A 65,894-nucleotide genomic window follows, 5' to 3' on the forward strand; every position below is an offset into this window, starting at 1 on the left:
TTAATAATACGCAAATAAACATGTCAATCTCGTTTATGCATACGCAATGAATGCGACAGATAACCAGGTAACAGACCGTAAAATGTAGCACAATGCCTGTTACAAACTGCTAATTATATTTTTTGCAATCTGAGACAAGACACAATTATCATTCTTTACCAGCACTGAAATTATAGACAAGAGAGTTTCACTGATTTGCGTTTTTTTTTTTTTGTTCATGCTATGCTCTGCACATTTTTTTTTCCACGGTTACCCCACTTCCTGGCGCCCTTACTGAGCCTATAGTAAGTTCAAAAAATCCTTTAAAATGCATACTGATCAAGTTTGTTTACGAGTAAAAATCGAGTCATAAATTTTCTATCATTGCACACCTGTAAAAGCTCGGGTGCTGGCGTGCGCTGAAGTACAACTTTTTATATTTCGGTCAGTGCGCAAAGCTACTTAACTTTCTCACTGGCCAGCACCGAAATCGTTTAAAAGACCTAAAAATTGATGTCTTGGCGGCGTTGTCAAATGGGAGACGCCAAAACTGAGATGACATGCAATTATGTGAGTGAATAAAACGTTTCGTCAAAACCTTTAACGCCAACAGTTTTTTATTTATTTATTTATTTGCAAGTACTGTTAGCCCTTGCGGGCTGTTACAGGGTGGGCAATGTACATTCAAGCAGTACAACAAATTTCCAACTCTTTCTCAAAAGTTTCTAAAGAACAAGTTTTTTCAAATACGCTTCGGTCAAGGTTGTTCCATTCAATGATTGTTTTAGGCAGAAACGAAAATTTAAATGCATCAACTCTTGGCACATACGACATCACTGCAAAGGAATGATTATTGCGAGAGGACAGTCTCCCGGGCGGCCGCAAGTACATGCCGGAATCCAAATTGAGTTTATTGTTATAAAGTTAAAAAGGAACTGGAGCCTAGAAATTTTTCTATGAATAGCCAAGGTTTGTAGCTCAGCAAGTGAAATAAGTTCGGCTGCGGACTGTGTTCTTCGATAGCCAGAAAACACGAACCTCACTGCTAATCTCTGAATCCGTTCAAGCTTATCTATGAGATATTTCTGGTTTGGATCCCAAATTATGCTCGTGTATTCCAGACTTGGCCTTACCAATGATTTATAAGCTTTTAGTTTTACAGCCGGTGGTGCATCTCTTAACTTTCGCCGTAGGAATCCAAGCTTTCGTTGGGCTGCTCCACAAATATTCTGTACATGATCACTCCAGTTCAAATCATGAGAGATCGTAACACCTGAATATTTTAATCTATTGGAACGTTTTATTTCAATGTTATTAATTGTATACTTGTATAATTGTATATAAATGTCCAGCATAACAAAACTCCGAAGGTACGTATCTCAGCGCCTGAGCGGCGAGGCGATTTTATGTGATTTATGTCGCTAATGTAAACCGATTGCACGCAAACTTGGTACAAAGCGAGGTGCAGCGCACAGCGGAAGTTCTATTGCGAACGCCCGCGAACAGTGCATTTCCACTAGCGAATGCAGGCCTGCCTTTGACGCATGTAAGATTCTGTTTCTGTAAACGTGCCTATTTGTGAGCACGTTCAAATACGCACGTTATTTGCGCTTATTTTCTTCGATAAAAGCTAGCCAAAGACCCAGCGCTAGCTCGGTTGCCAAGGAGAGCTTCGGGTGCCTCGGAACAAAATGGCGGACTGCGTCATCGCTAAATTTGGGTGGTTGTTGGCTCCGCCCCTCCGCCAAACTCTCCCGAAGGGGGTATACGGCTCTGTTGCTATCCGGCGGCCTATAGACAAACTGCAGACAAACTGCGTGTGCGCAAGAAACCCAGCAGAGACGGATCATGGAAGCGGATTGCAGATCGCGCTATGCTCTAAAAAACTCTCTATTCCTGCCATCAACAGCATTTTTTTGTATGTAGGCTCACTTAGTGTCTTTTGTTCACTTTAGTAATCCTTTAAGGGAAACTTATTTTCACAAAGTGTAAGTATTAGCGTAATATCACGCAGTAACGAAGTCGTTTCGCCTATAAACATCGAAGGTGTAACTAGGCACAGGAAAAACCAAAAACCAAGATGTCTGTTGTGTGAGCCAGAGGAATCATTTTCAGCAACAATTTGTATGGGAAAATTGAAATAGCTGCAACATTCTGGACGAATGTATGTAGTAGCAACACTTTTGCATTTTGCTGGTAAAGAATAGAAAATAAGGAAATGCTTACAAAACTTCTAATCGGGAAAGTTGAGAGTGGAGAATCAGGTAGTGTCACATCTGTTTCAAGAAGCTAGTGAGATTGTGCTATCTATGTTCCATCTTCTATAGACAACACCTCAAGAGTATGAGCCCCCGGTATATCACAACGTGTGTCTCTAAAGACGCAATTTATAGGGCTATAACAGGTTGGAACAAGAGATAAAAACTTCTCTGTGAAAGTGTGAGAGCAAATAACTTTTTCTAGAGCCTGCTATGAGATTCTCTGTTCCAAAACAAAAAAGGGAGCGCACTCAACTGCATATAGATGTGCTTAGATTCTGCGGCTGTAGCATCACATGAAACACGCTGACAAGTACTTGCTATAGTCAACATGTGTCGTGCGTTTTTTTTTTTTTTTTTTGTTTTTTTTTTGCAAAATGGTTTACGTTCAATGTTTGATCAAACATTCCAGACCCCGAATGTTTCCGAACTGAGTAAAGCAGCCACAAGTTAATACAACGTAAGCTAAAAGCGAATCCAAACGACTCCCTCACGTTTAGGAAAATCTGGGTGCGTATAGTCGAAAGTAGAGCTAACTGTTAACATATGACAGCATGTAATTTGAGGAATGAAAAACAACCTTCAGGTTAGGGTGCAGCAGGCTCCTCGTTACCTCTCTCACTTGATCGGTTTCATGTAGTTCACAATGCTTTGTCGCGATAAGGTGAAATGAAGTATTTCTTAAAAGAGAGTTCTTTCTCCAATTAATCATTGACCGCAATCATAAAGCGAACGTTTTACAAGCCCCGCTCATCGAAACAGTCTTTGGTGGTGTTGAATCCGCACCATTGTACCAGTACCGAGGTGTTGTCAGTAGAAATACGAAGCCAACGGGTGAATGTTTAAGGCAAAGATGCTGCCCATCGAATCATGTGTGCGAGATCCGTAGTGGTGAGAGTATGAAGACATCGTTCGGAGCTCGCGCCAAAGACACCCTCTAATAGCCTGCCTGCGCTTTCCTTCTCGGATTTCCGCGTCGCTACAAGCATGGAAAGCCTACCATGCACGTCACTGTGGTCCGCAACGACTTGGTCTGCCGGTGGGCCTCCCAGAAAGTGCGCAGACAGCGACAACGAACTCCGATGGAAGAGTGAGGAACGCCGCTGAATAGAGCTTCCCTTTTTGTGACAAACACTGCTTTTCGCCCTCTTTACAGCATACTCGTCGTGCTGGATTAAGCGTGCCCGACAAAATGATGACGAAGAAGATTTCGGTCACGGGACCAACGCGATGTAACAAAAGCGCGAGCAAGACACAAAAATGCGGTAAGAGAACGGCGAAGCCAAAAGCCGCTGTACAATTGTAATTTTAGGATACTGTCTATTCGTAGACTGGTACATTTAAAGAAAACACTGGGCTCTGGTGCAGACGTGCTTACGCATTATGACAAATAGGCAGTCCTAAATTTATGTAACGATTTTTGTTGATCTTGACATTTGTGAGTGCTGCCCGAAAGGCAAAGTGTTCCGCACTACTTTATAAGAGGAGTGAACAATATTAGAAAAAAATGCGTTTGCTCGTTCTGATTTGCTTCACAACTTTTTAAATCAACAAAGACTATAGACGGTAAGCACAATCAGTTAATCACTTCCAAGTAATGAACCATTACGCATATTTTTTGTCTCGCTGTGGCGGCACGGTTGCTTCATAATGGGCAGTCACTACATGGAAGGAGCTCGCCTTCTTTGTTCGAGCAGAAGCGGCCGTGGGAACACGTTTTCATCTGGAGGCTCTCCGAGGCTGCGGTTCGTTTATTTCGAGACTGTCTCCATGGCTGAAATGAGAGCGCGGGTCAGTGCCGGCCGGTTAATTTTGCCAGTATCGGTCTTTGGCAAACAGTCCAAGAAAAAAACACCGCCATGAAGATGCTTGTGGACGGCAAGGTTACCTGCATGTACAAAAAAAAAAGCAAATTGATGTCGCACGTAGTACCCTTTGAAGCTTATAATCACAAAACCACACCTGAGAGGACACATTCGCCACTAACATCTTTGTTGTCATGTTCATTATGAACTCTCAAAACACTTAAATTAAAATTAAAATAAAATAAATTAAATTTATAAATAATAAATTAAATTAAAAGTGCATAAAATGCACTTTTAATTTGATGCCGCTCGACGTTATGGCGGCTGCCACAATACACGGTTGCTACAACTTCCGCCTGCTATTCTTGTTAGTGATAGAGCATATACGGTGTGATATATTTATAGTTTTGGGCCTTCACAGTTTGTAGAAGACGAGAGTGGCAATTCTTCATGCAGGTGTTAATGTGTATTCGGTATGTGATAACTTCTCTGAATGTAAATTCTTTATTGGAGAAGTGCATCGAGTCCTAAAGAAACCCCTTGTGTTTATGATCGTTCTTCGTTACATGGCACGCTCAAGAAACATGAACTATTTTCTCTTGTATGGCTCTGATACATGGCAATATGTATCTGTGTGGTATTGTCTAAGCAGGCAATAAAGAAAACTGCAAAGTTTCGAGTATCCTTAAGCCAGTCATGAGCGTTAGCCATCAGGCAGTGCCGGACTCGCTGCTGCCGCTTTGATCACGGTTTGCTTTCGCGCTGGGGATATTTGTCGGCAAACGGAATAGTCTGGCTTCTCGTCGTTCGATGGTCTCGGCAACCTGTCTGGCACGGCTGTGGTCTCTGTCATTAGTGAGGGTAGGTTCCAGAACACGTTGCCTCTTTTTGCCACGCCGCTTGGTGGACTGCTGGATCAGCCTGACACTACGCTCGCGTTCTCGGCCGCGCACTCGCCTAGATGGCGTATGTGATGGGTGTATTTGCCTAGGTGAAATGGAGGATCCGCGCGAATGAAATTTTATGATACCTACAATATTGACCACACAGCGAGAGAATGTTGCATTTGGAACCTGATGAAGACGACGTTTACTGTACAGCGCGAGATGTGTGTTGCAGTTTACCACGAGCCGTATTCGGCTGTGGCTATAGCATAATGCTCTCGTGCCAGGGCAATTTTGTTCCATAAACCTTCTTTTCACTATTTGATTACCAAAGTGGTCACGTATCACGCGCTGCTGCTATGCGATTAATTCTTGGCGACAAGCACTGAATACAAATTGCGAAATAACGCCGCCTTGACGAACGCGAGCAGTAGAGCTAATGCTCTAAAAAGAGGGCGCGACAGGCATTCTCTGTTCGACAACCAGCGAGCACGTTTGCTTTTATCACCACCGCCGAATTTCTCAGCTCTTCTGCGGGCACAGGTCAGCTTAATAATGTTTCTTTACTGCACTCCAAGACTTCATTTGCTGCCATCGACCTTGTCACCACCCCGTGACAATATCAACTAAGCCTACAGATATCCCTCAAACCGTCGATATGCCATCTCTTTTCACCGCACCTAAAAACATTAGGCGGTGGCTGATCTTGGATAAACGCACATAACATGCAAAATATTCAAGGCTCATGTAGCTCAGTTTTCCTTCGTTTGATTTGTTTTTACCACGTGTTGTCTTTTTAAAATTGGTATTTAAGGGCTTCTTTATGCTTTTGTTAATATGAATTATCATCTGTAAGGTCTTCTGGGCAAGCTTGGCAGTGGAGACGAAGACTATGAAAACCATCATCATCAGCCTGACTATACCCACCACTGGGCGCAGGCCTCTCCACATGTTCCTCCAATTAACCCGTCCTGTAGTAGCTGCATCCACTTTGCCCCTGCGAGCTTAACTTTATCCGCCCACCTAATTGTCTGCCGCACCATGCTAAGCTTTCCTTCCCTTGGAATCCGATTTGTTATCCTTAGCGGCCATCGGTTGTCCTGTCTTACCGTGCCCTTCCCATTCCCATTTCTTATTCCTGATTTCTATTACAATGTCATTAACTCGAGTTATTTCTCCGACCCACTCGGCACGCTTCCGATATCTTAACCTTACGCCTATCATATTCCATTCCATAGCTGTCCGCCCTCTCCTCAACTTAAGTAGAACCGTTTCTTTCGGTTAGCCTCCACTTTCCAGCCTTATAGATGTGTGCAGGCAATTTGCAACTGTTATATACTTTCCTCTTGACCGATACCGCTAATCTACTAGTCATAATATGCGAGTACTTGCCAAATGTGCTCCATCCTGACCTTATTCTCTTTGTCATTTCCGTTTCACGAAAACAGCGACATCCAAAGCACACCGTGAAAGCCCGTGATGTAAGAAACTCGCTACTAATATCGCTGCTAAGCAGTATTTCTTTATAATACCTTACCGACGACATTAAAATGCCAGTCCGTCCTTCAGTCGAAAATGGTTTGTTCCTCGGTGACCGTGGGGTTCGCTCCCACAGCATTAGGTCCCAAATATTTTTTTTTTTTTTGTTAACAGCATACTTACAGCCATCACTATCAGCCAAATTTGTAATGTTCTTCTCCTTCCGTTTCCTTTTCTGAGGTTTTCACTCTCATTCCTGGTCGTCTAGCCTCTACAAGCCTAATTTCTCTTTCTCATACGCGTTTGGCGGGATCCTTTTGGAGTACGTTATGTGCATAGGTCATGAGCCCGTCTTTTGAGACATTTTTGTTTGTTTGTTAGTTTTTGCTATCTTGTGAGCGTCGGCACACCCACAGGCGACCTTTTTGGAAATTGAGAATCGAGCTCTCCTCTCCCCTTCCCATCATTCTCGCGAACGAGGGGCTTTCTCCGGTGTTTCTTTGAAAAACAGGCTGGTGCACGTGCTTGTTTTTTTGTGTTTGTGTACACCTGTTCGCGGTTACGCGAGTGTATGACTGACACAGTACACAGATTACTATGAAGCGTACATGGGCTAGGAATAGAAAATAAAAATCTTATTTGTGTTGTTATATGGTTACGCGTAAACTAAAGATGCGACGAAAAACCGCGCAGCAAGCGCCTGACATATAGTGGTCTGCGCCAATCCTTCACCCGTCATTCAGAAAGACGGACCAATTGATGCCGTTTCTGGCTGTACACCATGCCCATGGCTGGACGGGCCAGCGTAGAGAACTAGGAAGCTGACTGTCTGAAGGGGAGAATAGGAGATCTTTGATTTCTATTTTTGCTGCTTTCCGGCGCGCGTATCGATGTTGCATTTTTCAGACTATCTCCGATACCGGACCTAAGCTTTGGATTTGTTTGTTTTTTGTTTTTTGTTCTTGTGTGTGTGTTTTTTGTTTTTTTTTTTTGTTAAGCGGGGATGCAGGCACTGGTAGCGAGCAGGACCGGAGCGGTGGTAGCTGAGCTTGTAGAAAGCTAGTCCGCAAATGCACTTTCTCTTTCTCAGCGATCTGTCCGCATAACCGGAATTTATTTACAGTTTGTTTGTTTGTTTGTTTGTTTGTTTGTTTGTTTGTTTGTTTGTTTGTTTGTTTGTTTGTTTGTTTAAAGTTTCATACCTTGGTCATAGGCCATTTAAAGAAATTGTTGCGGGTTAGCTCGGCTAAGCCTTGCTTATGCAAGCCAAAGAATTATGCTTGGTTACATTGCTGCTTGTTTTTTTTTTTTTGCTAAGCTGGATTAGACTCGTGTAGATAACCTAGTTTACTGAGCAGCGTAAACTCGATTAAAAATCATCAGACACGGTTTGCTGCGATCAAACTCCTCCAAAGCTGTCTACGAAAATAAAGGAAACGAAGCCGAAGCACTGATTCCAGTGCGCGACTCCTCCATGGCTTTCTGCGAACTTTAAGGGCACCAAAGTCGGGTCCAGATGCCACGAAGGTGTCGACCTCATTTCGAAGAAGAAAGTCCCGCGAGGCGAGCCAGATATTCAACGGTGGCTGTGAAGAGAAAGGGTAGGCAGGGGACTGGAAGGTTGTGTGCCATTGTGTGAGGCATTCTGTGAATATACAGCATTGAATTTTGTATATTTGTAAAGATATATATACCGTTGCGAATAAAGTTTGCCAGGTATGTGAAGAAAAAGCAGCACATGCGCGACGTAGAAGCAGAAGCGAAGCATCAGAAGAAGAAGCGAACGCCGTCGGCTTTTAGCGCTGCGACTGAGGTCTACTGGCCCTCCGCCACCTTTTCTCCTACTAGGCCAGTAAAACTATCGCTTTACAGCTATTTGCCAATAACATCCTAACATGAGGTTGCTGCCTGTCGATAATCAAGGTGGATCGTGCGATGCGACCATTTTATGCTAAATTTTATTCGCTGCCTTTCACTGGTATATTACTTTGATTGGGTGTTGGCCTCAGTGCACTCTTCGTTGTGAACATGAAAGAAAACTGTGAAATAAAGAAGAGAAAAAACTGGGATTGCGACGGTGTCTTGATCACTGGGTGACGAAACTGATCTTTTTTTCCTGGCCTGAGTTCAACACCTACCGGCGACGATCGCCATTTTCTCCTTCAAGGGTTTGCTCGATAGTGGCTTCAGAGCCACACTTATTATATGAAAGAATTCAGTTAGCAATTTTCGATAAACATTTTTAAGTCAAGGTGTTAGCAACAAGAATATTGCCCTTCTCCCCTCTCTGCACAGGCTAACGTGAAAGAAAAAATAACGCAGGTCTTGACCACGCTAAGCCACGCTCCGCCCGCTTTACTTCGATGCACCAAGCCAGAAGGCTTGATCGAGATTTCCATTCCACACCGCCGAGAAGGACATGAGACACAAGAAAGAGGCAAAGCAAGAATTCCTGTAGCCTGCAGTTATAGCAAGGTACCATCAGCGTTCCATTGATTTCATCATCAGCTTTCTAATACAAGTGAAACACGTATTCCGTTTATAGGGACAACACATACGTCCTTGTCTTTTGCGGAAGAAGGTGGGTCAGATGGTTGCACGACTACCAATTATGCCTGAATGAACATGAGCTATAAGGGAAATACTTCAAAAACGAATAATGTCGTAAATATCTATCGTTGTGAAGAGAAGTCGACTGTGCACGCTATTCTATTCCCTAATTGTAATTCCGCTTTCTCTTTCTATGAGGAAGCATTTTCCTGTCCTAGGCAAAATGCACTAACGTCTACTACCAGCATGCACATGCCACAACAAAACGTTTGAATTAGACAACCTGTGAAAATGATATAACACAACAGAATGCTCCGTCTATTTTGTGCGTCTTTGTAAAACAGGACTTTTTTCCATCCTCGGACAGGCTCCTGGTGTGAAACGGACCATGACAAGATAAGCCAGGGCTCTACAGTTACCTTTCTCAGCGTATAAAGAATCTATGAAATTAGGTCAGAGTAATAAGAAGAACCGCGTGCACAAAAATATGAGCTGTTTTTCCCTGCTTTTGATAACACTGAGGACATCACAGGTCTAGAAAAACGGCTAGAGTACTATCGTTCTAATGCTGCAGTCAGCTTCTGAAAACGCCTAACCAAAATCAGGTAAACGAAACCTAAGTCGCACAGCACATAGTAGTACTAACTGGTTTTATTTATAGGCCTTATCAAAAGTGTAGAGCCCAGAGGGTCTGCTTCTGAACCATGTAGCGGCGCCGATTTAGCATTCATGGAGGTCCTTTCTATTTAGGAAGGCAGGGCAAAAATTTCGTTACCATCAAATGGTTTGGAACACTGAAAATGCGTCACAATGAGCATGAAGTCGCTCAGAAGCAGACCCCGTGAGCTCTTCACATTTAACAAAGACTGCGCATACAGTTTAAAGCGTAGTACCCACACCCCAATAGATCGCATAATCTTGAAATCATTAGGTATGTTAAGAAAACGTAAACTCAGGACTGAACATACATTGTATATTTTTCATATAACTCCCACCGCTGATATAATGCCCTCTTTATACATGATGCAGTTTTCAGCATTGCTGGTTACGCAGCCAGTTAGCAAAATAATATGAGCGCAACAGCTTGTTAAAGACGTCTGAGCAGAGGTGTGTGAATTTTCATCTTCGGCCTTGCTTCGCTGCAAAAGAATCTTGCAAGGAAGATTCTAAACTGCAGCGAAAAACAATTTTCCTTGCGATAACTACGTGGTTTCAAAGGACATGCACAATAAGTGTAAGTGTTTCACTTTTCACTGTGAGAAAACTGCTTCCTGAGACGCTATAGTGCGTGTTGCGACCCCTTAACACTCACGTTCAACAGTGGCCTTGATGCTTTGGGTGAGCCGAAAGCGGTCTCTCCTGCATCCTTCTTCGGTGAGCACGACAGCAGCTGCAGGCGCCTCGCCCAACTCGCCGTTCGGTAAGCCTACCACAGACACCTCGGCGATTTCGGCCCGGTGTTCGCGAAGCAGTAGCTGTTCCACTTCCGCCGGAACCACCTGGTTGGCCATGCACTTGATCATCTGCTTCAGTCGGTCGACGATGTAGAAGCGCCCGTCTTCATCGTAGTAGCCGATATCTCCTGCAAAGTATCACTCGATTGAACGAAGGAACCCACACTTAAAATAAATTTAAAGGCGCATGTGGCTTGCGCGAACATTCGGAGAAGGTAATACCATAGCGCATAGGTAGATGGGTTTATTTAATAGAAAGGCAGGGAGGTTGGCAGGAATGATTAAATTCAACGCGTATCATAGCACGCATCATAGCGCATGTTAGTTGTTTCTTTCCCTTAACCACTGCATTGAGAACACCGAAGGATTAGCGTCGTCGCTTTGTCATTTCAGCATCTCGTGAGTATCTATATCGCTAAGTATATAGGACTCAACTTCACGGTGTCTCATCCATAAGGGCTGCACATATTTCACCGCGGCTGGAGAGTGAATCACATAGAATTTAGAAGGTAGTGAGTGGCAACGAAATACAGTACAGCGTACAGTCGTGAGAAAAAGTGGTATACAACACTCAGCCGGCTCGAAACAACTGCATGCCAACTTTATCTAGCAGCAGCTAAGATCGAGACAATAGCGGCAGTGCCCCATTCGACCCACATGCTTGTATCACTGTCGCTGTTCCTTACGCTGATACTAAATGGCATTTCAATGCAGTGTTCTCGAGCTGTGTCACTGGCTGAGTGTTGTGTACCACTTTTGCTAATGACTCTACATTTATTTGCACGTTGTCTCACTGCTTTGGGCATCGCTGAAACTGTCAATGATTTGGAGAGGTGAACTCCTCACGCTGCGAGATATAGGGCAAATGTGCAATTTTTTTCAATTACTGCCTCATGATCTGGGCCATCGGCACTGAAATGACAGCGCGTAGGTAAACTTTTACGCGCGCAAAATAATAGAACTCAGATATTTATATATCTTTGACTCAATACCTGTGCAAGAGTAAATTCACAATTTATAGTTACCTGTTTCCTTCTACATACCTCATCGATCAACTCAACTGAGACACTCCTCTAAACCTGACAATTTAGGAGCGAATAAAATAATTTAGGACAAATCAGTGCATACCTCTGGATTATGAAAAGGGATTGTGGTAAGGTTTTAATTATTAAACGCCTTGGTGACTTAATGGTTATGGGGCTAAACCTTTTCATGGAGGCGAAATTTAAGGTGCCCATGCATGTACGGCTGGCGCAGTGGTTACGGTGCTCGATTACTGATCCCAAGGACGCGGGATCGAATCCTGGCCTCAGCGGCCGCTTTTCGATGGAGGCGAAAAGCAAGGTGCCCGTGTGCTGTGCGATGTCAGTGCACGTTAAAGAACCCCAGGTGGTCGAAATTTCCGGAATCCTCCACTACGGCCTCTCTCATAGCCTGAAATAGAAGAGACAACTGGGCGAGCTGGTACGGTGACATGATGAAAAGAACAGCGCTACAGACGTGGACGGAGGTGGAGAACAAACACCTCCGTCCACGTCTGTAGCGCCGTTTTTTTTTTCATCATGTCATAGCCTGAGTCGCTTTGGGACGTTAAACCCCACAAACCAACCAGCCATTCATGTACGATATGAGTGATTTCTAAATTTTTCCTGGTAGTCTAATTACATACAGCCCACAGTTATACTATCCGTGTGAGGCGATGTCGCTTTGGGGCGTTAAAACCAGTTATCGGAACACTAAATACGCATATGTCAGATGCTGACTACAGCCAGCCTCCGTCCATAAGAGGGTTCTGACAGTCAGTTGCTTACTTCAATATTTGTGTTTGACTGTAACAAAATTTCTGCACAGGCGTTACTTTTACGGCGAATACAAGTTTTAGTATGTTGAGTTGCACAACGCCCGCATGATGCCGTTACCAAGTAACAGGATATCCGAATCATGCATGAAGGTATTGATCAGTCGGTCACCAACATATTTTGTTAATAATTCGATGATTACCGAAAAGCGGAAGCCCAAAGATGACGAAAAAGGCACTCGGCATTGTCGAGGAACGGTCTGATTTCGGGCTTTTGAAGACTTAGGTACGTGGGTTATCCCAATTTAAGCCCCTGGCTTCCTTAGATATAAGCGCCATCAATCAGGCATAGCAGATGAGTCACTTTAAGTAGTGCCTTTTTGTAGGACAGTCGATGAGGCATCACAGAAGCGTAGCGCAAAGGAACACGGACGACCGGACAGAACGAAAACGGGTTTAGCGCGCTATGCTTGTTTTTAATTTCGTCTTGTCATTGTTCCTTTGCGCGACATCTCTTCGTAATGGTTTGTTTAGCGATTTTATCAACGATGCCAGCGCGTTCACTTTGTGCCAGTTTGTCCAGTCTCACATCGTGCTCCTACACACGCACTTTTCACTTCATTTAAATGCCTAAAAGGATTCTTGAAAACCTTCGCAGGGAAACGTTTCCCACGTTTCATCCGTTCATGAAAAACAAGTTGCCACTTCGTTCCCAACTACTTTGTACCCGATTTGTTCCAGCCTTCCTGGTCGATGAGTTCGGAGGTTTCTTTGGGCCTGTTGTAGTAACTCCTCAGCATGGATGCACTGCGGTAACAGATCTCTCCTTTTTGATGGGGGCCGAGTTTCTGCCGATTGATCACATCTAAAACCTACAAATGCACAAAAGTAACAACAAATCAGCTAGAGCTGAAAGTAAACGCTTCCCATTCGTCGAACATGTCTCAATAGAAACCAGTCAGTTCTAACATCTAGTCTGGAAATACAATTCGTCCTATGGTTTAAGTCACAGTAATTACACACGTTTGTCCCAATATTTATGTTCCTGTCGCCTTGCAAACAGCTATAAACAAAAGGGCAAAGCAAAGACGCGATGTCGCTTATCACTACAATTTTGCTACAAGATCCATTTATCTTTCTCCGTTCGGATAGCAACTCAAGCCTAGAAGCGTTGAATAAATTTTACTGAGTGCAACGTGCAACGTTTTCCTGCATTTCCACTCACTAGGCTGACAGTGATGTTAACAGCTGTATATTAGTGGCTATATATAAAATGTCGAATTCCATTCCCTGCTCCATGTTTGATCCATGTTTGAATAATAAAATGCACTGAGACGACTTGGTTGTTGGGAAGTGCTTCCGTACCTTGAAGCGCTTCTTTTTCTTCAGCTCAATGTCAACGAAAGTGACAACTGACCAAAACACGCCAACAACCGTCGAGTGAAGCAAACAAGATCTTACCTTGCGCTGATGGAAATATTCATGTGAACTAGGAAAGGTTTATTTCGATGCATGAAACCAGGAAAAGAAAACTTGTAAAATTGGACGTTTCTTGGAGAAGCATTAGCCCTCTTGGTGTATGCTGGCATGTAAATAAATATTGCTGTGAATGATGCTGCAGTGACATTGCCCGTTTTTTTTTTAGTTCTTCCTACAATATTTCTCCAACGATACTGCTGTATGTGCTTAGAATTAAAGAAGTAAATAAAAGTATAGTACAAATTCTAAAAGTTAAAAAGCTCCTATGAAAATTACTGCAAGAGCGTTCGAATTCAGTGGTTGAGATGAAACAGCGTACGGAATAAAAACGTACTAAAGAAATGTCTGGTATGCAATTATCTGCCAAAGTAAAAGATGGCGACCACCTGAGAAACTGTACTAAGTTGAGCACGGCATGGCACATGGCAGCATGTGAAAACGTCGTCACAAAAGGTATTCACCCTGTAGTGGAGGCAATAACCTTTCAGCTGCGATGGTGCAGTAATTAGCTTTAAAGGTGTGATCAAACCTACGGAAATTATGAAACGCAATCGCATCATGTGCGATTGTTTTAAGTCATGTTCTCAAATCTCAGCATTTGAAAATTTATTTTCTAATGTTTGAGCAACCACTCCCTCCTCGCTCCGTTCAACGAACAAAAGCGTCAATCCAAAAAGAGGACTCATTTGAATTAATTTGTGGAGCTACACTGTCACATTTGCAGCGTTCGGAAAGGCACCACTTGGGCTCTAAAAGAAGACTAAACTTATTTGTCTCCATACATGCCTCCGTTCAAGGCAACAGCACATGAAATAGCGCCTGTCTTACAATAAATGACCGTGTCTTACTTTTACTTCCACCGTCGTTGCAGGCACGCCTACGTCTGTACAGAAGTGCTGATTGGCAGTTTGCAGTGGACTTGTAATGATGCCACAAGACTCGGTCATGGCGTATATGTTCATCAGCTTCTCGATTCCGATGAACGCCTTGCGAGCAGCCTCTGCCACCGACGTTGGGAGCACGCTTCCGGCCACAACTATTCCCCGTATGCTAGGTAGGCCACGGTGAGTGCGTTCCATCTCACGCAGCAGCGCTTGCAGCTGAGATACGAAAAACATTGCCGCTGTCACCTGTACAAAAGAGAAATATGCACAAAAACGTGTCAAATGAATACGCGTCGCCATTCAGTCTCTGAACAGGTTATCGAAGTTCCGCTTTCAATATAGCGGTAATGCACGCCATAAGTTCAAGAAAAAGCGCTTTCACGACTGAAGCGCCACAACCGCATAGATTTAGGCGCAAGGATTATTCATCATGTTACCATCACTTTTAGTAAACTCGGTAGTAGGTAGCACACAGACTCGGTGATTAGTGCAGATAGTGTTTCACTGAAATACTTTTCGATAGTCAACTGCGTAATAAACCTCTCGGAACATGCGTAGGGTAGCCAATATTTGGTAAGGTTACGACGGGAGTTTCGCCTTAAATGGGTTTACAAAGCTGACAATGCATAATGAACGAAGCAGTAACTATCAGGAAGCAAGCATTTTACCTTCAATGCCTCTCACATAATTTTGCACAATCATATTATGTTACCAATCGAAATATTGTGTTGAGTGGTTTATTTATTAGAGCAATAAATATCTCCCTTCATTGCTTCGCATTTTACCGTTTCGAGTTTAAGGGATATGTGTACGCTGCGTCATCTTAACTTCATGGCGCGATTTCCTTTTTCTTCGTTTGTCCCCTCTCTGCATGTGTAGGATAAGCCACTGGGCAACGCCTAGTTAACCTCCCACACTATTCAGTTCTTCAGTTTCTGTCTCACTTTCCCAGAGATTTTTTTCGCAGTTAGCAAGAGCGCATGAAACTTTAACCGACCACGTGTAAGGTCGAGCATGTGCCTTCCCCCCCCCCACACACACACACACACACACACACACACACACACACACACACACACGCATGCACTCACACAACCGATTAAGGGCTCACACAGGGTGTTACACTTAGTTGGTTTCATGTGCTGGCGTGCGAAAGGCTGTGCAAAACACATGAAAGAGGCCGGAGGTGTGCGTGCGTGTGTGTGTGTGTGTGTGTGTGTGTGTGTGTGTGTGTGTGTGTGTGTGTGTGTGTGTGTGTGTGTGTGTGTGTGTGTGTGTGTGTGTGTGTGTGTGTGTGTGTGTGTGTGTGTGTGTGTGTGTGTGTGTGTGTGTGTGTGTGTGTGTGTGTGTGTGTGTGTGTGTGTGTGTGTGTGTGTGTGTGTGTGTGTGTGTGTGTGTGTGTGTGTGTGTGTGTGTGTGTGTGTGTGTGTGTGTGTGTGTGTGTGTGTGTGTGTGTGTGTGTGTGTGTGTGTGTGTGTGTGTGTGTGTGTGTGTGTGTGTGTGTGTGTGTGTGTGTGTGTGTGTGTGTGTGTGTGTGTGTGTGTGTGTGTGTGTGTGTGTGTGTGTGTGTGTGTGTGTGTGTGTGTGTGTGTGTGTGTGTGTGTGTGTGTGTGTGTGTGTGTGTGTGTGTGTGTGTGTGTGTGTGTGTGTGTGTGTGTGTGTGTGTGTGTGTGTGTGTGTGGAAGGCACACACAACCACTCATGCATGCACACACGCTCGAACACACAGCTCTACTTTACGCTCTACTCAACTTAGTCCAACCGAAACTTAAGCAATCTTGATTACCTAACGGTAGCCGGTCATAACGCGGCGGCTGGTAAAAGATGGTGAACAGCCAGTAGCTAACACTAATTGATACTCTGAGACTGCGAGTATTGTCATCGCGCATCGACCATGCCAGCTGCGCGGGCGCCTCGAAACATTATTTGGTGTGCTTATTTTCTGTGCACGTGTAGTTTTTCTTAGCTGCAATAAGATCAATTGCTGACACACTCCAAACTCTCCGCTCAGGCAGGTACTAGCAAAGTTGGATGCAAGATGCATTATAGCAGCTCTTAACGCGGTACTCTTAAAGCACGAGTTTGGAAGAAACTCTGCTGTCCTGCAACAAAAATTAAGATTTGTCGTGAGGATCGTGACCTCACAATCTCCCGACCTCGCGAGGATACGTCAAACGTCCATCAACGATCACGTAGTACTAGAGCGATGACATTACCACACAATATGTCATTATACTATACGTTTATGTCGTCATGCGGACTTAAAAGTTCAAAAATACATTTCCTCTACAACTGTACATACTGCGAAAAAATCGCGGAACTGGAACAGTAAAATTTAAAACCGCCGAAACGACACGACGGTGCCAAGGAGACAAGAGAGGGTGGCGCTGCCAATTAACATTTATTGAGAACCCGCTTGACTTGCATGAATCAAACACGCGTAATGTGCCAACAATAGCAAAGTGGGTGGGTGTAAACAGATTTGGTCTGCTCTGGTGAACGCGACTATGGCTTAGAACCCGTAAAATATCAAAAGCATCACGCTACCATGAAACCTTTCAAGTAGGCGTCGTTCTTCTTGAGTAAAAAAAAAGAACATAGAAGACATTTAAGCTTCTGTTTTCATGTTATATGCAGCAGCCTTATAGGTTCCTCTCAGTGGCTCCTTCTGCTGATTTTCCTGTAAATTAGCCCCTTATTACCATGCAGTTTGCTTCTTTCTTAATCATTAATTTCTTACGTATACCCTCTCTAGTCTCCCACACTTATAAGCTACTACATAGTGTGATCCTCACAGGACATATATATCAAGCCGCGCTATAACCAAGGTGCAAGAACGTTCTTGCATTACACTGGGGGTAACGTGTCAACTTATGAAGCAAAGTTCTCAAGTTCGGTTCTCATATCAGAGCTATTTTATTTTATTTTTAGTGCAATTCACCCATTTCACGTGCCTATACATATCGCATTGACTTAACTTGAGTCATGTTAAAACCTCTTAATTTCAAACTCTCAGGCTGTGTAGCTTCATTGAAGAAGTGATCGGAATATCAGGTTATCGGAAAAGCTTTAGTAATCTGCGAGTTTCTGATAATGTTTCTATATTGAGTAGCTAAGTAGACGAATTACAAAGCACAAGTGGTGAGCTGGACAGCAAAGCAAATTGGTTAGGGCAAAATATTAATAGGCAGAAAGACAAGAGAATGTCCGAGTAACTCAGAATGAAGCAGCCGCTTAGTCTATGGAATAAGGCGCTTATGTGGGTAAGTAAATACAGATATTAAGGGCAGGTAATCAATTAGAATTATAGCATTATTTAACAAGCAGAGCCAGTAATGAAGTTTACCAGGGTCCCTCGAGAGGAAAGTGCATAGTGGCGCTCACTAGTACTAAGAGACGTGCAGGCTAACGAAAAGCGTCGAATTTAAATCGAGGGCTATAATAAGCTACATTTCTTAGTGTGCTGTGGGTCAGGAAATATTCTACTTAATGAGATCCAACAAGAATTCAGGAATACAAGTTGACATGGCCAAGGCCGAGCGTCTGATGCCAATGTTAGATTAAAGAAGCTCGCCTAAGGCAGCGGAGTGCATTACAAGAGATGGCAACCGCAGCGAAATGTAGTGGGAAGTTCTAGGCAGGCGGCCGAATGAGAGAGAATCAGACCGTGCTGGCTGAGACGCATTATGAATGTTCACTATTTAACTGTGCACAATATTTACTGCTCAATATGGACGCGCGTGTAATCCCCAACAATTGATAAGGTATACTTTTTCCTCCTGTAGACGTCCTGCTTCAAAACACGATTACGCTGCTTGAAGCAAAAATAGCAAATTGACATGACCAAGGCCGACCGTCTGATGCCAATGTTAGATTAAAGAAGCTCGCTTAAAGCAGCGGAGTGCATTGCAAGAGATGGCAACCGCAGCGAAATGTAGTGGAAAGTTCTAGGCAGGCGGCCGAATGAGAAGATAGTTTGTGAAGGTAAAGTACAATCAGCTAGTAGCAAGACCAGGCTGATGGCCGGGTTATAGAGCTTCCTTCACAATGCTGGTGTGTACAGGTCGGTGATTATAATGATGATGATCAGGCTGACATAATCATGCTTGTAGACTCTATCCTTACACAAACCGGTATGCAGTAACTCTGCTCTTGCCTCCTCCCGAAGGGACAGTCTCAGCTTGTCTATTCGCGAATAAAATGAGTGAAAATGAAAGGGTTATAGGAGAAGAGGTATTAATGATAAGGTGGCGAGAGAAAGCAAGAGAAGAAGCAGACAGGCACTGTCCATTGGTAGCTTCCAGGCGTATGCAAGTGCCAGCCTGATCTATAGAGCTCATTCACGTGACGTCATTGTAGCTCCACTGGCCACCATGGCACCCACAACGCAACGTCAGAGAGGGGGAAAGAAAGAGAGAGAGAGTGAGAGTGCCTACGGCGAATCATCACATGGCGTCGGTGAAATCCAAGCTCTTGTTGTACGGCGTTGCAAACGATATCTCAAGTGTCCGCAAATAAACAGTGCGCAGCAGGGAGGACGCCGGTAGACCGGCGCCGAAGTGTCGTAAATATTATTTTGTGTGCTTTTAGTTTCGAACCGCCAAACATTATGGCGTCTTCGCAACACAGGGTTGCCACAACTGCCGTCGACTAAACCTGATAGTGAATACGGTCTGTAGTGCTAGACTGAGAGAGCTCCTAGCCTTGGACAGCTGCCTGCAAGCACAGCTTTGCTTTCAGAGGGCATAGTTAGTACCCGATACCTCATCCCAGGCCATATACTCCACATACCATGAAATTCTTCATCCTTCCACCCGATGAAGATTCCTCTCTGCCACTACCCATAAACCTTCATACGACAGTACAAGGCGAGTATTACCGCATCTTTATATGTCTTCGTTAACTTCAAAGCACAGTGAGAAAATACACCTGGAGTGTCTATGGGTGCCTTCGAAGGGTACGGAAAATAATCTAATTCTGAAAGGCACTTTTCGTGGTTGGCTACCTTGTGCTTATCGACAGCGTCCATGATGTCTAGGGGGCCTGTCATGGTCGGCGTCACAATGCATATGGCCCCGTCCAGCACGCCTAGGACGGGGTACATCATCCCAGACTGGTGCATGATTGGGTGTTGGCCTAGCACCACATCGTTTTCGCCCCACGGGACATGTATCCTGCAGAAATGAGCAACACGATATTTGCCAACCGAGTACAAACGCCGCGACCGATGTTAAAACCGAGCCATGCGGCAGAAGCTTCCCACTGAGCACATTCGCCTTCCTAAAGGCGAATTTGTGAGGCGCAAAAATCTCTTCGAATACTTCGACACCGAATATTTGTTTTTGGCACGCCCGAGCCCCCTCCTTCAGTTACTTTTACGGTTTCCAGTGTTTTAAATGGGTGCCTATAAAAACTGCCTCTCACGTTACAGTGCTTGAGGTTGTCGAATTAATCGTCTATACTTCGTGTTACAAACGCTGTTTAAGGGCATTAGGAAAATGCTCACAAAGACAACACAAAGGCATTAGGAAAATGCTCACAAAGACAACACAAAGTGTCTCACTTCATTTCAAACAGTCTTTATTGTCTGATGAATGAAACTGCCATTGGGTAAGACGACCCTTAGCCTACATGAAGCAGCGTGGAGGTGTTTTTGAATTTGGAAAAATAAACCTGTTGAAAGGAATATGCGCAATGCTTTTGTTTTAGACATGCGGTACAGTACCAAATACGCATAGAGGACACTCCTTCGTTTAAGGAGAGCCAAAAATATTTATCTGCCATTTCTATATAAACAATGAGCCACGCGCGCCTGCTTGCGAAGAAGTGCATGTGCTTGTTCAGCTTGGGATCTAAAGGGCTAGCATATTCAAATAAAAAATATTTATTATGAACAAATGCATGCCATACAACTCTGCTCTTCAATGTATTTTTCTCACACCATGCACCTAGTTGCACCTTCCTTAGTAGAAAACGCTGCAAAGCAAGTACTGGCGAGGGTGGGGGGGAGTTAGATAGTTTTGATCGGGTTGCTTTAGCTAAATGGAGGGTGCTACAGCTGTATTTGCATTCTTTTCAAAAACTACGTTCTCTCTCTCATGCGCCTATTTCTTGGGGTGATGTATAAATTCGTGCGGCCCTGAATAATGACCCTGTATGGTTCAATTTAACAGGGAGGATGGCAGCTTACGTACTGTGCCGCAGCTTTACAAAGGTACCTGCAAGAATTGCGTGTACATGATGACGGTACAGCGAAGGATGAAAGGCAGTTGTGCAGGCCAATGCAAACAACAGGGTCGCAATGAAGGTCAAAAAGAGAAAAATGCATTTCCCAGCAGCCTTAGCAGCATAAACATTCAAGACAGTGTTGTGATGGCAAAATGCTTCAAATCAAAGAAAATCTAAAGAGGAAATACGAGTAGACGCTCAAGCTCCGCCTTCAAGGGTGAGAAGCGAAAGGGTTATTAGCAGCCGCCTTCAGATCTCATTGCTGATGCCCATTCGCTTAGACACAGTTTGGTACTTCTGAATCATCAGCCCCTTAATTTACCACAGTATTATCTTGCAGACACTCTTCACCACAAAGCCGTAAGCTCACAGCTTACGTAAAAGACCACTTGCGATTAAAGCGCCAATTTAAGCAAGGTACACAAACCTGCCTACTAGGCCTAAGGTTATAACGTAACTGGCTCGTAATTCAGGCTTCCCGGAATCTAATTTCATTTCATACTCCGCAATAACTGCCCGCATGATGTGCCCTCGTGGTGTCACACAGACCGCCGATCAGTCTGTTCCCGATGATGTCACTTGAAAACTATCCCCTCTCAGCGACATGCTCGTAATCTTTTGCCTCACAACGTGAATGCCTATACAGAATTTTTTTTTTCATTACAACGGAGCATGAGACGCTTTTGTCTAAACAGTTCTGCATGGCACTAGCGAGCCACATCTTCTTAATCAGCGAGGCCTGCGATACATGAATGGCTACTTCTTTAAGGTTTAAGCAGAACAATAAAATGAAAAAATTGACAGGCTGACCTTTCTACAAAGAACTGGCAAAGAATAAACTTGTAAACAGCACCCTATGTCATGATTAAAAAGTGCTGAAAAATGCACATTGTTATGAGCGGCGAGCAAGACTTGGAGCAATAAAATCAATTAGCATTATATCTTCAAACATGATATACCTTGGGTGCAGGACTGAAATAACTTTATTAATGTGACAGCACACGCAGATTTTGTTTGAAACGTCTCTTCTGACGCTATAGTATTGTTAATATGATTGCAATATTGACTGAAACTTGGTGATACACTTTTAATGCATAAGCCTTGGGGTTTACGCATTACAATTTCTGCGGGTGCGTAAAGCACTGCAGAAAGTGCAGGCTGAATGCGTGCAAAAATATCTGCTAACTCGTACATCTGTTTTCAGATAGGTGAGTGAAATTGAACTCAAAACTTCAAAGAGCCGTGATCGATGTAGAAGACATAAAAACCCTAAGCCACGCAGGTATGTCCGACCAGCTTATCTGAAGCGGGGATTTTAGATACCTTCTGGTGATCTTTCATGTAACTTGGTTGCACAAGGTGACAGCAAAAAAGTGTTCATAGAAAATGTGTCCAGATAGTGCCTCTCTCCGCACACGAAATTGGCCCTCTGGCCCCCAAACTTTGGGCTTTGACCAACATACTGAAGAGCTCTCGTTACCTCATGTCTCCGTTGGAGAAGCACGAAAAATCTGTAAATAAGCAGAGCCTCCGCCGATGACAGTGGCAGCAAGTTAGTGTAGAATACGAGAAGAATAAGAGTTACACCAAGGCACGTTTTCTAGGCCGGTGGAATCACACGTCCGCAGCGTTGGCGCGGCTTATGATGACTGGCTATCTTGCAATGATATCCAACTGTAAGTGAGCCACCCCCCAAAATTTGGCTTGCTTTCGCATTCTCTGCGCATGACTGGCTGCGCGCAGTCATAGAATCTATTACACCGCATTTTTCTTACCTGTAACATTTTGCTTGCCCTTCAACGTGCTTGCCCGTAATTTGTAGAAAAACTCTGATTTGGCAGTCAAAAGCGCGCTGCAGGGGGGCGATGATAGCGGCAGTTGCGCATATGCTTCCACACAGCCCCTCTGTGGGCTGATTTTCATTGGTGCTCTGCTATACATCCTCGAGTAGAAAAGGCTTAACCCTAAGCGCTTATTTTCAATAAAACGTGTTTTTCAAACGTTAAGTAGAGGAAAGCTATTATTTCGCCGTGGCTAAGCGAAGACGGAGTCGTCCTTGCAACACTCATCTTAGGTTGACTTCGAAGCCACCTATACTTTGTGCAAATCGCCAAGAGAGTTTTCTGCAGTTTTCTCCACAGTAAACAGTAACTCGCCTAGAGCGTAGTCTTTGTTATCGCCGCATCATTGTGCCGTATGTGCTAGGGTTCGTTATACTGTTTGAGCGATGTACATCGCACGACGAGCCGATGAAGTTACTTGTTGCTGGGTTTATTTTTGCATAGAGGCCAGTGAGTCAGTCATTCGTATACGTGTAAGTGATTAGTAAATTCGTGAATGTGCCATGCACACGTTGTTCATGGTATTTGGCTATGCCATGCACAACGCATTCATGTAGCAGGACGCCCTCCCCTATCACCTCTGACGCTGCCATTTGCTCGGACGGCACCACTAAAGACCCTCCATGTGGCGGCAGATTTTCCCCTTTCTTTGTATTTGAATTTCTACGCAACCAATCTTCGCGCTCTGGCAAACTCAGTGCCAGTCTCTTAAAGCTGAACCGGCAAGCAAAACCACATTAAACAGTGCTTTCTCACGACTTAACCGGTTTATGCGGAGTTAAGCCCAGGCTACTTTTTCTTGGCACGAACCGGGTATTCGCCTATAATTATTGGTGCAAAATGCAACTGTCTCTGAATTTTTGTATAGGACCGGCATTTTTGTGATCCCTGACACGTTACCAGCTCTTCAGACTATTAGGTTGTTTTTTTTTTTTCTCAAAAACAAAAACTTTATTTCACTGCTCCGTAAATCGCTGAGGCGGCAGAGTACTACTGCGATCCTCCAAAGTAAGTGTATTAAGGTGTTCTTGCTAACCTGTATAACAAATCTCGCTGGGTATGTTTAAGAAGAATCTCCACAAGCGCCTACAAATAATCGGCGGTTGATTCTCCGGTGGTACTTGCAATTTACCATGGACGTAACGCTGTAGAAAAAGCGATGAACGAATGCTGGGATGAATTGGTGGCCCTACATGTACCTCAGTTTAATTCTTTTTTTTACAACCTCTGGCGCTCTTTTTTCGGGTAACAGTAGCATATATGTCATAACGAGACGCTAACCTATCAATTAAGTTACCTTGTATTCCACTCCAAGTTACCTTTAAAGCCCATAAACAACACACGATTTTGACAGCGCCAAACTTTATTCATTCTAGGTGTTACTATTTTTGCGTTCCCTCTTGATGCATGGACTAAAAACCACAAGGAATATTTACATCAAAGTTACAGTACTACAGATGTCTTTAACAGATATTTCGCTGTTGAAATGCGAAAAACAGGATATCAGCCTTTCTATCCGCATCACGCACACAAAGAAACCTGAGACGGTTGCTGATATTTTCTACCTGGTAGTGTAGAAACTGCTCACGTAGCTGTAGTGGGTGACTTCAGCGCCTTTCGGCAAGCCTGTTGTTCCTGAAGTGTAGCAAACAGCGAGTACTGTTTTCCGCTGATCGGTTACCGGGGTCTCCTGGAACTGTCGTTCATCCAGCGATAGAAAATCTGAGGCAGAGATGAAACCCTCAGCGCGTCCCATGCAGAAGTGGCCCTGGGACAGGAGCACATGCAGTGCCGAATTTCATGAAAGTGAAAAGTGGTGAATAGTGGAAATCAAAACAGCTGCTGAGGTACAATCAAGTTCTGACAGCATTGAAGTCTTTTAAACACCAAGAGCAGCAATATTATAATCCAAGAAATATATAGAGGTGCCCTTTGTGATTACTGTGTAAACTATAAAAGCTCTACGTGGAGCTAATTTACGAATATTTTGTAAAATGGGCTCCTGGCGGAAGCTCGCTACTGATTACGCTACACCTCCCTGTACACTCACTCCCGAAGCCGTCAACCGGGTTTTCTGAGTGCACCCAATCATCGGACAATCCCTAGGGAAGAATTCGGGCCCGGGCGCAGCAAGGCGCCGTCACGACTTGTATTTGTTTTCTTACGTCCCAGCGTACAATGAGGTAAGGGAAGAGAGAAGTGTCCTTTTATATCGCCGATAGCTTCTGTGTTATTTAAACTAGCTCCAAAATTCTTGCATTGTGCTGGGGACTAATGCGAAACCTATTGCTCGTGAGCGTTTTCTAGTTTCAGTAACTAGCTCTTCTTAGGCACACTAATTTATGCATGTATAGTGCACGAAAGAGAAATGGAAGCATCCTCTTTTGCGCCTCTATAAGCGTATCTCAATAGAGTAGAAGTTCGCTCCGAGATTCTAGTTTAGTTTCCAACTGGCATCGTTACCATCAGCTTCGTAATCATCAGCCTAAACCGCAGAACAAAGGCACATCTCATATCTTTCTAGCTGACCCTGTCTTGCGGCAGCTGCATCCATCTTATACTGGCTACTGACACTGTACTCACCAAAAAAAAAAAAAATGCGAACGCGCGGCATGCCATACGCGGTCTGCTTTGCAATCGCCTTCACCTCCTAGTCGCTTACCGAGTTCACTGAGCTCGATGTTCCTCCGTGCAGCGCGGCTGTAGCTCTCGTACGTTCTGCTCTCGTACCCTTCGGTGTGTGCGGCGGCTTGCCCGGCACATTTCCCTTCAACTAGCATAGGTCCCCAGTTTACTGAGGCTTCACTTGGTACGCGTTCTTACATTCTCCTTATACTGCGCACTTAGCCTCTCTGGGGCAACAACCTCTCCCTCTTCACTCGTGGAATTCCCCATTTATAGTTGTCTCTCAGTACCCCATTGTTACACGTACATCTCCCTCACTTTTCTGTGCTGCTTCACGCGTGATGTTTGCGTTATGGTGCATACAAGACGCTTCTTTACTGCACTTTCTTTTCACTTACTTTATCTACTTCATTTAACTCTCTCCACACTCTGCGCTCCACTCCTGCTGAGCGATGGACGTGGTCGCAGAAAATCCTCCCCCTTCGCTAATTCCATTTCGCTTAATCCTTCAGAAGCTCAGCTGTATTTTCAGCCCGCTGCCTGCTGCAGGAAACTTATACGGGTACTGCCATAGACCGCAATGCCAGGAAAGGATAGAAAAGGTTAGCTAGACACCTTTGAAGAGACTGTTCAGCATATTTAAGGCCTTCAAGTCTATGAGCTAACCGAAAAGCATATTGCTTTGATCGCGCGCAGTTTATAATGATGTTGACGTTAGTGCTTTTTGTAACAACGTACATCGTACCACCTCAACTGTAGTGCAGGGGTCATGAATGTGGTGCACGAATTTTCAAGATTGATTGCGCACTAGAGCCGCTGCGTTTCAGGAGACCGAAATGCTGAAAAATCTGTTATCTATTTAAATCACTGCCCGCTGAGGAGTCCGGAAAGTCAGAATTATTTTGTTACCACGCAGAACACTGCTCTTCTGTACCTTAATGCATAGCTTTATTTGTGTCCCCCGTTCAGTCGCGATGAAGCATCCTACTAGGGTGAGTCAGTCACTACGACTTTGATTTTCTCAAAACTATTTATCCTGGTTTCACCCCCGTGGGCAATTGAATTAGGATAATCACCTGTCTTTTTGTCCGTACGTAAAGAAGACGCAATTTAAACCAGCAGCGAAAGCGCTTAACTGCTTTATCTTAATAATGCAGTTACCTAACCTCCAATATGTTCACATGGATCCTCTCAGCATTTCTAAGATGTCGCGTCTGCTCAACTGTCCCGTTAACGAAAAAAAGGTAACTTGTACTGTGATGAAAGGACAAAAGACTTGCATACGGGTAATTTCTTGCTCAAAAAACGAGGTCAATAATAACAAGAACTGCTACGACAGATCTTCAAAAGTGCATTGCTAATGAACGAAGGAAGAATCACTACAACTCCGTCACGCGCTATCCTTTGCTTCACAAAACAGCAACTAGAAAGGCAGTGACAGTTGCCAAAAGTATTCACAGCACTTCTGTGTTAGCCTTCGCATTGGGCAAATATGTTGTTAGTTTTCAAATGCATACGCTGCCGAAAAATGTTTGAAAGGCCATGGTTACTCCCATAATACCAAGGCTCACAATCCTAATTGTTATGGCATTATCATTCATCGTGATCATCTTAAATAGGCAGACTGCATCATAAAGGGCTCTCCCTCCCATTGCCCTCCAAACCCGAGCACTGAACAAAGTGAGGCCACCTTACCACAGCAAGCGTCCTAAAATCATCCGCCCTTGCTTTTTGCCGCCCTTGTTCCGCTCGCCCTCTTTTCGATTTAACTCCAGTGCTCTTAAGGACGAAACAGTACCTTGCTTGCAGTTTCTTGCCGTATCAAGCCCATTTCTCTTTCCTAACTACTTTCTCTTATGTATCTATCACGTTTGTTTCCTCAACCTGTCTGCTTCATTCATCTCACTCCAACATAATTTTGGTTACACAAAACTTAACAATGCTTGTACGGTTCCGTAGCTTAACAGGCTAGCACTCGAATCATTTCATCAGTACAACGCAATAATTATGCAAGAAGAATGAAAACAGTGCACACTTGTTAGCCTCTACACATGCTATTCTACAAACTCTGCTCTCTGTAAGCTCATTATTTTCTATTAGCCTACAAATTATTCCCCACAGCTCGTTTAGCGCTGGTAAATTACAGCTGTGATTTTCTCTATGCCTAAGGGGGATGCTGGTAAACTGCTATTTATAGGTGAGAGTACATACTAAATGTTCCCAACCCAGCTCAGTCTTTCTCTGCCATGGTCAGGATCGGCGTTCACTACTTACCCAGTTTATATCCATACGTACTGTTTCAAATCCGAGGCTGCTGAAAACAACACTAAATGGCTTTAATTCAGGTTTTTCCTCCAAGTTCGCGTTTTCTAGCGCAGATCTTGGTCCATCCTTTGCAGGTACTCCTTTGAAATACTTTTGCAATCAAATTCGTCAGCTCACAGGAGATGACTCAGATAGTCTCCAATAATCATTTTTCTCAACTTTTTCCACTCCAGTTAACTCATTTCCGCCCATAAATACTCGGTTCAAAACACCGGAGAGTTCATGTATTCTTGCGAGACTGACTGGTACCTTATGGCGTTCCATACAGTGCGCTTTGGTCCATGTACAACTACAACCACTTCATATATTGTTCGGTATCTTTACGCACGCCGCATCCGCACACTCGCTGCACCTGTTATTAGCACAATCAGCTACCCTGCTTAAGAAAAACTATACACTAAACGTTAAGGGGCTCCAGATGAACTGAATATTTTATTCATGTAGCGTGATTTTATGTAATTTTGTCTTAAACATAAGCGGGACGATTATGCGCAGATGACATTTTGTTCCTTACTAGAACAGAATATATCAGGATAAAGAGTGAGCATAGCAAGGGAAAACAAAATGCCAAGAGGGTGTGCCTGTTCGAAGATACAGTAGCGAGATTTAAATGCACCAGCTGCTTTCCAAAGCAACACAGTCTGGGAAGCTTAGCCCCAAGTCGGGCGGTGGCTTTTACCAATCTGACATAACTGTGGTTATTCAGCTGGCAGCGAAAGTCAAACTCGTCACTACCCGAAGCCGGGGAGGGTGCTCTGCCATAAGACCACGGTTGGCGAGGCCACAGCACGGAGATTGGGAACTATTTGGGAATAAGATGGTCACAGATCGTTTAGAATAGGCTTTCTTCGAAGGGAAAGCGCAAAGGCATTTACCCTAGAGTGGCTGTAGTGAGGATTATAATCTAAATATATTTGCCACCCTTGAGTTATTTCTGAACACTCCATGGACTGCATTGTTGCTATCTGCAATTTTAACAACAAACTATTAACTTAGTTCCTTGCGTATGTTTCATCAGTCTTTCTAAGGCTCTATAACCCATGTATCAACGCGCTTAATACGGATTGGTTCATCACACAAAGCACTGATATAGTAATCCCAGAATATTCGACCGGTTTTCTGAATTTGATATTGTCAGGTCCAGATTAATTTGGGGACTACTTAGGTTCAGAAACTTTTGGTTCCGTCTGTCACGTCACAACTGTAATCGCCGTGCTCTTCTGTTGCTTTATACTGCTGGGGTTGAGGATGGCGTGTTAATTGCTACGTTCATACAAGAAATAATGATTTGGTGATTACTTCCTATCTGTAATCAGAATTTAACCGTCGATCCTACCATACTTAAAAACGGCGAATTTTTGTTACCGTCAGAGGGTGTGATCATGCTTTTGGCAGCCATTTATAGGCCGCCCACAGGTCTGGGTAACAAAATTTCATCAATATTCAATTTTTGTTCGCCTTTAACCCAATTACAGCGTCACTGTGACTCGACGCGTGGGCCTTTTGGTTTGGTTTGATTTGGTTTGTCGGGTTTAACGTCCCAAAGCGACTCAGGCAATGAGAGACGCCGTAGTGGAGGACTCTGGAAATTTTGACCACCTGGGCTTCTTTAACGTGCATTGACATCGCACAGCACACGGGCGCCTTACTTTTCGCCTCCATTGAAAAGCGGCCGCCGAGGCCGGGATTCGATCCCGCGTCCTTGAGAGCAGTGGTCGAGCGCCGTAAACACTGCGCCGCCCCGGCGGGGTGCGTGGGCCTTTTGTACGTAATGCCGATGCTCTAAGTCTGAGCCATTGCTAGATGCGTTTTGTAGGACCATGTATAAGTGCGGGTGGGTGGGGATTTTACACAGCCGTTTTAGTGAGCTAGTGAGTATAATTGGGCAACTGAAGATGCAGAACATTGCTGGAACGTTGATTGCTGGGCCCTTGGCTTTACTATAGGTCCAGCTCGTCATCGACGCGCTTCCTGTCAAGTGCGGGCACAGCCACGCATCCCATGTCCCGAGGAGCAGATCAGGCAGGAATTGCGCAGTTGAGCAAAACAACTCGCGCGCTAAACGTAAGCACCCTCGTAATAGTGAGATTCCCCGATGAGGCTCGATTGCAAAGGAAAACAGAGCCGGACCAGGGTCAAGTGGCTCTGTTCTGGCTCAAGGCAAATAAAATGTTCGGCGCAAGTGTGACGCACATTGATTTTATTACTCAAAGTACAGCTAACAATGAAAACATTGGGAGTGCAGAGGTTTGTTTAGCTGCCTTGGCTTGCGTAATTTTTCATCTGAAAAAAGGTTACTTTGTGCGTGGTTGTATTCACAGTATTAATTGCCTGTGTGACCTGTTGCTTCTTCCGAAATTTCCTGGTAAAGTATAGCTTCTTTCTACGTCCGTTGTGTGACAGCATGTGTTCAAAAGACCTCAGGCTTTCTACGGCGGCTCCTTAGAAGGCATGGCGTTCAATGCAAGGATTTGAGGCTGCATTTGGAGGATACTCAAATGTCACTTAGCAGGTACCAATATACTGGCTCGCAGTATTCCTCAACACTAACGGGACCCAGGTGGGTTAGTCTTTACAATGTTCGACCGCAGTGAAAGGTTTGTGGAACGCAATATTAAGAAATAACTTTAATATATATGCGTACAAGGCGTAGACACTGGAATATCTACGAAAACTTTAAAGGCATGTGTGAACCTCGAAGCGCCTGAGTAAATTTCAAATTAAGCGCTTTGGATAAAAATGAAAAAATTTTATAAAATTTATAAAATTATAAAATATGTCTGACCTTGTGCCTCGGTCTTTCTTCCATGCTTTCGCATCGCTGACGACGGGGAGCCGCGTTACTGAAATTATAGCGGCATTATTTAAAGCGAGTTGCTCATGCAGCCTACGGAAGGTGACCATGGCACTCATCGTCAAGGCTGCGCTCTGACTCGAAGCACAAATTTTGCTGCCTGTCGCAAGAACCATGTCGACCATGGTAAGAAATAGTGCCGCTGGAGCCCCTCATTTTAGCCACTCTTGTATTGCCACACTAGACAATCCTACACAGAGGAAAGTATGGTGCACACGAGGCGCCTTTATATTTCAGATCAGCTTATTTCCTCCAGGTTCTAACGGTTTTTTTGTCAAGTATTTTAGGGATGTGTTTGCTCTAGCACAAAGAACACTGACATTGTCACAATGCTGCCACATACCTTCATGGCTAGGTTGGCAACTGCCTTGCGGGCCTTCTCTGTGTACTCCTCGTCGGTTAAGATGTGGATGCTATCGCTGTCTTGCGCTTGATAACGCAGTTCACCTGCACAAGAGCATGTTGCTTCACCTACTAGAATTCATAAATTCTTCGGCATCACAACAGTTACGCGAACAGAAGCCGGTGCAATTCAATCTTTTTTGCACCGAGCGTCGGCAAAGGTCACATCTAGCCATATTTGCATGTTGGGAAAACTTCGAGCTCTCTGAGAAGCGAACAAGTGAGCATTTCTTTCTGTTAGTTGCGATAACTCGGCCATAACCGCATATTAACTAGCCGTCTTGTAGAGATCGCCAAGCAGGCGCGACCGCGGCCACATTGATTAGAGGAGAAGCTGAAGAGGCGACGACGGCAGCGTCCGGCCGAGGCGAAGGTCGCGAGCTATCTTAAGCTCTCGTTCCGGCGCTGCTTCCTTCTCTTCGGCACGTGCCGGACGCATGCCACGCGAGTCGCTTCAGGGCTCCTCCCCTAGACGATTGGTCAGAAAAAAGAAAAAGAAAAAAACCTCGAAGTCTAACAAAAAAGCGCTGCTCTAAAAAAACTATCAAGAAGGCTATATACATAAGTGCATGTTAAGCTCGTGTTCAAGTCGAAGTCCAAGGGGCAAGCAGGTTTCTTGAATGGCTGTTCAGGAGGTCGCGGCTGAGTAAAACGTAGCGGTAGAAGAAGCGGGACTATTGAAGAGCGTGCGGCAGCAGCTTGATTCCTCCGCTGAAGGCAGGCTTTGTGCTCACAACGAATTGGCTGAATGGATGCTGCAAAGCACTGCGGTGAGCCAGTTTTGAGGAGGGAACGTGAAGAAGAGCTATGTACCGTCCTAAGCTTGCAGCAGGAAAGGGCAAAATTTAATGTGATGAAGACGGCGGCTGTGGGCTGCGATGTACGCACGCACGGGTCACTTGAGGTAGGCATAAGGTGACATGTTGTTGGTGCCTGATAGGGGCTAGGAAAAGCGGGAGGTGCACAACAAATGCAAAATGAGTGGCCATAGGCTCTGTGACACGAACCAGAGATGTTGCGTCACATAGCTCGTGGTGTTCGAGCGAGGTGGCTGCGGAGCCCACTGATGCGCAGTCGCGATGGAGGGCGATTGCAGACGATGAGCAGGACGCTTGGTGCGAGAAATCGAGGCACGTGCTGAAGTCCGGTGCTGCCTCACACGACTCGCATGCCAGCACTTGAATGACGGCAAAACTTGCCACTTGTATAATGGGAGTAAGTGACGACACAGAAGGACGGAACAGCCGAGGCTGCGCTTACTGTGTCGTAGGCCATAGATACGTGTGGGAGAGTAGCCGGGCCGGATGGGCTAAGCAGGAGTGGCAGGGAGATGGCCGGAGACAGCTGCGGCGTGCTGTGCCCCGAGGATGCAGCCGTAGAGGAGAGTGATGCTGGTGACTCTGTGAATGCTGGCGGCGGCGAAAGTGGGTCTACCACGTCGTAGAGCGGCAGCAGGCCGTAGCTTTCGCTGAAGTACGCCAGGGCGGCAGCACGCAGCTCATCGTACGGCCGGCAACTCGAGGCAGGGCAGGCAAGCCGGCAGAGGATGTAAGGTGGTAAGATTTTGAAGAGGACTGCGCGCTTGAACTGCTGGATGGTGATGAGGTTCTGGTACATTGCAGCCTCCAGTTGAGCGAACCACCCGCCGATGCCCTCAGGCCGGAACATCGGAAGCAGTGGGTCGAAAGCCGGGCTTTGCCAATATGCCATCCTAGGACGCCACCGGGGTAAAAGCACGGTTCTCCGGGTCACCACAAATGTAGAGATCGCCAGGCAGGGGCGACCGCGGCCACATTTATTTGAGGAGAAGCTGAAAAGGTGACGACGGCAGCGTCCGGCCGACGCGAAGGTCGCGAACGTTCTTAAGCTCTCGTGCCGGCGCTGCTTCCTTCTCTTCGGCACGTGACGGACGCATGCCACGCGAGTCGCTACAGTCTTACATTATCGGCCTCTCTAGCAGAGTTTCGGTAAACGTCGCTATGTTCGTCACGACACAGAAGAGCCCAACGCTTGTCGCGCTGTTCTCTAAGAGTCACTACCTTCTGTCGTGTTGGCCGGCGCACGACCGCGGGAATAGATCACTCAGCTCATGCCACACGAGACTCTTTATTCAAGCGTGCAGCAGTTTATGTACAAATCTTAGCGCCATCTGTTGATGGTTATTGACGACACTTATTAACTAAGGGCACCTAGTGATGCCCATGAACACTACATCTATTCCTTCCTAAAAAGAAACAGATATATGTACCAGTATTAAGGAGGTGCCAAGCATGTACAGATATGTACAAGCAGTAAATGTCACTGCAGATAGTCTTGAAATCTTGCGGGTGGCCTCCGATTTCTTGAAGACCGACGGAGTGTTGGTAGCTCGGCATCAGGTTCATTACAAGCACTGTCACTACCAGCACTATCGCCACTCTCACCATCAGCACCAGCCCTATCACCATCACCACCAGCACTACCACCATCACCAACACCAACGGAGGCACTTTTGACAGCACTCGGTTTACAGCCGACGTCACTACCCGAAGAGACTAGGGTAATCATGAGGGCAGTCGAGACGACAAAGCGCCGCCTCGAGGACTGGTGGCGCAACAGAAAAGACTGTTAAATTTCTCTCCTGGCCTGATCCAGAACTTTGTGATCCCCCGATAGAAAGGGGAATGGCCACATCAGCATCAGCATCAGCATCATCACCATCACCTGAAGCATCAGCATCAGCATCATCATGTCGCGTGTGTTGTGAACTTTGTTGTAGTCGACCTGGTGATGTTGACTACATGGCTCAAACGGCAGTGATGTTTCGACAGATGTCTGTGCAGTTCGGTCACTGTGGGCCTCGTCTAGCACCGCATGCTGTGGTGATGCCTCCATTGGTACTGCGGTCAACTGCGAGGCGTTCCAGGTGTGCCCATCCTCCAGGACGAAGGACCAACGTCCTATTCGCTTGAGGATTTTCAGCGGTGATCCAAAACTTGGAGATCCTTTCGGGCCGGGGACCGGTTTCTTAACTCTCACATACTTTCCGACTTGGGACTTTGGTACCCGGGCCCCTCTTCGTCGGTCAGCATACCCCTTATTTTTGCGCTGGTACTCCTTTACCCTCTTCCGAAGCGAGCACATTTCCTGAGCGGGGTCTGCGAAGAAAGTCGGAGTGGGATGTTCAATCCCGTCCAAGGATGTCCTCATGTGCCGGCCATGCAGAAGCGCAGCAGGAGAGACTCCAGTGGCACTATGAGGGGTGGCTCTATAGATGCCCAAGTACTGTGTGACAGTTGTTTTTACTGGTTGCTGTTCCAATATGGCAACCTGGACATATGATTTCAGCACACGGTTAAACCTTTCCACCTGGCCATTTGCTTGCGGGTGATACACAGCAGAAAATATGTGCTTGATTCCTCTGTCTTGAAGAAATGACTCAAATTCTCGGGATGTAAACTGTGGTCCATGATCTGAGACCAACTCATCAGGGTATCCTTCACGGGCAAATATCGATATGAGAAAATCCATTACTGTACGGGAGGTCACATCCCTGCAGAAACCAACTTCTGCCCATTTAGAAAAGTAATCAACTAAAGATATTACAGATCGACAGTCTGCTGATGCACGTTCAGATGGGCCAACAATGTCAATTGCTATCTTGCTCCATGGTCTGTCTGGAAGGGGCACTGGTTGCAGTGGAGCAGAATACGTTTTGACACTTGTCTGCGGCTTGGCAGATCATGCAGCTGCGGATAGCAGTCTCAACCTGTTTGTCTAGGCCTGGCCACCAGTACTTCTCCCGAAGACGTTTTGTCTTCACTATTCCCGGGTGCGATTCATTGGCCAGCTGAACAAGCGCAGCTCTGAGCTTCGCTGGAACTACAATGCGTTCCGAGCGCATGAGAAGGCCGTCGGCGATGGAGAGTTCCTCACGAACCTCATAATAAGGAGACAACTCTGTTGTCAATCTTTTCTTGGACGGCCATGATGTCTGGACAAAATGAGGAACTTCTTGTAGCTCGCAATCCTCGGTTGTAGCAAGTTGGTCATTTTTGTGAATCAAGGATGTTACGAGGGACACGATTTCTTCTTCAATTTGAACGTCATTTTCTGTGTCTGCAACAGGTAACCGGGACAAGGCATCCACTGTCGTGTTGTGTTGCCCACGTCTGTAATGAACAGTGAAGTTGTAACGTAGCAAACGAGCGGTCCACCTTGTGATGCGAAGTGGTCGCTGTCCTGTGCTTTGTGTCGAAAGCAAAGACACTAGTGCTTGATAATCCGTTACTAAAGTGATTGGTCGTCCCCACAGATAAATATGCCATTTCTCACACGCCCACAGACAGGCCAAGGCCTCCCGCTCTCCTGCCGAGTACTTTCGCTCTGTCTCTGTGAGCGTTCGGGATGCGAAAGCAACAGTCCGAACATGTGGGCCGTCAGCTTGCTGTAGTACTGCCCCCAAGCCATACGCAGACGCATCTGTAGCCACAATAACTGGGAACGTCGGGTTGAACATTCGCAGAACTTTGTGTGAAGCAAGAAGCTTCTTTATTTTCTTAAAACTCTTTTCGGCAGCGTCATCCCATTCAAAACGAATGTTCTTGCGAAGTAGCCTACGCATAGGTTCTACCTTTCAGCCAGGTGAGGGATAAACTTGGCATAGCACTCTATCAGACCCAAGAACGAACGCAGCATGCCTGCATCTGGGGGGGTGGCAGCGTGGACGATTGCGTCTACTTTTTCTTGTAGGGGTGTTATTCCCTCCGCACTAATTCGATGCCCAAGGAACGGTAGCTCAGATGCATTAAAGATGCACTTTTCATTAAGTTTCATTCCAGCTTCGGATATACGCTGGAGAACTTGCTCCAGGTTCCTCAAATGTTCTGCCTCAGTTCTGCCAAAAACGATGATATCGTCTAGATAGCAGAGGACACCTTTGCATCCTTGCAGGACCGTCGTCATAGTTTCTGTAACGCAACTGGAGCCGATGCTAGTCCGAAGCACACCCTTTTAAAACGAAAAAGGCCATCGTGCGTTATAAATGCAGTGAGGTCTCTGCTGTTGGGGTGAAGTAAGACTTGATGATAGGCAGAGGCTAAATCGAGCTTCGAGAAGTAGCGTGCTCCCTTCAGCGAGTGTAATAGCTCTTCCATATGAGGCAGCGGAAAGCTGTCGACAACAATAGCTTTGTTTGTCTCCCTCAAGTCAACGCAAAGGCGGATGCTGCCGTCTTTCTTGCGGACTACAACGATAGGAGATCCACTCAGAGGCATTAACCCTTTCGATGACATCGTCAGAAAGAAGGCGCTCAAGCTTGTCGCTAACAGGTTTGCGCAGAGAAAGTGGCAAACGTCTGAGCTTCTGCACAACTGGAGGGCAGAAGACTTCATTTTGACTTCGTGTTGAACGCCCTTGGCCAGTCCAAGGCCTGGTGAGAACAAATGATAAAACTTTGACCATAACAGAGCTGGCATACCGAATTTTGGAGGGCCTGCCATCTCATTGCTGATAGGTTCTGAACCTTCTTCGGCAGCCATGTGCAGGCAACGTAGCTGCGTGCCCAGAATACAAAGTCCTAAAGCTTGCACAGCGTCCAGACCAAGAAGGGAAGTCCGCTCGGGTGTGACATGAATTGTTATCACAGCTGTTTTTTTCTTGAAAGACACGCTAGCCCTAACTTGCCCAGTACAGGAATCTTCCTGCGTTGGAAGTCCAGCAACGTAAGTTTTGAGCTAGTCAAAGGTATTTTGTCTTCGAACATGCTTTGAAATTCTTCCTCTCCCATAATTGACACAGCTGATCCAATGTCGACTAAAAAATTCACAGCGCGGTTGCGAACTGGAAGTGATTGGCGCTACTGTCACGTCAATGTAAACACCAATGCTCTTGTTTCCGTGAACAGCGAGAATGCTTACGAGTCCTGGTGCATCTTGTTCAGGTACCACTTCGCGGACCTGAGCTGGGCGTCGTCCTTGTGCGCTGTGGGGATTACGGCAGACTTGCATGAAGTGGCCACGGCGGCCGCATGCGAAGCAGGTTTTACCGCGAGCGGGACAAACTGACGGATCGCAACCAGTAGTACCGCAATTACCGCATTTCTTCCGGCTTCCGCTGAACGTAACAAAGGCGGCGTCCGTGTCTGAAGTATGCTGGTCAGAAGAACGAACGCGTGATAAACTGGGCCTGTTCTGGTTACCGGAGCATCCGTCGTTATTGCTGAAACGCCGGTTATCTTGCGCGTTCCATCCGACTGCGTTATGCCGGCGTGGCTGCTGCTGTACGATGCGTTGAACGGGGTTAGCGAAAGCTTCAGACTCGAGTTGAGCTCGCTCACGAAGTCGCGCAATTTCAACGGCACGGTCGAACGCGAGCGCGTCGCCTTCTAAGAGCAGGCGTTCTCTTAACTGTGGAGATGCAACTCCAGTAATGAACTGCTCGCACATGTTTTCGTTGGCTTGATTTCCAAAATTTCAAGACGTTGCCAGTTCTCAAAGTGCGAGTACAAAGTCGGATATGGACTCACCGTGTAACTGACGGCGTTCGCGGAATTAGTGGCGTTCTAGTCGAACGTTGTGTGTCTCGGCGAAATGTCGTGCCAGAGTGTCGCGGGCCACGTCGTATTCGTCCGGGAGACGCGTCGCTACGGCGTCTTCGGCGGTTGCAGTTGTTCCGGAAGTCACTTGCTTGGACGGCGGCAACTGGGGCGTCAGTGGAGGTGGAAGCGCATCAAAAATGCGTTGTCCTTCTGGTCCCAAGCAGTGCAGCAACAGGGCTCGACGGTGGGTTGCAGGCAGCTCGGCAGCTTCGGACGCGAGAAGAAAATTTTCGAATAGGCGTATCCAGCGGTGCCATGGTATGGCAGGAGTGCCCGGGGTGGCGAGAAAAGGCGGCGGCGGCGAAAGCGCGGTTGAAGCCATCCTTGCGTGGTATCCCATCCTCATCGCCAGGTTGTCGTGTTGGCCGGCGCACGACCGCGGGAATAGATCACTCAGCTCATGCCACACGAGAATCTTTATTCAAGCGTGCAGCAGTTTATATACAAATCTTAGCGCCATCTGTTGATGGTTATTGACGACACTTATTAACTAAGGGTGCCCGGCAAGAAACGTCTTCTGCAGCAACGTAAGCAAGCCAATTTTCAAATGTTGAGAGACATGCCTTACCATGTGGTAGTTATTAAACCTACGGAACGCCGAGACATCTCATCATTCCCACGTGCCCGACTAGCAACATTACTCAACCAGCACGCCATAGACCCCAGCCTTGCCAAACTTGCAGTGTACCGACCTGACAGTCGCAGCAATACAATAACGGCAATCGTGAAAGAATCAGAGCATGCTGTAAACATAACCCACCATCTTCGGACGCTTTGCGACCCCACATGGGGCTCAGTTGGAGTTACCAGCTACATGGCACCGCCTAAAAACACTGTACGCTTTGTGTTGCATTCCATCGAGCCAGGCAGCTCCAGCAAAGATTTGATTGCCAATATTTTTTCGCCGCATGGAACCATACTTGCCGCACGCATGCTTGGGAAATCGAACACTGCCCTAATTACAATGGAAGCCCCGAGCATACCGAAACGTGTTTATTATTACAACTGTCCTGTAAAGGCATACCCGTTCGAACATGGACCTGTTGTGTGCCTTCATTGTCACGAAGCAGGACACATGCAAGCGTTCTGTCCGAACGCCGCTGTATGCGGCCGTTGTGGAACTGCACATACTGGAGACGCGGCCTGCACCTTGCCATACTGTGTTAGGTGTAAAGTACAGGGTCATCTTGCTACCAGCACAACATGCCCCTCTAAGAAATCGTCAGTCCCGCCGCCGACGCAGGCCCGGTCACACAGCAATAACCTCGGCAATGACACCTGCTCATCTGAGATTACCTGTTCTACATCACAACTACAACTCACCCAAAAAACTCTCAAAGAGTCACATAACAGTAAAAAAAAACAGCGAAGAATCCGCCTCAAGCAACTCGCAACAGAAATTACAACCATTGGATCTACAGGTCGCGTCTGATCTAGACAAGGCACTCGCCAAAGCACAAGCTGATCTCGAACGTGCGCGTTCCCTCATGCTGGACAAGCAGTTAGCGTTCCAACAGCTCCACGAGGCCAAACAGCTCAAAGACAATGAGGCGAAACTTCGTCAAGCCTCAGTATGGTTTAAAAAATCTGCCCCTTTGACTGGCACATCCCCACCTTCTCAGTTTTCTTCAACAGCCTCTCCAGTGCCAGACGCCCCGCAAAATCAGACAGCGCCTCCTAGCGAGCCGCAAAACCAGGCAGCACCTCTTTCCGCAATGCAGATCAATTGTGATTCGCCCACCACCACATCAGTCGACACAGTATCTGCAGCACTGGCCGCTCTCACGAAACGAGTTGACGCTTACGAAGCACAGCAAGCCGCACAAGAAAAGATTTTAGCACAACTTGCAACTGTCATGGCGCAGCTTACCGTCCTCGACACTATTAGCAGCCAACTTAAGCAACTGAATAATGCTCAAACGCAACTCACAGCCGAACAACAGCTTATACGGAATGACCAGGCTCACCTCGCACAACGCCTAGACGCTCTAGAAAACGGCCCTCCCGCTCCAAAGCGTCCCAACATAGCTGCGGTCGATAAACATCCGCCTCGCCCCACCGATTAACATGGCTACCGCCTCAGTCGAAACCGTACCTGATGTCCTTCAGTGGAACTGCCGAAGCCTAGCAACCTGTGCGCACGAACTCAATCTCTTGTTTGAGCGCATAGGCTGCCCCCCAATTCTCCTTCTTCAAGAAACAAACGGAACATCCCCTGGAATCCGTCACTACAAGGCACTTTATTCTCCAAGTATTATGCATACGCCTCGTTACCAAAACGCCCCTGTAATCCGCGCTCAGGCTGCTATATTTATTCATAAAAATACTCCCCATGCCCAGCTTGACACATCCGCGTTCTGCTCACCGCACCAAGAAATCGTAGCAGCGCGAGTGCGATACAACCGCAAACATCTTGTAGTTGTCAGCGCATACGTCAGACCCCACGCAAAGCCTCACGAAGTCAGTTTTGACTGGATACGGAAACTTCGCGACGCTCATCCTAAAGACGAGATGCTCATTGGCGGGGACTTCAACGCGCAGCATCAAACATGGGGTTACAGACGCTCCAGTCTTCTCGGAACGCGTCTGCACATCACATCCACAGAGGTAGCGGGACTATACCTTGGCAATGACACCGATTATCCGACACGACGAGGCATGCATCCTGGTCAACATGATACGTCTCCGGATCTGACCTGGCACTCCAACAACATTATCCAAGATTGGCGATGTGGCCCTGAAACAATGGGCAGTGATCATTACCCTATATGGATACAGCTCCAGTCCAATCTACGCCGCCGCAAACGAAATACTCGTACCATCAATTGGAAAAACTTCCGACAGGCTTTAGACAATCATCTCGCCGAACTGCCAGTCGAAACACTCCTTCAACGCGCCCGTGATTCAGCCACTGCAATCACACAAGTAATAGAAGACGTTCCTGTGCCCGACCCTCACCTGCTTAATCTATGGGAAAGCAGAAAACAAGCCGAACTCGATTATCTCCAATCTGGAGGAGAATACAAAAAGCTTCTAAAACTTCGTCGCCTCACTGCTGAGGCACGCCGCTATAGCAAACGCCTTAGCAGAAGTCGATGGCTTGACTTTTGTAGCACTTTATCCTATAGGACCAACACCAGCAAGCTGTGGAGAGTATTCCGGGCCATGAACGGCAAGAGCAAATCCGCAAATACCGGAGAAACCCTTCTCCTCCGCACTAGTCAGACTGCTACCGAGCTTGAACAGGAGGCAGCCCGCACTTTCTTTCCGCAACCCGCCTCACCACCCCCACCTGACACCTATGCACCTGTTCCATCCACAGACTCTACTGGCATTAACGCCCCCTTTAACACATTTGAATTCGAATATGCTCTTTCACAAGTTAAAAAGAACAGCGCTCCCGGCAAAGATGGCATCACTTGGAGCATGCTCCGGAACTCCAGCACACCTACTAAGGAAAAATTGCTTGACCTCATCAACCAGCACTGGGATACGAGCTGCCTACCACCACATTGGAAACACTCGGTAGTCGTCCCCATTCCCAAGCCTGGAAAACACCCCACGCAACTTGCCAACTTGCGACCGATCTCTCTAACATCAACCGTCTGTAAGCTAATGGAATGCATGGTCACCAATCGACTTACACATTACCTTGAGACCTCAAATTACTTTCACCCGTTCCAGACTGGCTTCCGCCCTCAGCTAGGAACACAGGACAGCCTTTATCTTCTATACACCAACCTGAACAGAGCACGCCGATGGTGCAAAGGCCGTCCTGACATACTCGTAGCTGTCGATTTACACAAGGCGTTCGATACCATCAGCCATCAAGCCATTGTCGACGCGCTAATCCACACTGGAGTTGGAGCCCGCGTCATCAACTTTGTGAAATCCTTCCTGAGTAATAGAACCTATGAAATTCAAATCGATACCAATCACACGGCACAACATTTTACAAACCGTACGGGTGTGCCTCAGGGCTCAGTCATTTCCCCCACCTTATTTAACATCGTCATGGCGAAAGGGACGGAGGTAGCGCGTCGCCTCACCGTCGCTATTCTGCTCGCTAAGCTCCGCTACGGTGCCCCTTACTTTGACTTGACCGCAGCCAATTACAAGACACTTGGCTTACTTTATAACTCTGCCTTGAGGGTTATAACTGGTCTACCCGTACACACGCGCATCACGGAGCTCCACAGATTCGCTCAGCTCCCACCAGTGGATGCACTTATTGCTACGCACCGAGCCAATCATGAAACTCGCCTGCGTCACACACCCAACGGGCATCGCCTCCTCACTCGAATCTTTGACGAAGCTAACCTACACTTGCCCATATGGGACCACCTTACAGCACCATGGACAGAAACATTGGTAACAGATCCAAAACCCATTCCAACCAACACCAAAGGACCAGGAAGAGATCACCGACAACGCCACATAATTGATACACAAGACCAGCACATCGGTCTCCGCATTTATACCGACGCCGCCCTATATCATGAAGATGACACCGGCATCACGTTTGCAACCACTGCTTACTACCAAGAGGGTTCACAGCTGCACGCCACTAGCCACAGTGGTCGCGGGTACTGGTCCGCAACTGAACTCGAATTAACGGCCATCGACGAGGCCCTTCAACACTGCACCAAAGGAACAGCTCGTTTCATCCACATCTACACCGACAGTCAAGAGGCTATAAAAACCCTGAAAGCCCGTTCTTACAAGACCTCGGTACAACACAGCATCAAAGAGCGCTGCCGATACCAGCGAGAGACCTCACAAGTCTCGGTACGAATGCATTGGACACCTGGACATCACGCACAAGGAACTGGGAACAGAATGGCCCACGAGGCCGCTGGCGCGCAGCTAGAGGAAGACCGCCGCCATAGCCTTGATGTGGGCCCGTCCAACTCGGACCACCCTTACTGTTCTCCCGTCTCCTTCATCATACCGGACTCTGTCATCACACGGCTTAAACATGAGCGGAGGGGTTTGTTGCGGGACCTTGTCCCCGGTATTAATCCTCCGATCCCTTCCGGCCTCTCTCGTCCAGCCCAAGTTCTAACTCACAAGGCGCGAGCCGGTACAGCGTACACACCGGACATCCTGTGTCAATGGCGCCGAACCAAGATCAGCTGCCCCAACTGCCCTGCTTACTCCGTTGACCTGCAACGCTTGGTCTGGACCTGTCCTGGCACGGCTGGCCTCCGCGCACGCTACACATCTGCTCACCACATTCAGAGCTACGAAGACTGGACAGCCCCCAATACCAACGCCAAGCGCAAGCTTAGTGCCCTGCTAGACTTATGTCGGAGTCTGGCGCCCTCAACCTCACCTAACCCACCCCCTTCCCCTCTAGGCCTCAGGTCATCCTCATGAATAAAGGTTTATGAATGAATGAATGAATGAATGAATGAATGAATGAATGAATGAATGAATGAATGAATGAATGAATGCACCCAGTGTTGCCCATGAACACTACACCTTCATCAACTCATCCTTCCACGATGCAGTGCGAAAAAGCACGGACCTCACTGCACGTGTCAACCAAGAATTTCAATGCTTGTCTGGCTTCAGTGTGCTCTAACACGATCAAATTTTTTGCTTCAAACTCATGTCTGATTTTTAAAAACTGTAGAATATCGAGAATCATTTTTGAAAATCAGAAAAACATGGCAAGTGGTTGTCCTCCCTGCATGGTGAAATTTCTGCCTCCCGCTATCGCACTGCAGTCATATAAATATAACGTTTGTAGTCACTGATACATAGCAAAAACATATTCTCAGGGCCAGTATGCTTTATTACGCTCTGAATTTAATTGATATCATCCAACTAAACTGCGCCCAGTCGAAAGCAATATTTGATGAAGAAGGTAGATGTGACCGATTAAGTTCAACAAAGACTGGAAATCGGCTAGTAACATCAATGAACAGTTAGATCAAGGCATTTTATCCCGTCTTTTCATTCACATCCTACCCTGTTTGCTGGATGTTTGAGCACTCGTTCAAACATACCACTCGATACCGGCCAATCAGCGCATTCAAACCTTGTCTAGAGGTCTGTACCCTCCCCACCTTCCTAAATAAAAAAAAAACATTATGGGTACGCTTAAGCTCTGCCTTTAGGTCAATGACGCTTTATCCTAGACTACCAGCCCATATATAAAGCCCCACTATAATTAGGACGTATGAACATGCCTGCGTGGCCTAGGGGTAACGTGAATGCAAGGTACTGGCAGGCTGATTCTGAAATCACCCACCCTTACGAAAGGAGAGGCATGAGTTGGCAGCCCCTGCCAAACGTAACGGCAGACAACCTTACGTACAATCTGAGCGCGGCAACGTCAGCTGCCAGCCGCAACCTTCCAGCTCCATGCTCGTGATTTTACGTTCACAACGCTGACGTCAACGCCAGATTTCGTGGTTAACGCCACTATCGCGTTAATATAATTGCGTTCACGTCATGTAAATTTCTATTAGCAAATGGTGCGCATAGTAAACGCTGGAAATACTAGACCTATAATTTTATTTGAGCTGTCGGCAAATATCAGTGAGTTTCAACAAAGTAACTACACCCGCATAGTACAGCTTTTGTCAAAAATACACGCGGGGATTCAAGACGTATTTCTGGAATATATTAGGCCAGAAATAATGGGAATTATATTTCTCCGCACCATGAGATTGCAAACTCTAGAGATGAGCAACAAGCCCAGTTACAGGTTTTAGAAGCAGACGTCATCGGCAGTATAAGTTTGATATAAGACGGCGCCTTGAAGGATGCAAAATGAAATAGATAACGTATCCGTTTCTTTATACAGAATAAAGGGAAGTCACAACTGTATATATTCTTTTAAACTTGTCCTTAAATCGGGTGAAAAAGAAACTGGCTAACACAACTGCTTTGTAGCGCACTTACTAGTTGCACGCGCAGCATGGATTCCTTATTTAGAATGTAAAGCCTGTCACCGCAAAAGTTTTTTTTTTCTGTGCCGACGTGTATTACATTTTGTTCAATGGTATCTTTCGCTCTCCCTCACCGCTTCTCCGCCACCGCGTGCAGCAAAATCGATGGCGAGTCATTGGGAAGTAAACTAAACATGCTAAATGAAGTGCAATCCAGGTATTCCTCTGCCCAGTCATGTAACTACGGCGACAACAGATGCAAGACACTTTTTCAAGAGTGACATGCTGTAACTCGTTGAGCTCCCTGTTAAACAGAAGACAAGATATTGGGTTATAGTGAAGCAAATATTCGACTGAAAACATATCAGTTCCCATCCCTCCCCACCATCTATACCAGTAGTTGTCAAGCTGCGGCGGCCGTGATGGTGTTGCGGGGTCGTTCGGTGTCCCGGCTTGTGCGTACGCATTGATAAGTGTGGCAGTCTCTCAGAAAGATTGAAACTGCTGTCGGCAAGTAATACTTTTCAGCTACTTCAGGCTTTCCTTGCTGGAAGTGCATGAATGGGTGGAATGGCAGAGCGAACGTAGCCCCGTGATCCTTCTGAACCGATTATCTAAATGCATTCGCTGCAGCTTTTTTTTTTCGTTCATGCGCACGACCGCTAAGGGATACGTTAATCATACAGCATCCTAGATATAAAAATTGGAAGGTCTATTATGTCTCAAGAGGAAAACGGCGAAAGCCTACCCTAACGTCGCTCTTTGACATATTGGTCGTTTCGTAGTCATGTTGAGTCATGCCTAATCATTGTAGGCATTACCACTCATAGCTAAGCATTTTACTGATTGCCGATCACTTGCGGTCATTACAAGAGGTCGTTTGACGTATTGGTCTTTTCGAACTCATTAGCAGTCATGATGAGTCATGCCGTGATTTTACTTATTTTCAATCAATTGCGGTCATTACAATTTCTAATTTGACATATTGGTCAATACAAGTCATTTTAGTCCTTATTATACATTAACATTACTCATTAACTCTATCGATGTGTATTTATAATTTTATTCATTACCTATCACCATCAATCGTTTTTACTAATCTCCCTCCTCACATGTCGGCTGTTTGCGAGTGACAAATAAGCGCACAGCTGCGACGTACAGGTCATGTGCACTGCTACCATGCGCATATTTTCGCTCCATGAGCCTAGAAAGGCTTTAGCTTTAAAAGGTGGGCCTCAACGCGCTTGTTCCAACATTTGGGTCAAACAATCTAAGTGGGCATTCAAACGTTGCTTGAGCAATGTAATGAGTCGACGCTGGGAGATGATGCCTGCCGTATAAATGAGATGATTAGCTTCGGCCACTTGGGATCCATTAATGCACAGAGAAACCTCAAGGGCGTTTCAGCAACCCGTGCTGCTGAGCTGTGTTACGGTATGCCTCCGCAGCTCTGCATCCGAGTGTTGCCACGAAAAGGAAACCAAACTTGCATTTGGGACAATTTATTGGCCTGTGCAGTGCACTATTCGCTACAAGTTAGGTGATAATAATTGCTTGAATTCCCCTGAGTCTCTTCAGTCATGCTCATTGTTTACGACAACACCGGCCCCGCTGAGCGGTTGCGTACCTCAAGGAAAGACCGGCGTGCATGCGCGGATGTAAAATGCACGACTCTGAACTGATATTAGTTGATGTAAGTTGAGAATAATTTTAGCTGCGGTTAATGCGACTTATTGAACTCAATAATTTTGGGCACCGAAATTCTTAAACAAGCCACGCAAAATATGCCGTTACATATTATTATAAACGTTACGGCAAGTCTTCTTTCCAAACCACCCCATTTAGTGGCACTAAATTGTACAGCACTTGAAGACTGGTCGTGAGATCGCCGACTGAAATTGGCTGATTCACTGCCATAACACATCGCACCTGGTGTGTCTATGCAGATGCTTCTTTTAAATATGGTCTCACGTGTATAACAACATGATAACCCGGTGTGTCATTAGCATCTTCGATTATTTCATTCGCTGACCTCGTGACCCCGAGACTTGAAAGCCCGAGGATACCTGAGTGATTAGCGTGCTTGACTGCCTAGCTGGAGAACACAGGTTAGCACCGGCTGCGGCTGCCAAGAAACAATCCAAAAGGTGTCCTTGTGCTTAGAAGTATCCCATGACCTAATTTTGATTTCTTTATTGCGGCATCCATCACTGTCCAAGTGTTGCTTTGACACCTCAAAAACCAATTCAATTTATATTTTTGTTCAACTCTAACCAAATAGCCACGCCAAAGACCAAGAAACTTTCACTTCAGGGGGCACCTCCAGGTTTCCTAGTGGAGGAAGGGCTGTTCTTTGATCAACTCGCATGCATGATGTAGACCAGCCTCTTTTGAGGGCTCGATGATGGATTGAAGCCCTTCTCGTTTCACAGACCTTTTCCGGGGACCGACAGTAAGGGATTCAAAAATCGCATTCTTGGTTGCTTGGCACACGTGTCTCCAGACTTGTTTTCTAGGGGGATTTTTTGAACTTCTCTGCTTCATACAATCTTTAGAAATTCTGATGACAGCATTCGCCGACAGCACCATTTTCTTCTTACGAGCATTTAGAAGAAAATTTCCATTGAAGTCGGCGCAGGATAGGTTTGATAATAATATTTTCACGCGAAAGGGCTTCGCGCAAACGTCGTCGCTCAATTAAAATATATTTGTTCCAGGAATTTTGACGATTGTGACGAATGACCACAGATCTACGCAAGCACAGTCTGTTGAGGCTTTAAAAAGTGACACTTGATCCGGACAACTCGGTAGCCCGATCTCCAGTCGGGTACGAAACACCTCTCACCCATAATAGCGTTTGGTAGGCCTTCGCACTCGGCTGGACTTTTAAACAGTGCGACAACAGCCAACACATCACAGCCATCAAATACATAGGCCGCGATTACCGTCCACGCCATCACATGAGCTTGCATAACAATCACTGCGCTGATCGTAAACTGCGACACAGAAAGTTCTAAAGCAGACTTTGTTCTAGCATGGTGCCTGCCACAACGTGAAAACGTAACGTCAGCTACAAACTCATGCGCACCCTAACTAATACTACAAGCACTTGTTTTTTCTCACCCGCTACCTAGATAAATGTCCCAGCTGCCAGCAACACCGCGGTGCACTATATTATTCAATCTGGGCCCGAAGAACACCAAATGCTGTTTTTTCCCCTACAATCTCAACACTATACCTCCTCTAGGGAACAATCATTGGCCAACTCTGAGCCGGCCAACCAGCACCGACTGATCGAGCGAGCCAAGAAACTTGCGGTGGCGACAGGGACCCTGTCCTGAGAACCATTGTACGTTTTCCAGAGACCACGCTCATCAGCACTAACCCTCAAGACCGGCGACAGCTGCTCTAGAGGGCCTGCAGAATAGCAGCAAAACATGGCGGCCGGGGGCTATGCTCAGGAAAAAAGAAATAAGCGCCATAAAAGTACTTGCTTCTCCTGCACTGTCATAAACAGTGCCGGGAAAAGTGGCATCGCGGAATCACGGAGCAGGACCGTGATGTTGCGGAATGGAGCTGCGATGCATCGCCGCTGCATCAGTTCCGATGGGAATGGTTTTAGTACGCCTAAGCGCTCCCTTCACACAAAAGCCTGAATTCTGACAAAGGCAATGAAAATACAGGAATAATAATTAGGGCACACGCACGCCAGTAGTGCAATGCGAATAGCCAGAGGCTGAGCTACATGGTCACCAAGGTTCTTCTTTCGGGGAACAAAATCGACTGTTCTGTTCTTCGTAATCATTTAGCCAGCAGATCTGTTGCCCATAAATCATTTCTAGATCGCTCATATGGTACCAATTTGTGTTAGCTTATATTACGATGTCTCGCTTCTATGGTCTGGAAATGTTTCAAAAATAATAAATTGTACCAGGACTGGAACATTCTATCGTTTGTGGCCTCAAATTGGGACTGAGTTGCTCTAGACCACGCAACGCGCCAGAACTCAGGCGAACTCCCGGCAGTGCGTTCAGCTGCTCGGTGCGAAAGTGGCAATTTTTTAAAACGCCCAGCAAATACTTCGCTTTGAACGATATTTTACACTGCATAAAAGCTTAGTAGCCTTTCCTCTGGGGAATGCATAAATTTCATGGTCACTTTCTGAATCTCTGTAGCTTTCTGCCTACTTTGTGATGGCTATACATTCTGAACCCCTTTTAGCGAACCTTTTATATGCGGCGCCTGTCCCTACAGCCAGAACAACTAGCGGCAGAGCAGTGATCTAAATATTTTGTTCTGCGACTATGGGTGTATTTTGTCAGCAGACCTCGGGGCTAGAGAGCTGAGACTCGCCCTCAAACCTAGTTATGTGCTCTTTCATGCCGTGTAGCCATCTTCTTTCTCGCGTTCCCGACAGGAAATAGGAAGATGGAAGGTAGTGAGGCTTACCAGAAAAGGCTTCCCGCAAGTACAAACATCAATCCCAGTTTCCACCACGCGCATACTGCATGCTCAAGACTGGGAGGAAACGCCACGAATTTTAATCTGCAGTGATTACTCGTTGAAGTTTGAGTTACGGTATACTATCAACTAGCCTATTCATGATGTACTCTCGAAAGTTCCTTCATCGGTCTTTTTTCTATCAATATTTTGATAGTAGCCCAACCATCCACACTTCTCCATCGCTACTCCGTATTCAGAAATACGATTCGTAGTCGTATCTTTAGAGGGTGGAAAACAATATGCAATAATTCAGCGAGAGTGTGTCACAAAAATGCTGTTGGAAACAAAATGTTGTATTCCGCGTGGCCGCCGCTAAAACCACGCAAATCTGCATCGCAACGCCATCTCCCTGAAATGTCTGGAAAAAGACACCACTGATGAGGGATCTTTCATTTATCCACCTTGTCATTTGCTTTGTGCTGATACGTCACATTTCTGTTTGGCGAAATCCCGACGCCAAAGCAATAATGACTCAGTGGCCTTTTCAGTTTAGTTTTTGTTTTGTTTGTTTTTGCGCAGTTGCGAGGTGACATGAAATGTGGCGCTGAGCACTGCGCGAAATCGCTCAAGTACTGTCCCTCGAACGTGCTTAAGTTCTTCATGCAGTCCGCTTTCGTTGAATGCATCTTTCTACAGCTGTTAATAAATGCTTCACTATACAGGATTTCCGGTAAAGTAGTAGCATGCTCATTCTGATACTTTATGCATAATTTGAGGCACACTTTAGCTGAGGAAAGATAGCGGGGCAAAATCTCTACGGTTAAGCAGATTAACCGATGGCATTTTGCCATAAATACTGTACATTTGTTGAACTGAAGAGGCTAGTCAGCGGAAGGCAAAAAATTAACATGTCATTTTATACTTTGGTAGTCATTTCGTAAGCAGTGGTTAGAAGATATTTTATTTTCCAATATGAAAGTAGTTTATAAGCGTTGAAGAAGACAACCGTGTACCCCTCCACAGAGCTCAAGAGGGAAAAAGCACATAGTTTCATTCAGAGATTGTAAGCTCCAATGACTTTTTTTCTAAACATTGCGATTTAAATACGGTCGCTCTGCGCGCGATTCCAAACGAGATTTAGACGACCAGTACAAAATATAAAGAGGGCTAGGTTTGACGTCAAATCCCAGTGGCATTATTGGGTCAGTATATGAATTTACTAGGTTTGTTCTGGGGCGTCCCATTTCTCTTTGGCCTAATCCCGAACGACGCCGAAGAAACAAATATTCGAGGGTCTCTTAGATATCTCTTATGATGAGAATGACTAAAGCCTACCTTTCCTTTCCTATCATTTACTTTTTATCGGCGCTCGTTGCAGTGCTACATATAATTATAATTGGTTTACAGGAAAGGAAAGGAAAGGAAAGGAAAGGAAAGGAAAAGAAAGGAAAGGCGCAGCATCTGTCACACTTTCTCCGACAAGTGTGCATTTGTACGGTACACTATCGCTCCTGTCGCGTGGCGTTCCTTGGCGCGCGTTCAAGTGTGGGATTGCAGATGACAGGAACGCTAGACAAGATGAGACGTCTGGTTGGTCGCAATTCGAATCTGGCGGCTGGTCGCGTCACTTTTATGTCGACCAATCAGATGCGTCGCTCGCGCGGAGAGCTTTTGTTGAATGAGCCAAAAGGCTCTCGGGTTAATAATAATGTTAATATTCTGAATTATGTTCACAAGGGGCTACTTATTATCATGGCCAGAAATTATGTTACATGAGTGCTTGGGTAGACCGGGCAAATCGAAATACAGCTCCCGCGGCAGGCACGTGCAGACCCTGATCACGCAGGCTGCAAACGAACGCTATCTCTGCTGGGCCCAATTACACTCATGGCACGGGTAGACATACTGCTATTCTTCATATTTTTTTAAGTCCCGACTATTTTGTCACAAGAGGAGAATGAATTACATTTTAAAGTTAAGTGCCCTAAAAAGACCAACTTCAGTCCGTCAAACACAAATTCAAATTCATTTCATTTTCCTTGTGTGCAAGCAGCCACAGAAAGCTACCGTTCGCGGCAGCTTGACGAGGTGGCTACCCCTACAAGTGATGACAGCAGCGGCGCACGTACATCGAGGAGTACAAAAGCAAGTATATTTTAAACACTACAGTTCACAATATTATAAACATTCTGCTTTGCATGCAGCGTACTATCATATATGAGAATTTCTTAGTCTTCACGCCTATGCTCAGCTGCCAGTCGCCTTTACGTAGACTGTGCATCCCGAAAACCAACACAAACAATGTAATTAAATAAGAGCGAAATCGTGCAACGCCGATCTCTTGGACACTGCTTTTTTATTATTACATGTATAGCCTTTCGGTGAAATTGCCGTTAATAAACTTCTAATAGACGCCACTAAGTTAATTCCTATTACAAGCACCAAACGTAACGCCATTGCACTTTGATAATTCAGCAAAAAGCTGCACGGTTGTTCGGCTACTGATGTTGTGTCCCCGCCTAGGCCGCAAGCTTTCGTTGCGCACCAGATATTCGTCTTTGTGGTACTCGTGAGGAAAAAAAAGCGAAGGGTTTTTACCGCCATACACTTACCTTCGGTGAGGGACGTCTTCGCGAGGACCACAGTGGCTCCTGCTAGGACGCAGCCGTATATGGCGATCAGATTTTCTGCGCTGTTCTTGAGATGTACGCACACTCGGTCACCGGCGACCACACCGTATTGCCGGAACCCGACAGCATATCGCTGCATGTGCGTGAGGACCTCCGCACGAGTGAGGCTCACATCATCATCCACCTGCACCCGGCGGAAAAGGTTGCATGTTTCTGCACCAGTCTCTGTTTTGATCCATGCTTTTCCATGAGAGAATAATTGACTATGGTAGTAACTTTCCCCCTCTATATTCCTCTACGCGGTGCGGGTCTCCTACATTGTTCAGATCTCGCAGAAACTGTCGCTCACTGCATGATCATACAGTGCGTCGCGCAGTTACATGAGTGCCGTAAAGTGCAGCTGAACCGCTGAATCCTCGCACCTCGAATTTTCCAGAGAAATGGCATAGCATTTTATACCAAAATCGTATGGCACAATTGCTTCATTCGGTCGGAAGACGTCGGTTGTTTTCATCGTCTGTGGCGGCGCCGAAGGAGTACAAACAGCGGCCCCAACCGAGCGATAGCACTGGTGGCGCCACCTCGCTGCGTTGCCAGCTCGGAAAAGATTTATTGCGATACCCTAACAAAACTTTTTCAATTTAGTGCAGCGTTATGCAAGCTAAGTTTCTCAGATCCTTACTGATAGATCAGTCGATAAAGCTTTTTAAATCTTCCGCGAAATTAACTCTGCCCCCTAACTTCCTTCTTCGAAACTATATGGTAGTGCCGCCGTAAACAACATGAGATTGCGGCATAGTTGTCATCACTGGTACAGCGGCTTTGATTCCCCGCCGCCACAAACGGTGTGAACGTCCGACTTCTGGTTAAATGAAGCATGTGCCCCAGACAACTCTAGATTAAAGAAACATACTGACGACCAAGTGCCATTTCTGAGCGAAAATTTGTCTGCAAGAATTTAGCTGTTTATCTGAGAGACGTATTTTACCACACGCATGTAACTGCTCAACGTGCGTTATCCGAAGTTGTCGGAGACGAAAAATGAGGCGTGGAACTCGCGTACTGTGACTGCAGAAGTTCGTCTTCAGATGCAACGTCATAAAATTGAGATGACGTTAAAGCTTCACCTTAAGGGTAGACGCGATAGCGCCGTAACACCATTTTTAATTCCGAGAATATTAATATGAATTTTGGTTTATATTGTTAAAATTAATGGTGTAATATCTGTAAAAGTCCCAAACACATGTCAGTACGTCATACGCACCAAAACATGTTCACTAGGAGCACCTTTAACGAGCACGTTACCGACCATCCTTTATGGTCATGCGTTGTGGGCCCGTGTGGCATGCGCAGGGCGTCAATTTGAACAAATGATGGCCACAGATTTATTTCAGTGAATTAATTCTCTTCTATAACATACCTCCATTAGAGCCAACTACTCGACAATTTTGTTTTCCTTTGGAACCTCTCGTTAGCTCTATCTGAATGTGCTGTTTTCGAAATTCCCATTTCAAGTCATGGGCTATGATGGCATTTCCCTGTCGACCAATCAAGATCTCTTGCAACCGCGACCAAATGAAGGAGACTACGACGTCGGGGACTGTAGGTTCTGAGCAGAGCGAGCTCCTGCGATATCAAGTAACAAATGCGAGTGTGACGCATTAAGTGTATGTCTTATTTTTATCTGAAATAAAACTCCTGTCTAAACGACAATTTCACGCAACAGCTCATTGAGCTCGCTCCATCGCAAAGCTGCCGCCGTAATTGTAGTCTTCTTTTTGCGGTGTTCGGAAAAGATCCTGAGAAATCGACAGGGTCACTGATAATATGACCTGGTGTTCCTTGATACCACTCACGTTAAGGTGCCCAACTTAATGAATCTTTAACAATTTAAAGACTGCAGGAATGACAACAGTATGTTAAAAGTGATATCGTCTCCACGCGAAGCTTAAGCGTCTTAAAATTTCCGCAGTGTTATACCTGCTTTTGGGTCTGTTAAAGATGTTTTGAAACTTAATAAGCTATAGCACTTAATCGCGCAGTGAACACTGGCTCCTCTGATGAGATTCATTGAACGCATGTATGGCAGAAACAAAGCACGACACGACGGTCAACTCTCACGCCCAAGACCGCTTGAGAGATGGAAGTATAAAGTGTTTCCAGGCGTTTTAATTATAATACTATAATTTTCGGTACCGTAAGTGCATCTGTAGAGCCTACATATCGGCAAGGTTTATAAGATGCTACTGTTCTGCAAGAAAGCATCGGTGGCGACCTGGCGCATGACCTCAGACTATTCCGCATCACAAGATAGATAGATGGATTTATTGAAAGGAAAAGGCAGAGAGGTTGGCGCATCACAAGTTGTAAATATTCGTCATACAGATAGAATTGTATTCGGACAACTGAATTCGCGCAGAGATACCGTTACGCGAGATTGTACCATGAGCTCCTCACCAGCGCTGTCTTCTCCGGGTTTGTGAGCAGCTTCTCTCTGGCCAGGTCGTAGAACGAGCGGACGGGGATCTCGATGCTCGGATAGGGCGAGTACACGACGCCATTTTCGATACGGGCCTTCATCTTCCTCCAATACTCTACAGCTTTGATGTTCTGCAACGCGCAGGCAAGATGCGTAAGAACCTCGTTGCCGAGAAGCGATCAACGTTACCGGCCTTATTAGACAGATGACTTCTATCGATAGTGCCTCGTAGTGATTATTAAAAGTCGACCTAATGTTCTCGACTGTTTTTTCATGCTGCGCTTGGAGTCTGTAGCTAAAGAAGTTTGCATCATCTTTTTTTTTGCGAATTTTATTGCCTCAGGGCATAAAAGGAGTGTTATGATCGATGAAGGCTGTGGTCAAATAAATGCAAAAAGGTTGGCTGATGCAATAAAATCGAGGAGTGAACGATGATGCGGTCCCAGTGTCCGAACAGCATATGACTGCGGATTATGGGGGGAGCGGCCAGCTGCCACCAGGTGCCGGATCCGCATTGGCTTTAACGCTGGACAATCCCACAGTAGGTGATGGATGTCAGCTTCGATATTTCTAGACTTGCAGATGGGGCACCCAGGGTGTGGATATAAATACCGAAATTTTGGCCACTTTCGGATCACTGCTGGTGTTAGGGCCACCCCAACTCTAATCCTCCGAAGCGCCACCTCCTCTGCACGGGTTAGACCGCGGGGGAGGCTTACCGTACACGGAGGTATAAGAGCACGTGTACGGCGCCGGAGGTGCTCCTTTCTTTTTAGAAGCAGGGTGGCATTGTCCAATTTTATGAGGTTTGGCGATGTCGAGATTGAGTTTGAAAGGCGGGTCGCAGAATCCACTTGGCTTTGAGCACTAATATAATGTTGCGCTTGCAAATAGATAATGTGCCTATCACCTTTACGTCCTCCAAATGAAATCAACGCCTGTGAATATGTCCATTTCACCGACGCATTGCCAGGGTTGTGGTACTCCGACCGGCGGCCGTATAAAAGCTAGAAGTGGTTCCTTCTTCGTTGCCCAACGATGTTTCTTTACATGTATGACAGATGTACGGAGAAAGTTAAACCACCTTAGGATGTCGCGTGCTCCTACATCTTCGCGAAGCACATGACTGTGACTTTTTTGTTTTCGCGGAAATAAAAACTATGTTCCTAATCACGATCGTAAAAACTGGTCATGGGAGGCAGCTGAGGAACTTCTGTTCACCACATTTAGCTGTCTGGTCCCCTTTGATCGCTTTACATCTGCAAAGAGTAAACGCCTAACTTCTCGGTGTATGAAACGCATTTTTATGTACAGTTAGTTCTTGTGGAAGGAGCCCATATGGCCAAAGCGGAGGCGGGAATTTAACCTGCGTTTTGAGTTGTATAATCGTCTTTTCTAATTGCTACCCGATGCAATGACGGGGGCACAAGACCGTGTTAAGCTTCATTTTCACATTCATGAGTCCAGAGAGCAAATGCCTCTGTGATGCACGCATTCGCTCTTCACACCTCAGCCATAGCAACAGTTGCGCTTTCTCTGTTTCATGCAATTATAAAACTCGGCTAGAGGCCCATAGCAATGTGGAATAATTCTCTGGTTGCACATCACTCTTTGGTGTTATGATTTGAGCAACGTGAGGTTTATGTCTGAATATAAGGAACGTTTTTCTCAGTAAATCCCACACAGAGAAAAAAAATCGCCACCTAGGTTTACCCCCCATTTAAACGTATTCTCGTTCGTAATGAGAAAATATCCAGAGTCAGCCGCATGGCAGCTGCCCTGATGGCAAATATTATGTATTATTATTTAAAGATTTGTGTGAGAAAAATGCTTCCCCTAATCAAACTGTTGGTAGCAAAATTAAATTATTCGACCCAAGTCTGGCTCACTCAAAATATCCTCAATTCGTCATTTTCTCATTTTACATAGAACAAAGCTGTATTTAGTAAAGCAATATAACTCGCTAATATTACTCACCTTCCTTGTCGGTAAAGAACATACACTTCGTGAATATCTTGATATGTTTATTTTATCAAAAACAGCCACTTCACTGCTTTTAAATGTAAACCATCATAGAAAATAAAGAAAACATTTTGTGACACATCTAGTGAATGGTAGATGAAAACCATGGAAACTAAGAACGCAAAACAACCAGGGATATATTCTTGCAATGTACGAGGTCATTCAAAAGCGTGAATCATTTTGTGTAAGAATTTCCGGCTAGCAAATTGAGTTAAAGTTACTATGAGGGGATTTTTCAGAAACCGAACTTATTTTCTCTTGAACCTATTTATTCACATTTTAAGCCGAAACCTTCAATATCCTTCAAAGTACTCTCCACTTGCACTATTACACTTGTCTAATCTTTCATTCCACTTTTCAAAAAATTGCTTAAATCCATCTTTTGTGATGCTTGACAGCGCCTGCGCTGTTTTTTTCTTTACCTCTGCAACATCATCAAAACGCTTCCCTTTCATGAATTTTTTTTTTCGTTCTAGAAAACAAAAAAGTCACACGGGGCAAGGTCCGTTGAGTATGGGGGTGAGAAACAGGGGTCATACCATGTTTGGTCAAATACTGATGATTGCACGAATTTTTTAAACATTTTCATGTGTTCGGGCCGTGGAAGGATGACAAGAACGAGGTTGGTCATCAATTGACATTTCACCAATTTTGAAATGGGAAAAACACTCACACTTGAGTTTTCCCCATAGCATGATTCTTGTACGACGTTTCTAACATTTCAAGAGTTTCTCTTCCCATTTTTTTTTCGAGCAAAGCCCAATTTCACCGCCGCACGCTGTTCACGAAAATCACCCATTGCAAAAACGACACTCACAGAAAACAGTTGTCACTATAAGCTCTGCCGAAGCAAGTACGTCTGACATTCCGCGATGCCACTCAGCTGACTGACTCTGGAATGTTCACTGTATGCGCTCCTAGCGGGAAAACACTGGGGCAAAACAAAACACCGAAAAAATTAGTTTGGTTTCTTTTGGGTACCCCGTGTAGCAGCTTACACACTAACGCTGGGCTCACAATATAAGCTCAGAGTCACCGCCGTGGTCACCACTTCTTGCAGCAATTGCAAGCTTTCTCAGACGAGTACCTGCTGCAATATGCACAAAGCGCCTCAAACCTCTGTAGGAGCACCTTTGTTTACTTTAGCTGAGCATAATAAACGAGACAGCGTAAAGCTACTGCAAACGCCCTAATTCCTATCAATGCCCAAGTAAAGTGCACTGTCGTACAGATGACGTCGCCACTGACTACACCGAATATTGCGCTGGAGTCCTTCCGGCAATCGCGCACCTGCGCAGTATGCTTTGTTAAAGCATCGTAGAATGCGGCCTTCCAGAGCACATACCTCAATGCAGGACGCTCCTTAGTCAGTGGCCAACAAGAGAGCATCACAGGTTTTGGCAAGTGCGAGTAGCTGCTGCCCGTATCGTTTTATTACTCTCAACAGTACACATATCTCTTAGCAGATAAGGCTAATCGCGCAATGATCATTCAAACACTGAGGACGCCTCGCGTTGAAATAGCAACGTCATACACTGATAAGAGGGGACCAAGATATTCCAGCTAACAGCCCTGCTGCCAGGCTCCTCTTTCTCTGAGCTGGACGTCTTTTAACCCAGCACAAGATATTTTCCCATAGTGCAGTATCTTTCAGGGGCACAGTTGTTATGCGGCACTGGTTTCAGCAATAAATACGTAGGAATGCGACCCACAGAGTTTTTTCCAGTGTGGTCAAAAGAGTGATGTGATTCACAATTCCTCGGTTACCAGTATGCGCAGTATGTTCAGCGCTACCTTCAACACATATCTACAGCGCCTGGGCGTTTCCACACTTCTCCTCTAATCAGGTTCGACTGAACGGCCGATATTCGATTTCGAAACATTCGGCTCAATAACAAGATTCATTAGCATCTGAGCTTCCAGAGCTTGGCAAAAAAAAAGAATATGAAAACGAGGCAGAAGTGCCAAAAGTTGCTGATTATTACTCGAAACTTTGAGCTTTGTAATTCGCACTAATGTGACACAGCCTACGCATACTTTGTCATTCGCAGTCATTGGGACATTGCATTCGCGGCATAGCTCAATGCAAAGATCTGATAAGAGCTGTATGCATGGCTACTGACATCGTTCGCATTTACGCTTACCAATATCTTTAGTGCAAATACGTTTCATTCAGCGTGAAACAGCATTGTATGGACCTTTACAGATCATGTTTGTTTGCTTTATCAAGCCTTAATTAGCTGCAGAACTTGTGTATCTTAAAGCAAAGCAATATGACGAAACGTACGTACCTACATTGATACGTTATGTGATTGGAGTTACACAATCCCAACAAAATGTGGCACATAGTTGGTCGACTGCTCCACTGGGCGGAAAGCAGAATATCATAGCGGACGAGAAGAACACTACTCGTAGCGCCTCTGTGTGTGCGTGTATGTGTATTTATACGGGTGTAATAGCAGTTCGTACACCATTGTTAGTTGTACTCCGTAACTTGCTCATTATTGTTACTGACATCACTCAAGCCATTTACAATTCATTCCTGATGGTGTGCTGCCTTTTAGGTCCCGTTTTGTAGCTCTTTTAAGCGGAAACTGCTCTCTATACTTACACAAAAATACAATCTGTCAGCTTTTCATGGCGTGGATTGTTGTATAGAGCCAACTTTTCAATTTCGCGTTCCTGAAGCCCATACAAGGCCTTCGATCGAAGCGGTCTACAGAGAAAGGAGAGATAATAGAATGATTTGTGGTACCCGGACCTGGAACCATTCATAACCAAAGTTCATCGGCATAGCACACATTCGAGAACTATGCAAACAATCAAGCTCGAAACTTCATAGGAATCTCGCTGCACTGTTCCATGCAATGGAAACAATATGTGGTTTTGAAGAGAACACACAAGAATACACTGCTGTGTCACTAGCGAGCTTCGTGAGGGCCACCATTTAGGTTCCACAAGTTCTCTACACGGATAGCTATTCTATCGACCTGCTAACTTTGTTGACTAACTCTGGAATGCGTGGCTACCTAAACACCACTCCAACCCAACACCTCACTATCCGAAGCCGCACATCAGCTTCAAAAGTCTTGGCTACGCCTGGGGCATGCGTGATAATCAGTGAACTGTGATCTTGGAACTGCGCATTTTCTTTCATGTAAACCAATTTGAAACACCGCTGATGCCTGCTGTACTGCGTCTGCTTCTGTATTCTGTGTGGTGTGACGTTCGGTGATGCGCCAAATCAAACGCCCGGCGGGTTCTTGGTTTCACTATTAGAAGAGGTCAGCCACACCAGCCTACCATCGGTAGCCTATTGAGAGCTCCATTTTGACAAGAATACGCCACCTCCTATCAACGATGGACAGTCACTTCAAGCGACTGGCCAAGAATTAGATGGCCAAGGTCAGATGTAGGCCATGCACACTAGAGAACACTCCAAGATCAAGTTTGATGTGCTTGAGTAATAATACGGTATACGGTGTAAACCCTGAAAATATAATACTGACTTGGTTACTTCTGCTACTCCGCAATCCAGAAATATATTGAAGAATCAGATCTGTGCAAACCCTTTTCACTAAGAACGTATGTGATTCCTATTAAGCAACCAGGAACATAATACCGGCAGCCGCATCAGGGATTACGCACTGTCAGACCACCTTCCTCATACGGATCTTATGGATCGGACGTGCAGAGCTTCATAGCGTTCACCATTAAACTGATGAAAACAGGACCGCTCTTCGTTCAGGTCCAATAATGCATCTATTTACCCGAACATTATCCGCACGCACAATTTGCTTAAGGCTTCCCTTTTTTATTTGTCGTCACCAGATTTGAAGAGGCGACAACGGCCGTTGCATGGACCTATCCATTTTTGGCTTTGCCGGCGTGCAAACATCGAAGTCGCAAGGTCCGAAGCCAGCTATAATGCTACGTACCGTTCAAATCTCTATTTGTTACAGCCGCTGGCATGCGGCCTTATCAGTGTTATTGCAGCGCACAGATCAATTTTGTACTTTTTAGTTTATTCACGCTCGTTGTTACGAGATGCAGCTTTATCATTTTATTTATCGCGCAAGATGCGTCGAGATGTATCGCGAAGATTTCAGCCAATCGGGTGTGTTTCTACAATGGTCCACGTTATGATAGTAACCTCAAACGGATTTATCTAGTTGTTACTTCGCCGTCTTTAAATTGAGCTTTGACGGGTGCGGCGGGCATTCACTGACGGCCGGCGAGCACATTTGCTATATTTGCTGCTATCACCGCGGCTGAGTTGCTCTTTTCTATGGCGGGAGCAGTTCAGCCCAATAAAAAGTTAATTTCAGTGCTATTACCCCTGTCTTCTCTTTTATGCCTTTGACCTGTCACTACCACGTCACAATATATTCTTTCCGCGTGCAGAGTCTTGCTCAGAAATTTACTGCATACGGCTATAGCGATGAAAATGGTGGATTTTGTTCACTATTGCCGCGAAGTATTGTGATATAACGGTAACGAAAAGACATACACCACTGATACCCACAAAGATATACAAGCATCGACGAATAGAAGGAAAAGCAGGTTCAATTTTAATCGCCGTAAAGAAACACACCAGTTCCGTTTCAGCAGATTCGGATACAATTCTGGGAATTATTTTGAAACATAGTTGAGCTTTACAAATAGCTTCCTAAACAGGGACCTCTAAGGTCTACTTTACGCGTAATATAGTATTACCTTCGGGAAGCCTTCCGCTTTAGTATCGCACCTCACTATTCACCTTTCTCGTGTAAAATAAAAAATAAACCAATCGCGGTTTTACGCTTGGGTACATCAGTTAATGCAATAACGTTGAAGTCCACATTACGAGAATAAGCCGGCATAGTCCAGCGGGTCGGAACGCCTCATCGTGTAGCGCACTCCTTGATTGGCTGTCAGGGATCTCCTGACTTTGAGTGCTCGGCCGTGTTGCAGGAACGCATGAGGTCGTAATCCTCACAATCAATAAACATTTACTTAATTATTATTAATTAGGCCGGGATTTAATCCCACATTCTTGGGAACAGTAGTCCTAAGGATGCAGGATTGAATCCCGGCCTTGACGGCCGCTTTTCGATGGAGGCGAAAATCGAAAACCCCCGGGTGTTGTGCGATGTCAGTGCACGTTAAAAAAAACCAGGTGGTCAAAATTTCCGGAGCCCTCCACTACGACGTCTCTCATAGCCTGAGTCGCTTTGAGATGTTAAACCCCACAAACCAAACCAAACCAATTATTAAGAGGGTGTCAAACCGGAACCGAACCCGCATTTTAGTCCGGCGCCGGAACCACCGAAACCCGAATTTTTTTCGCATTATTTCAACTGAGCCCGAACCAGAACAAATTGATGGAACCGTTCCAAATCTATTCTAGGTACGGCTCCGACCCACTTTTTCTGGCAACGTATATCATTTTTCTTTAATCGCTGCTTGTAAAGCGTTCTTCAAGCTTATTCCTAAAGCGCCAAAGCACACCATAAACATCGCAACACTACGAAAAAATCATCCCTCCAAAAAAATGACAAGAGCACAGGAGAAATATATTTCAGCGTGCATAGCATCAATCTCTGCTCGTTATGACACCACGTTGACCATGCAGCGAGGAAATGTGCCGAGGAAAACTGCATTTGGTCATCACATTGAAGGGTTTTCGTAACGCTGCTGGTGGCAGCAGAATCTCCCTCTAAGAGCTTACAATCTGAGGATGAGCTCGAAGTGTTTCGTATAGAAAGAGAAGACTACTTAAAGATCTGGGAGACAGTGGAAGTTCTGTCAAAATTTAAGAATTAGACAGACTGCTAGACGCATTTCGATAGGTGCCCAGTCTAGAACTGTATTCACTAGATGCAGTAGGGTTTTCTGTGCCATCTACACAAGTCAGCGTCGAGAGAGCATTTTCTATACTAAATTATATCCTCTCTTGTCAACAAACCCGGATGACTTCAACAACCATCGATAATGTCATCTTCCTTCAGTCCTTTTATGCTTGCAAATAAAAAGCTTGGCATAATTTACTGAGCACATAGTAAAACATTTACTAGCAGCCATTATTCCATGCCCCTGCATGGATCACTGCCTTGTCGTGACGGAGGGGTTTGCAAAACTCGATGAAGTCGTGAGCTCTGTTGTGTAGAGCCACCCAAGATAGACAGGTCACGGCAGAGAGTTCTGACAAAATGTGATTCACTGGAGAAGGTAATGGCAACCCACTTCAGTATTTCCTGCCAAGGAAACCCCATGGCCAGTCACAATAGCAATAATGATATGGCGCCGGAAGATGAGCCCCCCAGGTTGGAAGGCGACCCACATCTTACTGGGGATGAACAAAGGGCGATTCCTAGTAGCTCCAGGACGAATGAAGCGGCTGGGCTAAAACCAAAAGGACGCTCAGTTGTGGATGTGTCGGGAAGCGACCGGAAAGTCCGATGCTGCAAGAAGATATATCACATATCAACATGGAATGTAAGATCTATGACGCAAGGTAAACTGGATGTCGTCAAACTAAAAATGGACAGATTGAGAATTGATATCTTGGGTATCAGCGAGCTCAAGTGGACTGGAATGGGAGAATTTAATTCCGGCGACCATTAGGTCTTTTATTGTGGGCACGAATCCAGGAGAAGGAATGGGGTCGCTCTCACAGTAAACAGAAGAATGGGCAAAGCAGTGCTAGGTACAACCCCAAAAACGACCGAATGATTTCACTTCGCATCCAAGGCCACCCTTTCAACATAACAGTTATCCAAGTCTATGCACCAACCATTACTGCTGAACAAGCTGACGTTGAGAGATTTTATGCTGACCTGCAATGCCTTTTAGACCGCACTCCAACATCAAACGTCCTTTTTTCTCATAGGAGACTGGAATGCTAAGGTGGGGAGTGAAGAAATATCCGGAATAACAGGGAAGTTAGGTCTTGGTGAGCCAAATGCAGCTGGGCAGAGGCTAGTAGAGTTTTGTCAAGAAAACAACCTGACCATATCGAATACTCATTTTCAACAGCACAAGAGTACACATGAACTTCACCGGACGGTTTGTACAGGAATCAGATTGATTATATTTTTGCCGCCAGAGATGGAGAAGCGCTATATAAGCAGTAAAAACAAGGCCTGGGGCCGATTGTGGCACCGATCATCAGCTTCTTGTTGCCAAATTTAAGCTTCGATTGAAGAAAACGCAGAACACTGGAAGGCCTTTCAGGTATAATCTGGATCAAATTCCATCAGAATACTCCGTGGAAGTGAGGAACAGATTTCAAGAATTATATCTAGAAGACAGAGAGCCTGAAGAGATGTGGACTGATGTACGTGATATAATACAAGAAGTTGCTACTAAGCTAGTTCCTAAGCAAATAAAATGCAAGAAAGCAAACTGGTTACCTAAAGAAGCTTTGCAAATAGCTGAGGAAAGGAGGATGGCAAAAGTTATGGGGGAAAGAGAAAGATACAAGGTTCTCAATGCGGATTTTCAGAAAATAGCAAGGCGGGATAAGAATGCCTTCCTGAACATACAGTGCCAAGCAGTTGAGGACAACCGCCAATTGAGGAACACAAGAGCTCTGTTTAAGACAATCAAAGATATCAAAGAAAACTTCTGTGCTAAGCTGGGCGTGATAAAGGACAAACGAGGCAGGGAACTCACTGAACCCTCAGAGATAAAGAGGTGGCAGGAATACACAGAAGAACTGTACAAGAAGGACCCGGATGTGCAAACCCAACATAAGACGGTTGTGATTACTGATCTCGAGCCGGGCATCCTGAAGAGTGAAGTTGAATGGGCCTTAGCCAGCCTTGCTAAGAACAAAGCTAGCGGAATCGATGGCATTCCAGCTGAGTTGCTTCAAAACGTCAACCATGATGACGCTGCCAGCGTTCTGTATACATTATGTCAGCAAATTTGGACAACCCTGCAGTGGCCACTGGATTGGAGGAGGTCAGTTTACATTCCCATTCCAAAGAAAGGCAGTGCCAAAGATTGTTCCAACTACCGCACGATCGCGCTTATTTCGCATGCAGGCAAGGTGATGTTGAAAATCCTCCAAGGTAGGCTGCAGCAGAATGTGGATCGGGAGCTTCCGGACGTGCAAGCTGGGTTTCGCAAGGGCAGAGGAACTAGAGACCAAATTGGCAACCTTCGCTGGATCATGGAAAAAGCAAGAGAGTTCCAGAAACCCATCTACTTCTGCTTTATTGATTATGCGAAAGCGTTGGACTGCGTAGATCACAGCAGATTGTGGCAAGCTCTCCAAGAGATGGGAGTTGGAATTCACCTCATCTGTCTCCTCAGGAACCTGTATGAAGGGCGAGAGGCAACAGTCAGAACTGGGCATGGTCTTACTGATTGGTTTCCGATTGAGAAAGGAGTGAGACAAGGCTACATACTGTCGCCCTGCCTATTTAACCTGTATGCTAAGTGCATCATGAGGAAGGCCGGTCTGGACAAGTCTTCAGCTGAAGTGAAGATTGCTGGAAAACGTATCAACAACCTTAGATATGCGGATGATACCACTTTAATGGCAGAAAGTGAAGTGGAATTCAAGAGACTTCTGATGCGCGTACAAGAAGAGAGTGAGAAGTTTGGGCTTAAAGTGAACAATAAAACGACAAAAATCATGGCGTCTTGCCCTATCAAGTCCTGGAGCATTAAGAGACAAGAAGTGGAAGCTATGACAGATGTTCTCTTCTGGGCTCCAAGATTACCCCGGAAGGAAACTGCAGCCATGAAATTAGGAGACGCCTGCTTCTGGGAAAGAGAGCCATGGCTAGCCTTGACCTCCTAGTAAAGAGCAGAGACATTAGTCTAGCTGTCAACCAAGACCCGTATAACTCGTGCTATGGTCTTTCCAGTTGTGATGTATGGATGCGAGAGTTGGACTGTGAAGAAGGCTGACCTCCGAAGAATCGACGCGTTTGAATTATGGGGCTGGCGGAGACTCTTGAGAGTTCCTTGGACTGCCAGAAGATCAAATCAGTCGATATTGTCGACCATAAACCCCGACTGCTCATTGGAGGGTCACATTCTAAAGTTAAAGCTCAGCTACTTTGGTCATATGATAGAAGAGAGGAGTCGCTGGAGAAAGATTTGATGTTGGGAAAGGTTGAGGGTCACCGGAGAAGGGGTAGGCAGCGAACGCGATGATTAGATGGCATCCTCGAGGCGCTGCAGATGAAGTTATGTGATGTTAGGAAGATAGTGAGAGACCGGAAGAGAGAGAGAGAGAAACAACTTTATTTGCTCGAGCTAAATACGACGTCTGCTTAGACGCCGTCGATGGGAGTGGTTTCCTCTTCACAGGACAAATATGCATCCCTGGCCGCCTGGCCCCTGGAGATAGCGTGGCATGATATGGTCCATAGGGTCACGAAGAGTCGGACACGACTGAACTGAACTGATATCATGTCATGCTTGTCGTAAATTATGTGACTATACGCACCGGTCTAGCCTTAAATTGGTTATAGAAGAAGGTATATAGCGCGTAAATGCAAGCAACCATGACGCGCAACAAGTAGGCGGTCGCATCGCATCGCGGCCACAGGAGAGAGAATTCATTAATCCGGTTCTCCGACGAATTCGATAATGACTCCAATCCCAATACGTTACAGAGGGGACTTTCGTTGGGGCCAATCCTGGCCTTGGCGGCCTCTTTTCAATGGAGGCGAAAAGCAAAGCGCCCGTGTGCTGTGCGATGTCAGTGCACGTTAAAGAACCCCAGGTGGTCGAAATTTCCGGAGTCCTCCACTACGGCATCTCATAGCCTGAGTCGCTTTGGGACGTTAAACCCCACAAACGAAACCAAACTTTTCAGGCCACGACATATTGTCACGGTGTGAAGTCTCTGATCAGAAGTCACCGCGGGACACAGGAGTTACAGAAGTCACAGTGCGGCAGGAAAACTAGCAGGAACGCTTCAACAGAACAACTTCAGTTTCTTCGCCTCGAGGAGATGAACGTCGGTTTCTTCGCCTCGAGGAGGCACACGCT

General features: G+C 45.7%; 1 protein-coding gene across 3 annotated transcripts; it reads right to left on the minus strand.

Moving 5' to 3' along the window:
* Positions 1-2,757: 2,757 nt before the first annotated feature.
* On the minus strand, positions 2,758-57,296 carry LOC146191973 (uncharacterized). Of its 3 annotated transcripts, XM_084602358.1 has the most exons (10): positions 57,244-57,296; positions 53,855-54,007; positions 51,380-51,581; positions 30,787-30,890; positions 24,205-24,407; positions 19,576-19,744; positions 14,535-14,816; positions 12,935-13,079; positions 10,268-10,537; positions 2,758-4,125 (listed from the first exon to the last, which is right to left on the minus strand). In XM_084602358.1, the coding sequence occupies exons 2-10, from the start codon at positions 53,975-53,977 to the stop codon at positions 3,989-3,991; spliced, it is 1,635 nt and encodes a 544-aa protein (XP_084458484.1). In that variant the 5' UTR covers positions 53,978-54,007; positions 57,244-57,296; the 3' UTR covers positions 2,758-3,988. The 3 variants fall into 3 exon arrangements, with proteins under 3 accessions (XP_084458484.1, XP_084458485.1, XP_084458486.1); XM_084602359.1 differs by lacking the exon at positions 19,576-19,744 and having other exon boundaries at positions 24,228-24,407; XM_084602360.1 differs by lacking the exons at positions 19,576-19,744; positions 24,205-24,407.
* Positions 57,297-65,894: the final 8,598 nt, after the last annotated feature.

This window comes from Amblyomma maculatum, chromosome 4 (assembly GCF_055883805.1).
Source record: "Amblyomma maculatum isolate TAMU_Amacu chromosome 4, ASM5588380v1, whole genome shotgun sequence".
NCBI lineage: Eukaryota > Metazoa > Arthropoda > Arachnida > Ixodida > Ixodidae > Amblyomma > Amblyomma maculatum.

Bases quoted from the DNA above. Each gene is read 5' to 3' on its own strand.
- LOC146191973 (XM_084602358.1), bottom strand. From the start codon at position 53,977: ATGAAGGCCCGTATCGAAAATGGCGTCGTGTACTCGCCCTATCCGAGC. The intron at 51,582-53,854 runs GTGAGGAGCTCA...CGCCGGGTGCAG, and splicing joins ACCCGGAGAAGACAGCGCTG to GTGGATGATGATGTGAGCCT. The intron at 30,891-51,379 runs GTAAGTGTATGG...GCTCTTGTGCAG, and splicing joins GAAGACGTCCCTCACCGAAG to GTGAACTGCGTTATCAAGCG.